This window comes from Nelumbo lutea, chromosome 6 (genome assembly GCF_056320005.1).
Source record: "Nelumbo lutea isolate HS-2025 chromosome 6, American lotus-T2T, whole genome shotgun sequence".
Lineage (NCBI taxonomy): Eukaryota > Viridiplantae > Streptophyta > Magnoliopsida > Proteales > Nelumbonaceae > Nelumbo > Nelumbo lutea.
Window position 1 is genome coordinate 69,782,661 of NC_142689.1, and position 71,302 is coordinate 69,853,962.

Genomic DNA, 71,302 nt, shown 5'->3' on the forward strand with positions numbered 1-71,302 from the left:
TTTCTAATAGTGGGAAAAGACCAATATCTCCAAAGAAAATCATTACCCCAAAAGGCTAAAAGAACAAGAAAGTCAACAATTTGAAGGCTTTTGGTGAAACTTGTAAGGCATTAACTGCAGAGTCAATGTACCATATGAATAAAAATCGTTAAAAGAGTATATCATGAAAAGAGTATGCCATCAATTCCACCGCCTGACCCATATCCACTTAGTAAGTGTATTGAGGTTTAAAATGGTGTATTAAATTTAGATCCAATATTATATGGGAATGCAGTGAATTTGTGCATGCATTCACATTGGAGAGTAGTCATTTGCCAAGTTCCTGAAAACTATTGACTCATGTGATTGAATATGCGAGGGAGCCATAATGATGGAATGACTTAATATATTTTACTATATTTTGTTTACTACCATGTTAAACATTGGATTTTAGTTTTGTTTAGCTTGTTTCTAGACATTATATTTCAGTTTATGGATATTATCTAGTGAAAACCATATCTTAATTTTGTTTAATATTGTTACGCGCTATATAATATCTTGTTGAACAATATATTTTAGTTTTATTTGGTATTGTTAAACAATATATAATGGTAGGATGTGATTTAACAAGATGAACCATAATGGGAAACTTGACGATGAATGCATAATTGATTATAATAGTGATGGAGCAAGTGATGATTGAGATATAATATGACAATTTATGACGCTCTATCATATGAGAATGACATATGATAGTATTTATAATAGACAAGTTAAAATGTCTGATAAAAATAGGGGATTCAAGTTCATGCGAGATATCTTAAATGGGCATGAAATACCACATATTAATGTTTTCCGTATGAAAGTACATGTATTTCGTAGTCCCTGTTTAGTTTTAAGACAAAATAAGTGGGCTGAAAATATGAGGTATTTCTCTGTAAAACAACAAATAGGAATATTTGTTATAATCTTAGCACAAATGTTATCAAATAGGATGGTAACAAAAATCTTCTAACACTTTGAAGAAATTATTCATCGCCACTTTAAAAGGAAGTTGAAGGCTATTTTGAAATTAAGTCGTGATACTATTGCTCCAATCCAATATGAAGGTATTGTGCTAGAAATAACACGGGATTTAAGTTATCTTTCATATTTTAAGGTATAAATTTTTTTAATATTTATTCATTGTTAATTTTGTTATTGATGGAACACATATCAATGCTTGTGTTTAAGTTGACCAACAAATCCAATATTGTAGTTGAAAGATTATGATAAAACAGAATGTGTTATGCACTTGCTCTTTTGACATGCGTTTTGCATTTGTGTATGTTGGATGGGAAAAGTTAGCAAATGACTAGAATTTTCACGAAAGTATTAACAAGGGCTAAAGTTAAGTTACCTATGCATCCAAGTTGTATGAAAATAATTTTATATTCAATTTTACTTATATAGTATAAAATTTAAGAAAAAATTGTATAATTTTATATATTTGTATTTATTGTGTTTTAGGTAAATATTATGTAGTGGATTCAGATCTCACCACCATTACATGATTTTTCACCCTATTTAAAAGTGATTGTTATTATTTGAAAGAGCATAGGACAATGAGGTGATGGTTGAAAGATGCTTGTGAACTATTTAACCTTTATCATTCATCATTTTGTAATGTAATAGAATGGTGCTTTGGAGTGTTAAATAAACATTTTCAAGTTTTGAACTACATGAAGCCTTACAGTATTGACACGCAAAGGCACATACTCATTGTATGTTGTATACTTCATACTTTCATTAGATAGGAAGCATTACTTGATCAAAAATATTTATTGTTAGAATATATAAAAAATAAGAGGTTGTCAAAGATAGTAACATGGTTGCATCATCAAGCACACAAATACTAAACTTAAGTGCTCGTGATTGAGATGAAACAATAAAAGGTTAAGGAGTGATATTGCTAACCAGTTGGCCAATAAACATGGATATGAGCGACTTCCAACACGTTAATAAATAAATTTAATGAAACTTATAGATATTTTAAACTTCTTTATATTACTCATTTTTATGTTATACATTGCTTATTTTCATTTTTTTTATATATATTTTTTAATTCTACAAAAGCTTCTCAAAATTTTTTGTCCCTTTTCATATTGTGTTATTGATGTGGGGCCCACATGATCCATATATATTTGCCATCGAGTGTTGTATGTAGGGGTATCAATTGGATTGGATTTGGTCCAATTCAATCCAGTCCAATGTGAGTACATTATAATTGAACCAGGTTCAATCTAATCCAATGAATAATATGGAGCATTTTGGACTGGTCCATTTCAATGTCTAGAATGTCCAATCTATTTTCAACCCAAACTTGGTCCATCAGCACCTATATTCTTACCTTATACCAATAGACAAGATATTGGCTTAATCTAACCCAATCCAATATAATTTTTTATTATGAATGGATCGGATGGTCCAATCCAATCTAATAAATATTTTGGACTGGATTAGTTCGATCCAATATGTCTTGTTGGTCCATCCAGTCCATCTAAATTGATTTTGGATTGCATGGCGTCGAATCCAAAAGCGGTCAATTGACACCTTTATGTTATTATTTTGATTAATGAAAAATGAATGAGAATGAAATTTGTAACCAAACATGTTACAAATTTTACTCTCATTCTTGCCATAAAAAAATCATTTTTTGAAAAAAAAAGCGTTTGGTTTGTAGCAATATTTTCTCATTCTTCCCATTTTTACTCTTTTTTCCATCTTAGAATTTCATCTTGTATAAGAATGAGAATTGAACCAAACATGGCCTAAATATGCGATGCCACTAGAAAAGAAAAAGGACTAGTTAACTCTTTGATTTGAGAAAATTGGATAATGTTGAAACTATTCTATAGTAAATCAATAATGTATTGGATGATACCATCAACAATGTTAATAGATGAAGTAATGACCATCCTAGAGAATATATTTGGCAACCTATCTCCTATGGACTTGAGTATAGAAGATTGTAAAAGGTGAGGGTTTGATAAGGATTTGTAGTCTTTATTTCCTTATAAATATGTTGTCGACTATTGTCCTGTAACGTTGGGGAAGGAGTGGGCTTGGGGAAGAGATGAAAGGGTAGAGTGTCAAGAAGAAAAGGAAAAAAAATACCTATAATACATCACCTAATTGACTCTACTACAAAGTCCAATAATTTGAGACTGGTAGATTCAATCTCTAATTGTCAATCATAATTAAATTCCTTTACGAATAGTTGAGATGGTCACTCTATCTTTTTGAACATGGAGGTATGGGATCAAAGCTGCTTATCTTTAACCTATGCGGCGTTTGGCAAGTTTTTCATGCGATCTTTTAAGCTTGCTGTCTTTTTTCTGTTTAATAACCAAAAGCTATAAAGATGAGAGGATGTGCATGAAGAAATACCAAAAATGACTGAAAACACCGAATTTGAGGAAGCTCCAAATGAAGCTTTTTAGTATTACTATGTGATACATATCCTCTAATCACGCTTTTAAATGCTCAGTAGATTAAGTGGCTTATCAAACAGTGTTTTATCTTTAAAGACAAGACCCCAAAAGCTCAATATGTATTTTAGATTGTTTCTAAGCTAAATCTGATCTATTGACATTAATATTCTTATCTTATATCAATGAATTAGATATTGATTCAATCCGATCCAAACCCAATATGATTCTAATACGAATAGACCAGGTCCAATCCAATAAATACTTTACATCATTACATCTACAACGGTCCAATTTGATATATCTATTCCATCGATTCTCTCTAGATTGATTACATTAATCCCATATATTATGTACACTTGCATAATTTGATTAAAAGTACTTGACAAAGGTAATTATTTATTCTTCTTCTCCAAATCAAATGCATTAAAAAAACAATAAGCGCCAATGGTCTTGTTACTATCTCTCTCCTACCCAACAACCTTTATTATTATTAACTTTTGTTATTTATTATATTTTCTCTTATTTTTATTTTTTGTTCAGTTTCCTCGTCAATAACTTTTCCATGAAACTAAAAAAATATCTTTAATGAAACGTTATTTTGCTGATTATTATTTTTTCAATCAACCAAATTTTAACATGCCAATGATCATATATTTTTATTTTGATACATTACATAGTCGAAGATTAAAAGAAACAGTATTAGGAAAAATATATGAAAAAAATAATAGTTGAGCTTTTTAGATAAGAAACTTCCAATAAAAAAAAAACAACAAAGCAATAGCAATGGTTCCTGGTCAAATTGCTTTACCCTCGGAAGAAAATATTAGATGTTTTTTACTTTTTAAGACTTAAAAAAATTGATATTCAAAAACACCAGCCAGTAGCCAATGCAAGCAAAGAGATCGGATCTCCAGCCCACACAAATTCTGTCTACGCTTATATCAGTCACATAGAAAATATCTCATTATCTGTATAATATTATGCGGGGGAAGATGTTCCCAATTCACGAAGGATAATGTGTTGTAAAATCCAAGGGCTATTATTCTTTGTAAACATTGAAGGCCGAAGTAGAAAAATGTCAAGGATACAAACCCATCTTACACCATACACCTGGAATATTACTGGTCAATATGGCTCCATACGTAGTTATATATCAGATGTGTGGTGTGAGATGGATTCGTATTCCCTGATATTCTTTTTTTTTCTTCCTTATCCTTTATTTTTTTGACAGTAACAGTGACAGACATTGTTTATCAAATCAATGACCAACCACCAGACCCACCAGGCCCACCAAGGTACCACTTGCCTTTGGACTTCATTTTATAAAAATCTGAGGACGGATACGTCATTTTGTAAATCATAAAGGGTACGGAGAAGGAAACGGCAACATCCACGTATCAGTCAAACGTTAAGGTCCCATAGAAGGGGCCCACAAACATTTCAAAACACAGGCGAGAGAGAGAGAGAGCGAGCAAAAGAGCAGATTGATAACAAACACAAAGGGAAACACAAAGGAGAATGCGAAGCGTAATGAGCGAATAGGGTGAGAGTACACGGATCGATGACGTGGCATAAATTTTCAATTGCCCGCCCAAACCCGGATTTCAATTCGGCTCTGATTCAATTTTAATTTTTTCGTTTCCGACCTTCTTATCCCCCCTCGCCTTTCGCTCTTCTCACACGCACACTCATACGACAAACAAACCTCTCCCTTTCCATCTATTCTCTTTCTCTCATTTCTCTGAACTCTATCCTTTGCGTTTGTGAAACCCTAACCCTAAAGGTAACCGATTCCGAACGAGTTCAACCGATTTTCAACCGATTTCTGATCGATTCTCACCGATCCGATCGTTTTTTCTGCAGGATTCGCCATGAAAGGAGGCAAATCCAAGACCGAGACTAAAAGGGCGGACTCTAGGTAAGTTTTCATCATCTCGCCGCTTCCTTATTCTGCCTTATCATAGCTTAGGCGCGTAAGTCTGGATTTCAACGCTTCAGATCTTAGATCCGTTCATTCTCATATCTTGACCGGGAACATCTTTTTTATTTCCTCCATTTTCATTATTGTCACCTGTTTAGGCTTTCTGTGAAGAGTAAAGCCGTTGGAAAGGACAGGAAGCCGAAGAAGTCGTCGAAGAAGGAGAAGGCAGCGAAGGATCCCAACAAGCCCAAGAGGCCTGCCAGTGCTTTCTTCGTTTTCATGTAAGTTATATTCTCGACCGCTCCAGTGGATTTGCTATTTCTCCTTCCACATATTTTTCTTCCCGGGTAATTGAAATCTCGAGCGTCTGATTTTGTCTCCCAGGGAAGAGTTTCGGAAGCAGTACAAGGAGAAGCACCCGAACAACAAATCCGTCTCCGTAGTAAGTTATTACTTCTCCGAAGATCAAATAAATCCTCATATTGATCGTATTTACGTACTTTTTGGCGAGTTTTAATTTCCGCATATATTTGCTGAAAAAATAAATCGACAAATTATAGGTTGGCAAAGCTGGTGGAGATAAATGGAAGGCGATGTCAGAAGCTGTAAGTGATCCCTCTCAGGAAATAAAAACCAGTCGAAAAATAATCTCTCAATTAATATTTTATTAATAATTGTTTTAGTTTTTTATCTTGTGTACAGGAGAAAGCTCCATATGTAGCCAAGGCGGAGAAAAGGAAGGCCGAGTATAACAAGAGTTTGCAAGCTTACAACAAGAGAAAGGTACTCAAGTGTTTGAAGCTGATTTTAATGGAAATTGTAATGAAAAATCTTTATTTTTTGTATATTTTATATTCAATAATTTATTTCGGTAATTGTTATATTTAATAATTTGAATAAAATAAAACAAAATCATTAGGCGGAGGGAGCCGATGCGGCCGAGGATGCTGAGGAATCTGACAAGTCGAAGTCGGAAGTGAACGACGACGACGAAGAAGATGACGAGAGTGGAGATGTCTGATTTCTTTATTAAAAACCTTCCACTATTTATTTTTTTATTTATATAAAAATAAATAAATATTTTTTTTTTTACAGGAGGAAGACGACGAGTAGAGATGTGTAGGCGAATGAAGGCTAGTGTGTAGGAAGTGTAGTGTAGGATCGATCTTTATTCAATGTTACTCGGTCATAAAAAAAGGAAGAAATAGATGCTCGTTTTTTTTCCCCTTTTATCCTGTTGATCTGAGAAAAGAAGACATTAACGGAGCTTTCCAAGGAGCTCAAAAAGTCCATGCCCGTCCTTGTACTTATTCTCGCTCTTTTGTTTTAATGGATTCAGCTTAGGGTTTAGGCCCTCGTAGTCCTGTTCACTTTGGCTTTCAATGTACTGTTTGGCCCCTCTTCTTTGTTAATTGTTTTACTAATCTTCCGTTAGAAGGAAAATTGTACACTGTTTGGGTAGCTATTTGAGATCTGACGTTTAAACTAGACAATTGGTATTTTAATTGAAGATATTTTATTGTTTTTCTTCCAATGGGTTCGTGGTTTGGGCGAGACCGGTTCTGAAACCTGAAGTTTGAAAGGTACGTTCAATCGCAGTGTACGATTTAACCGTTAATAATTTGACGGTTGTCAAAGGGATGGCTGGAGATTGTTGTCGATTTCGCCGTTAGCCGTTAATACCCACTTGCCTCGTATGGTGTCGGCATTATTTTCCGCAATTTAAGATGAAAGCAGCTTCTTACCTTACAGTTTCCGGGTTCTACCTCCACTTGGCCTCTGAATTGTGCCGGTAAAAAGCTGAATGGCCTTGAAAGGTCGTAACTCCTACAACTACCCTTTTCTATATTTGGTCAATTTTGCTGGGTTACTTTAGAATAAGCAATTAAGGAAATATATCCTTTAATTTTCATTCAGTTTAGGGGAATTTTTTGAATAAAAACCATAGGCCTATTCTTTTATAACATTTTTAATTAACTTATGTTTGGTTTGAAGTACAAGTATTTGGTTTGAAGGAAAAGATAGGAAAAAGAAGGAAAAGACAACCTATACAATCATGTATAAGTGAAATCATAATAAATGACCCTTTAAATTGGGATCTGCAACTTGAGTGCTCCCCACACCGACTTCTTAGTAGAGATGTCAATTGGATTGGATTTGATCCAATTCGATTAAGTCTAATAGGAGTCCATTACAAATGGACCTGGTTCAATCCCAGGTCATATTGGTCTGTCTAGTCTATCCAAATTCAATATGTTTTATTGGTCCATTACAATGTAATATGTCATATTGGTCTGTCTAGTCTATCCAAATTCAATATGTTTTATTGGTCCATTGATACTCTTATTTACATCCCACTTGAGTATTGGGCACATATCCCATGAATTACGTGCAAGTAATGGAGATGTTCTCATGTGCAGTTGATATATGATGTGAGGTTGAGTGTTCCATGAAGAAAAAATTTGAACTTGATTTATTACTTGTTATTTAGCATAGAGAGTTCACATCTCTGCCCCCACAGCACATTCCCGTTGTGTATTGGGGACATCTCTTGATGATAGTATTAGTTTTGATGATGTCATCATTGGGAGATGTTTTCACTGCATAGCGGGGATGTGCTGTGGGGCAGCTCCTTTTGGGGTGGAGGAGATGTGAACTCTACCATGATGGGTTGATTTTGGTTATTATTTGTTTTGAATCACCTTGAATTGATTATTTTATTGAATAGTTATAATATATATTTTAACTTTTATAAATTTCATTATATTTTAAATTTATAGTAATAAATTTGATTGATAATAAACAAGATAATGTTAGTTAAAAATGTTTAATTTATTAACATATAAATACTTTTGTATTTTTTTGTCATTTTGTTCAAGTTATGTTATACTTTAAATTTTTAGTTATTTAAATAAATAGAAAATTAGATAAATAAATAAATATTTTTTAGAATAATCATGTATGAACTTGATAAAGATAATTATTAATTGGGATGGTTTTGGGTTTATAATTTTGTTTGGATAACAATTGGTTTGGGTGTTCATAAAAAATTGAATAATCGAAGCAAACTGAGAAAATCGATATAGAAAATGTGGTTAATCAAATCAATCGATTTGGTATTTTTGAAAAATTGAAGGACTAATTCAGTTTTTGGTTAGAAAACTGGTGATTAATCGAACTGACCGGTATGTAGATAAGTTCATGGGCTGGGTAGCTTGACGGCCCGACCTGTTATAAGTCGATCTTGGTCATAATTTTAGGTCAAGCCTGATCCCGACATGATACTATATTAAATAATAAAAAAATATATATACAATAAATTTTCTTTGTTCTCTTATTTTTTTCAAGCAATAGTGGGATGTTTATTATTTTTTAGTTTTGAAGCTTTTTAATACAAATAAAATACTTTTTTATTGAATAAAAAAAGAACAAAATTTTCTATTTTCAAATTTCTGGCTGGGCTTGGGCTCAGAGTTGGGCTTGGGCTTGAATGTATTCTGTTGATACATAGACAAAGCCTGGCCCGAACTTAGCCCGGCTCATGAACAGGTCTACCTGCATATATATTTATATGTATTTTATATATATTTATTATACATCACATATTATCTGTATATTATATATATATATATATATTATATTTGTATAATATTTATAAAAACCTTGTTTCTTCGGCATGCTTTAACCGGTAGTGGAATTTGGCAAGATTACTTCCGGGGGTGGTTTCTTCATGACAAACATTACAGGTGCATTGATTGCTCCAAATCCAATGGATCCTCCCTGGAAGACTAATTGCAGACTTGTGTATTTTGTTGTTGAACATTCTATCTGGATATTTCGGTTAGGTGAACTCTGCTTTTGGTATGATAAATGGTGTGACTAGGGTCCTCTTTGCTTATTTAGTAATGAAGAGGTAGATCCCTCCATCACTGCAACATGATCCTTGATGAGACTGCTACATGAGATTGGTCTAGACTGGACACCCGCTTAGGCGATGAAGCTAAACTCCTAGTTTATGGCCAGTGGTGTTACACTATCTAATGGCGATGATAAATGGATATAGGCGCCTTCTAATTCTGGTATTTTCTCCTATAAATGGATCTATTTAGCGAACAGGATTCTTAGTTAGATGACAGACGTGTAGGCAGATACAACTCGTTCATATCTTCATGAAAGGTAATTCAGTAGTACTAATTTTGCCTGTGATCAAATCAATAGTTTTATTTTTAATTGTAAGGTGGAACTCACAGCCGTTTGACAGCTTTTGTCTTTTGTCATTGACTAAGAAATTTATATTCATTTTTTTTATTTATGTGGGGATTAGTGAAAGCTTATTTTACTGGGTATCATTTATTCGGGTAAGTGATATCCATCTCTTAAGTGGGTAAATTAACTTTTCCATATAGAAGAAAATTGATAATACTTGAATGGGACGAAAATGCCCCTTTTAATAATAGAATTTTTATAGATAAGATGGTCATTATCTTATTTACATAAGAAATAAAAGAATATGGGTAAATGCACTTACCTAGATGATTCTTTCATGAAAAAAACTTACCCAGATAAATGCATTTACCTGAATAAGTGGCTTACCGAAAAATGGAGCATTAGTCATGTTATATATATTCCATGGTTTCAGTTGCATTGGTATAACAAGAGGCAGACGCTGTTCTATGAGGTACCCTCTTGTTGTGTAAAGTTTTAATTGAATGAATAAAATTGAGGTGGCCGCCACTCTTTTGTCAATGAAGTTTATTAAGAATGCAATCACGTATTGATAAGACTGCACAATCTTACTTTGAAGGTCATCTTGTTAATTTTCTTTATGGGGAAATCTCTTAAACTGCTTAGGAAATGGACTTGCTCTATCTTACTATTTACAAAATACCTTAGAATACCGTAAATTTTCTATCTCGTCACAATATGTCCAATTCAATTTAATAAATATTTTGGATCAGATTTATCTAATTTAATGTCTTATTGATCCGTCCAATCTGTCTAAATTGATTTTGGATTGGACGGTTCCAATCCAAAACCGATCCATTAAACAAGCGATTCAAGCTCATTTGACTAGAATAAGAAAGGAGACAAAACCAGAACTACAAAACCAACTTGGGCTTTTTCTTACTTTGCTATAGAAACGAGATTGTCCTCCTCAAGCCCACACCACTTGGCAATAGTCACCAATCACCAAGAGCAACCGTAGGTTATTGGGTTCTCTATTATCTTACAAGAAGCCCTTCCACATCAACTGCTCTATCATCGATCTGTATCATAAGGCCATAACTTCCACTTCATCGATATTGATGGAGGGTGATTTGGCCCGACCTCGTAGCATGGGGACATGTGGACATGACCTGGCATAAGTGATGACTCAGCATGACAGCCTGGCCATAACTCGGCGTAACGAACTTGTCGGAGCCCGATCGGACAACTCGGTAGATGTGGCAACTCGCCGGGAAGTAACACCCAGCTTACCCCGAATTCTCTCTAAGGAAGGAGTGCAGCGCCCCGAGCTCCCTCCAAGCGAGGAGTCTCGATCTCCTCCCAATGAGCCCCGAACTCTTCCTTCCTGAGAAGGGAACACCCCCACCTACGGCTAAGTATCCCAAAGTGGAAACACTTCGGTTCAGCACCATTAACACTCTTGTCGATACTTGCATAAGGCTCGCCTCAAGCATAAGTACCTCGGTACACCCCCAACACCTTGGCGTAAGGGAGCTCGATAAAAAGTAGCTTGGCAACCTGCAGGAAAGATATGTTTGACAACAATACCTGCCAAATCTGGAGGCTACGCCCACGTCCCTTGTTAGGCAGCGTCGTGCTTGCCATTTCTAAAAGATGTGGCACTCTTGACAGGTCCGTATCCTGGAACGGCTGCCTGCACCCGCCACCTTAGCTCTGGTAGTAGCGACTGCGGCAGAGGCGGTTACGCCTGATTTGATAGAATTCTAATATAAAAGGACCCCGATCCCCAAGGAGCAAAGGTACTGAATGCGCGCCATCTACACACTTAGCTCTCTCTTTGAATTCTCTACAGTTCTCTCAGAATTCTAACTTAAGTATCGAAGTGTTCCCGTTGGGCGAGCTCCCCGGGAATTCTTCACCTCCATCTTCTTCTCAGGTACCGTCCGTCGCTAGCTAGGATTGCCCGGATCGCGCTGCATCATTTGGCGTCGTCAGTGGGAATGCTTCAAAAAGCCTTTCTCCAATCTCTGCAACTCTCAGAACTTAGCATCCATGGCTTCCTCCAGCAATGCCGAATGAGGTGCCGACCAAAATGCCTCTGGGGAGCGACTTCAGATACCCACTGTCTGCATTGGATAGTTCACCATCCCCCTCTCTACGGACGGAGTTCCTAGCCTGAATGTGCCTCAGACAGTGAAACCTGTGAACGCTCCACTTCCTTCCACGGTTGGATCAACCTTCACTGAACCCTCCATCGTTCCTCCGGTGACCAGCCAAAACCAGCTTGAAGACCTGGTGCAATGCATGCAAGCTATGCAAGCTCAGATGCAATAGTTCAAGTAGTTTCAACTCTATCAGTAGCAAGTGTTGCATCAAGTTTCCCAATATCAGTATCAACAATAGTTTCCTCCACTGCCTCAGGCCCAATAGTCGCTTCCTCCTTGGCATTCGGTCACGCAGCAAGCCAAGCCTCGCCGTCGGAATGAATGTCCTTCTCGTTAGGGAGAGACCTCATCATCGTCTCATGGCAGGAAAGAGAGACCAGCTACCCCAGCCTCGTAGCCTGCAGTCAGGTCGGGGGCCTCTCAGCTAGTTAGGCCCGCGTCGCCTCAGCATTTGCAAGGCCCCTCAGTTCGCAGCTACCAGCAGCCGTCTAAGCCCCTCCTTGGGCCCGTCGAGCTAGGTAACACAAAACCAGTAGTACTAACACCGAGCCAGCAAGAAAGCAGCGGAGGTGCCGTCAAGCTCACCGAGCTGCCACTCATGACCTGCCCGAGCTAAAGGGTAAGGAAGAGGTAAGCTCGGGTGAAGTAAAAGCTACTCCGCTTCTCTCAGTTCCATTCCCCCTATCTCCAGAACTCCTTGCTGTTCATATGCTCAAGGACTTTAAAGTTCCCCCCCCCCCTTGGATAAGTATGACAGATCCTTCGATCCGAATGACCATGTTGACGTCTTCCAATCCTAGATGCACTTGGCGAGGGCCAGCGAGTCCTGCATGTGCATGGCTTTCTACACCACCTTCAAAAGGGTGGCCCGCACATGGTACCAGAACCTTGCGTCCATATCAATAAGAAGCCGGGTGCAGTTCGTGCAAGTCTTCACTTCTCATTTTATGACAAGAAAGCGGTGCCCCAGAACCCAAGAGAGCCTCCTTGGCATAGTTTAGAGGGAAGGAGAGTCCATCCGGAGTTATATCAAGCGGTTTAATGATGCTTGTCTGCAGATACCCAACCTAAACCCCGTAGTTCGGTTCACTGCGGCCAAGAGGGGCATCATGCACAAGGAATTAATGTGGCATGTGGTTGTTAATCAGCCCAAGACTGTGATCGAGTTTCTCAAACTCGCGGACCAGTTTATAGGGACGGAGGAGGAGATCAACCAGAAAGGTGAACAAGCCCTTGAGAAAAGAAAAAGGGAGAGAGTGTCTTCAACTCAGGGTGATAGCAAGAAGAAGAAGAACCAAGCTCTGGGGGCAAGACCAGGTCAGCCTTTCCGAGCTCCAGCAGCAGAGAGGATGGACTACACGCCCTTGAATGCGAAGCGGGCCGAGATCCTTATGGCGATCAAGGACGCCCATGTGAAGTGGCCACCTCGACTGAAGCCATATCCTAGTGTAAGAAATAAGAATTTGTATTGTAATTTCCATAAAGACCATGGTCATAGCACTGAAAATTGTAAAACCTCCGTGATGAGATAGAAAAGCTCATCCGTCGCGGATACTTAAGAAATTTTGTATAGAATAATAATAATAATAATAAAGCAGGTCGGCAGGGGGAGTAGAGTAGGAATGCTCTCGAATCCAGCAGGCAAGCAGAGCAGCCGTAGAGGCAGCCCCCTAAAGAAAGACCAGTTCGGGGAACTATTCATGTGATCATCAAAGGTTCGATCGTCGTGGTTTGCACCCCGGCTGCAACTCGGACATCAGCTCGCGAGGCCGCCAGGGAAGAGCAGAATCCCCTGAAGCGGCCAAGGACGGAAGACCTGATATTCTTCACAGAGGATGGTGCGCGCGGGGTCCACTACCCCCACGATGACGCGCTCGTCATAAAGATAAAGATTAGTGACTTTGAAGTCAGGCATGTCCTCATTGACTCTGGCAGCTTGGTAAATATCCTTTTCAAAGCAGCATTCGACAAACTTCAGCTCCGAGAGAGCGATCTCAAGACTACAACCACTCCCTTGGTAGGTTTCATAGGAGAGGAAGTCAGGCTTCTGGAAGAGTCATCGTACCTGTGGAGGTCGGCACTTGGCCTAGCATGATAAGGCTAAATCATGACTTCTTGGTGGTCGCGACTCCCTCCCCGTACAATGCCATAGTAGGTCAGTCCATCACCCACGCCTTACGCACGGTGGTCTCCACCTACTATCTGGCGATGAAGTTCCCTACGGACTTCGGAGTTGGGGTGGCGCGAGGCAATCAGCTCGAGTCCCGCCAATGCTATGTCGTCGCCCTCAAAGGAAAAGCCAAGGTGGTAGACGACCTCGAGCTGGAGTGACCTACGGAGCAGTGCGATGAGTGAGCTGCACCCACCGAAGAGATTGTCTCCATCTCGGCATCGACAGAGGACCCAGCTTGGACACTTCAGATCGGCGCTTCTATTGGGGAGCCTCTGCGATCCCAACTGGTAAGTTTCTTATTTGAAAATTTAGATGTTTTTGCATGGTCCGCGGTAGAGATGCCCAACATAGACCCTAGCATCATAACTCACAAGCTTAATACTGATCCTGTAGTTAGGCCCATTAGGTAGAAGAAACGCAGCTTAACCCCAGAACGATGGAGAGTAATTGACGAGGAGGTCGGGAAGCTCTTCGCAGTCTTTATTACCCAAGCTGGTAAAAAAGGCTAACGGTAAATGGCGCATGTGTGTCGATTATACCGACCTAAATGCTTAAGTTAGAATTTTGAGAGAACTGTAGAGAATGCAAAGAGAGAGATAAGAGTGCAGATGGCGTGCGTTCAATACCTTTGCTCCTTGGGGATCGGGGTCCTTTTATATTGGAGTCTTGTCAAATCAGGCGTAATCGCCTCTGTCAAGTCAGGTGTAACTGCCTCTGCCACAACCATTACTGCCAGAGCTGAGGTGACGGGTGCAGGCAACCGTTGCAGGATACGAACCTGTCAGACATGCCACATCTTTCAGAAATGGCAAGCACGCCGCCGCCTGACGAGGGACGTGGGTGCAACCTCCATATTTGACAGGTACTGTTGTCAAGCAGATCTTTCCTGCAGGTTACCGAGCTACTTTGCACTGAGCTACCTTACACCGAGGTGTTGGGGGTGCGCCGAGGTGCTTATGCTTGAGGTGAGCCTTAGGCAAGAATGGACAAGAGTGTTAATGGTGCTGACCCGAAGTGTTTCCACTTCGGGATACTTAGCTGCAGGTTGGGGTGTTCCCTTCTCAGGAAGGAAGAGTTCGGGGCTCATTGGGAGGAGCTCAAGTCTTAAGAGGAGCTCGGGACTCCTCGCTTGAAGGGACCTTGGGGCACTCCTCCCTTAGAGAAAATTCGGGGTAAGCTGGGTGTTACTTCCCGACGAGTTGCCACATCCACCGAGTTGTCCGACCGGGCTCTAGGGAGTTCGTTACACCGAGTTATGGCCAAACTGTCATCCTAAGTCGTCACTTATGCTAGGTCATGTCCACTTATCCCCATGCTACGAGGTATCAGATATCTATTAAAAAAAACTTCCACTTCATCGATGATTATACTTGATTGTATTGGGACTCTTGATTTATATCAATAATAAATTGCCACATTAATTGACAGATTTCTAATTTCCACTGTAGAGTTATAAACATTCAAAATATCAAAACCCCCACTCTATACATCAATGCCTGCCTGTGAATTGGCATTAATTCCAAGCTGGCACCCACACCAACTATACTTTGGGCTTAAAAATTTTTACCCTGGGCTGAACCGTCATTCTCCCTTTCACTTTTCATTTATGAGAATTACACAACAATCAAAGTTGCCCTACAACAGCCCCTCTTACATGTATCTCTTTGAGTATCTTTTATGTCTTATTTGCATAGTGTCCTCTTTAGTTAGAATTTTAAAAGATCATACCTGTTTAGCAAAGTTTTTTTTTTTTTTTGGTTGAATAACAAAAGATAATAAATCAAACTTTCGTTTAACAAATGCTAAAATAGAATACTTAACAAACGGTCTTAAATCTCAAAGAAAGACTTTCAAAAACTCATTATATTTTTTGGTCATCTACACCGTCGAAAAATCTTCCTAAAATGGTTGACAAACGACACCCCTATAAAAACTTACATCCAAGGAGAGAAGTTCAAAGGTGTTACTTCACATCAGAGAAGTTGAAAGTGTAGACTATTTGATCTATTTAGCAATAATTTCTTCTGAAAAAGTGACATACTGTATAAGAGTGTGGGTGCCCAATTTCCTTAGATGTTTTTTATTTATATATTTATATGTTCTGGTGGTTTACAAATATCCCCAATTGGCTTCTCTCAAAATATTCCCTTTACAGTGTCGAAATGTGAATGACACTTACATATCTTTCCCAGTATTTGCTTTTTTGGTATTCAGAAAAATGGACAAAATTCAGCAATTTCCTTCTTCCAAATGGGAAATGGAGGCAAAAGTACCATCTTTTACTTGAAGAAACAAAGAGGAAAAGATGCAAATGGTGCAGATCCACCCCTCCCCAAAACAGGAGTGTCCTTTACACTTACAGTATTTGTACGGTTCAAATGTGCTCCTGCTTTTTATAGTGCATGAATGTGCATATTGAGGGGATTCTCTTACAAAACCATATTCACGCCAACTTATTAGGCTGTGTTTGGTTTGATAAAGAACCTTCCCTCAAATTTCCGTTTCTTATGTGCTCCTGCTTTTTAACCATATTGCTTTTATCCTCAAGTAAAACTCATGTTTAAAATATCCTAAAATACCATTTGAAAGACCATTTTAAGAGTATTGTCATAATATGCCTTCAACAATAAGAATTTCAAAATGAAAGCAATCAAACACAATTTCTATAAAACAATGAATAGGAAAAATCAATCAAAGGGAACAATCTAAAGTACGACTATGTTTCCACAAACTTGTGCTTTTGAGCTTTGGGCTGTGGTAAAGAGACAAAAAGTGTTTTAGGCTATGTTCAGAACCAGTGCCATTTCTCAGGTGCAAAAAAAAAAAAAATGGTGCTGCATAAGTATACCGTGTATTTGAAACCGTGGATATTTATTAAATAAATGCTGTTACATAGGTGTTATTTCAGCATTTCCCCCACTATGTGAATATATACGCATAGGAACTTTCAAAAGTAGACTTCGGTTTATGTGTATGCTTACTGTTGGGGGAACCTTTATTTTAACGCTTCCTTCGATAAATAGATGTTTATTCACTGTTTTGCTGATGTGGCATCTAATGGTATCTCAGGCTCAGTTTGGAAAGAGTACAAATACAAATATGTAGTGCACTCTACATATTTGTATTTATACTCCATCCAAATTCAGCCTAAGTGTCAATAAATGGGTTCATCATTACTTTTATCAGTTTTACTAATTTCAAATACATACTATTTTATTAAAAAGTTGTTTTTTTATTGGACAATTGCTGCCACTTGATAACAACAATAGAAAAATGAGTAAACGTCAAAAAAGGGACTTTGCTTTTACCAAAGGCTTTCTATTTTTTGTATAGGGTAATGGTGTTTTGCTTTTAGTTTAATTATGATATGTTGTTTTTCTTTTATGGCTTTTTGGGCTGGGTTGAGGTGGTGAGATTGTGTGCTTTACATTTTAGTTTTGGGGCAAGGTAGACTAGGTCCTCTATTTCTGTCTTTCTCCCTTTTTGATAATGGTTAGTTAATAAAATTTAAGGTGGCCGCCCCTTGGGTAAACTTAGAGGTCTTGAATATATATAGTTAAATTTCATATTGTATCTATTATTAAATATAGTTTGAATGTTGTGTTTTTATTAAGGTGGTGTTTGGCACTGATGCCGTTTTCTGAGAAAATGGTGCTACATTAAAAAAAGCGGTGCTTCAGAAAATGGCATCTTTTTTGGTATCATTTTTCCAGAAAAAAATGTTGCTCTAGACTATGTCTTGAAAATCGGGAAAGTGTGGTTTGAAGAAATGCCAAATACAATGTTTTCTCAGAAAACAGCTTATTGCTGCCAGCCGTGCAATGGTGTGTCATCATCTTGGACGTTAGATAATATGACCAATGCAAAAAACAGTTCTGCGACATTGGTACCAAACAAAAACAGTATTATTTTCCCACAAAACAGTATATGTGGCAGCACCGCTTCCGAACAAAAAATAAAGAAAATGGTATTCACAACTCTGACATGCCTGGTGCTGTATTCCCAGCACTGATCCCAAACACCTAAATTATCATATACTCAAATTTCATGCAAGTAACTTTGATTCATTTTGTTCATGAAATACAATATCAAATCAATTTTCAATTGATTATTTTAATAAAGCATAACAATTTTCATCATTTTTAGTTTAATATACTCAAACCATTTAATATTTGATTAAATTTGATTATGAACATGTCAAATTTGGATACCTATATCGAATTCTATTTGATCCATTTGCAGCCCTAAATCCAGAGAGCCCAATAGTCTATTAGTCACTTGTTTTTTGGGTTGTCCTCTTCAGACTTCTTTAGACAGCTTATCCGGAGTGCCTCAAAGTAGCTGAACCAGCTTATCTGAATATTCTTATGAGCCCTCCCAATTGGCACTTTCATCCGTGTTCTTCTACCAGAAATAGATTATTTGATATTTTACACTTTGATGTTGAATGTGAAACAACAAATATAGGGGTGCAAGGCGTGTGGGTTGGGTTAGGTTTATGGTCAACCCAGGTTTCGTCCTAAAATTTTGGACTTATGGCTCGAGCCTGGATTGAGTCCAAAGTCAAGCTTGATCTTCCCAACCCGAGCCTAGCTCATATATATATAATGTGTGTGTGTGTGTGTATAGTTGGACTGAGCTCGGATTAAGTTTGGACTACCTAAGGGTTAGGCCTGGGCCCAACCCAAAAAATAAAACAAAAATCCAACTTTTTAGGCCCGAACCCGTCCCAAAGACTGAAAATCTAAGCCCAATCCGTATAAAATTTTGAGTTGGGTTGGATCGGGCTTGGGCTAGGCCTGCCCCTAAACAAATCTTCAATCACATAAGAGAGAGAAACCAGCTCTTGTATGATGGGTATTGTGCAACTTATTAAAACACCCTAGTGCATTGTTACTGTTACATGGAGTGTTCATGGACTAATCTGCAGTGGTAAAACTGGGGCCGAGTCAGGCTTTTGTGAAAACTTGCATATGAGAAAGCTTCAGGACAGGTGGTGAATAAAGAAAAGTCTTGCTTCATTGTTCATCAAAACATTGGTGCTTCAAAGGTGTATATGATCAAATAGGTAACATGTTTTTCTCATAAGCTTATTCCTTTTATTTACCTGGTTTCTTTTATTGGAAAAAATGTTTTCGAATTAAGGACTTAGAACCTATTTTGCAAAAAAAAAAAAAAAAATTGATGGTTGGAAGCCAAGCTTTTAAGTAGTAGAGGGCGTTTGAATTTAATTAATCATGTTTTCCAAAGTCAATTAATCCATGTCGTTGGAGCTGCTTTTGTAACCCTATTGATGAAGGGGGTTTGGGAGTGCGATCTATGCTTGTATTGTTAAGGCTTTTAGGTTAAAATCTTGGTTTAAAATCATTAAAAAAGAGGGCATGTGGGCAAAGTTTATGAAATCAAAATATATAAAGTCCACACCTCTAATTTTGCTCATTACTGCTTCCTCTAATACTAAATTTTGGAAAGATGTTGGAGATCAAATACATTGCTATTAATTCTTGTAAATGGATAATAGGGAAAGGTGAAATTTCCTTTTGGTATGATAACTAGTTGGGTTCTGGGCCTTTGATTTGTGAAATTGATGAAAGTGAAGTTGAAGTAGTGGATCTTACTTTAAATAAAGTTTTGAACCAAGAGGGATTATGGTCTTTTCATGATGTTGAAATTATTCCTCATGCCATTCAATAGAGAGCTATGGACTCGAATTGTTGTTTAAGCAATGAAGATGATAGGTTAATTTGGAAATTTAATCAAAGTTGCTCTTTCACTACAAAATCTACTTAGAATATCATTATGAATCATGTGCAGCACATTTAATGGTTTAAATATGTTTGAAAGATTAATCTCCCAATTAAAATATCAATTTTATGTAGAGGTTTATGCATGGTTTTGTTTCAATTGATGAGATCATATCATGAAGAAGTGTTTGTTTGGCTTCCAAGTGTTGTTGTTGTGGTTATCATGGGGTGGAATCATTTAATCATTATTTTCCATCGAGTTCTTCATCCTTATTGCTTATAGAAAATATTAAGAAATAGTTGAGGGACATCAATTCTCTTACTAATGATCCTTCAAATATGGATAACGACCCTCTTTCTCTTCAAGTGCTAAACATTCCTTTGAAAGTGTCAAAATGAAGCAGATACAGATGAATTAGCTGAAAATTTCCAAGTAATTTTTCTCACAAGATGAATGTGGATGGGGCTTGTCGCAGCAATCTTGGTGAAGGAGGAGGTGGGGGTTTACTTGGAAAATCTTTTGGAATAGAACTTTAAAGCAGAATTTTTACCTTTGTATGATGGTCTAAGCTAGGGCTATTCACAAACAATGCCAAATCAATCAAACCAACCAAACCGGCCCGACCCAACCTGATTTGGTCATTTTTCTTTACCACCGGTCGGTTTCGGGTTATAAAGAGGGATAAACCGATAATTTGGTTTGGTTTTCATGTGTAAAAACCAAAACCGAATCAAAGCAAACCAAGTTCGTTAGTTTCTGATTTCCTAGTTTTTCATTAACTAGGTAATCCTTATCCTAGTTTGTTCTTTCTATTTAGTTACTTATTTTTAACATTAAAGAACAATTAAACTTTAGTTAAATGCGAATTACTTTTGTCTATAAGATCGTTTTCTTTTTTTTTGAGTAGGATATTTTACACAAAATATAGGGTTGTTCACAAACAATGCCAAACCGACCCAAACTGACCCTTCATGTTTGGGTCAATTTTGCTTAATAGCAGGTCGGTTTCGGTTTTCTCTTTAAATAACCTGACTAGGTCGAGTCGATTGAAAAAAATCTATTAAATTGACCCCCCGACCCATGAATAGCCCTAGTCTAAGCCTTTGTTTGCAAAGAGGTTATAAAGAGATTGAAGTTGAAAGTGATATCAAGATAATTATTGACATTCTAATGGATAAATTGGATTATCCTTCGAATTTTGTTTATATCTTGCACAGGATTAAGAAATTAGTGTAGAGAATGAATATTAGGTGGACCAATATCTTACTTGAAGGAAATCACTGTGTTGATTTTTTAGCTAACAAAGGAATTGATGAAAGATGAACACTAAAGGTGATCAATGGTAATTTCCGAATTCCTAGAGATTTGCTAGTCTTATTCATGAGGATGATTTGGATTTGTTTATCCTTAGAATTAATTATGTTTTGTTAGGATTTTTTGCTTTGTTTTTCCGTTTTTTGAATGTGCCCGAGATGGTGAAGGAGAGCTCTGTATGCTTGGGTTATGGTGCAAAGCGGACTAAGTACTCCCTTATTATTACAAATTTTCCTTTTGAAAATGATTAATAAAATTTATGGTGGTTGTCGCCCCTCCATCTGGAGTAAAGTTGGGGATTAAAAAAAGGCTCAAGCCCAAAGCAGTGTAAAAGGCTGATTTATGCAACTTGAATTGCACTCCTAATTCATGGAGGGGATGGATCCCATCCCGTCTCAAAGAGCCTTGTAAACAGCTAGATGTGTAAGCTAGCCAGCTCTTCTTCTTGATATGCCAACTATAGAAATAAGAAAAAGATTGTGAATTTTAACAAAGGACCATCAGTCCATATTTAATTGGGTGATCTCAAAGAAGAATTGGGATTTGCTACTGATATTCCCAAAGTACGGTTGAAACATGAGGTTAGGTTGTTGTGAGAGATATTGCCAACACGTCATCCGATTCTGGAATGAGAGAGGTCAAGGATGAGACTGAGACAGGTTGGAAGAACCAACACCAGCGCAATATCACGTGTTAGTGGGTTTATTTATATAGAGCAAGCGTCACCTAAAATTAATAGAATACATAATCCTAAAATTCCATTTGAGGATTAGGGGTGTTTAATAAACAACGTGGTCAATACTTTCTGGGGAATTGTTTGGCCACATCCTATTTTTAGAACTGTCAATGTTATTCGAAAACCCGAGACCCAATCCAACATCTGATCCAATTATATTGAATGCGGATGATGTATATATAATCGGATTGTATTCAGATGTTACAATTTACATTTGATTAATAATTGGATCGGATTTGGATTTTATCACATTCGATTCAATTAAAATTTGAATTCGATTATAATATAACATTTATTAATTTTAATATATAAGCTTTATATAATTATATTTAAAATTATAAAAATATTATATATATATATATTATAAATTTATGTATATAATAAATTTAGTGTGTTATATTTAAATTAATTTATTATATATAAAGATAAAAAAATAAATAAAAATTTCAGTATTTTTAATATTTTAGAAAATTTATAACAGAGTCAGATTAAATCCGAGTCCATTAAGATTCAAATTTGAATCCGAGTTGGATTTGGATGTATGCTATCGGATGCAGATTTTATTGCATCTGATCCGAGAACAACTATTACATTCAGTTAATCCCGTCTCTCAGCTAAATCTACTCGTTACATATGGTAGACCTATTTATGGATTGGGTTCGGACTTGGCTATTGTCAAAATTTGAACAGGTCTAATGAATGGAACATAGTTAAATGCCCAATTTGGAGTTATTGGCTTATGGTCGAAACGGGCTGCAGTCAAGGTCATGTTTGGACATGACTACATCTACTGGGCTTGAGATACATGTCTTACTGTTAATGTTTTTAAGGCTCAGTTTGGATGGAAGGAATACAAATGTAAATGTGAATATGTAGAGTGCAAATGCAAATATGTACAATGAAAATACATAGAAAATAATACAAAATATAAAGTTTTGCACTCTATAACACATTTTCATTTGTATTCCTTCCAAACTAAGCCTAAGGTTCATGCAAGACTAGGCCTGGTGGTCCTGCTTCAGTGTTGGGCTCAGGTCTGGGATTGTTAAATTAGGCCCAGTAACGGAATAATAGAACTGGGCCTTAAGAGTTGGTTGTAGACCTCCCGCCTGTTTCGTCATTTATGAATAGAGAAGAAAGCAAAGAAAGCTGTCTGCAGTTGAAGCTTCAACACTTCAAACTCCAGGCTGAAATGCCCTATCTGGTCCCTGCATCCATCTCTGCATGGTTGCAGGAACTAGTCATGAATACCATATCTGAAATTTCGGCATTTTGGTTGGTAGAAAGCTAGATTCAGATTATTGAGGTCAGGGGCGGAGTTAAGTATATTGGTGAGGTCGTTGATCCCCTAAACTTTTTATTAAAACCATTATTTATATAGCAAAATTGGGGTAAAAATGTAATAAAGTGGGTTTTTGGCCTCCCTTAAATTTGAATTAAAATGTTAAGAAAAATTTTGTTTATTTTTGTTTGATTTACCCAGGTAAATGTTGTTTCTTATTTTCCCATGTTCTTGTGCAACATCCACTTTCCTGGGTAAATTGTTATTTTTTTCATCTCTTTCCAATTTTACCCTTTGGACATGGATTTGAAAACCATGTCACAAAGTCTTAAATGCCCCTAAAATTTTTGGAAATAAACCATGTTGCCTCTTCTTTTAAACCCAATTTGAGCCTAATTCAACGGTTCATTAAATAACCAGAACTAGTTTGATTGTCATAATTTTTGGTTTTCTTTATGAAAATCAAACTAGTTCTGGTTATTTAATGAACCATTGGATTTTCACAAATAACAAATAGCAGAGGAGAGTTTAAAATGTCAATGCTTAATCCTTTGACCTTCAAAATCACAGTTACAAAATGAAATGTGAGTCTAAATTACTTCCAATAAGCAGCATGCACCAAAATTACATGGTTGGGGCTTTTCAAGTATAGCCAGATATACAGTTCTCTATCAAAGAATGATAGAGAATGGGAAAAAACAGAACGGGGGAAAATTAGTTGGATGTCATTGGGGAAGAAGGAATACAAATTCTCCATGGACCATAGTGAAGGCGCATATGGAACACTTCAGTACATTGCCTGGCTTCACTTGGCACAGTTGATTCATATATTAAGATGCCTTCTTCAGCAACAGCTCAATGATCAACTCATCCAAAATCTTGAATCGACAAGTCCTGGTTGGCAGCAGAACCACGGCTAGCTACTGAATGCAAGAAGAGAGCTCTCCAGCCTGCCATGAATTTTAGCCATTAGGGCTCAAGCCATGGAACAAAATACAACATATACAATCAAGGAAAATACCATGTTTTCTGCACAAATGTCTGGAATAATGAAACATGGGAGTTCTATAGGCTCAGTTTGGAAGGAATACAATCTTGTTCTTATTCACACAGGAAATTTCTAGATAAGTCAAAATTAAATGGAAAAAAATGATAGACCTTGATGAGATGGGCCAAAGTACAACACCAGTTCATGAGAGCTCCTTCTGATTGTTTCCAGAACCAGTGGATTTCCATCATTTTTTGAACATGCTGTATATGTCATGTGGATATTATAGTCATACTTGTTTGTAAATTCTGAGGATTCCTCACCCTCCTTATAGTACTACAATACTTTTTTTTTTTTTTTCCGTTTACTAAAACAATGTTATCCAGTAATGCAGCAAAAGCTCTAGTCTGTTCTTAACATAGAGGGAAGGAGGTTCATCCTTAAACCATCTCCAGATTTTATATATTAGAGGCCCACCTAAGTATATGCAAAATTGAGAATAAATAAGAGCAAAAGACCCAATAGGGTAGAAAGAAGAAAATCAAGAAATTAAAACAAGTTAACAAGCCTACAACAACAAAGACAATAACTATTTTCTTGTTGAATCTTTGTATGAGGCCTCAAGTTCTCACCATCGGTTTGAGCATAAATCATTTCCTTCCTAGCATTTGAATTGTTAAGAACATGAAGGATTATGATAGAAAGTAAATCCTTTACATAGAATCCATTACAACATCCATGTAACTACTGAGAAACAGTACCGCTGTCAAAGGCTATAATAAATGCTAAAATCGTAACTACTTTTCTCTCTTCCATAGGGTAGTCCTTGGTGCAATGGTTGGGTTACTCCATTGCAACCTGGGTGACCAGGGTTCAAATGTATAAAAATATTACGAGGCTTGAGCTCAAATTGAGAAAATATATATAAAAATAAATAATTATAATTTATATATATATTTTTATTTAATATTTAAAAAATAATAATTATATATATATATATTTGAGCTCAGCTCACGAGCCGAGTTCTATTAGGCTTGAGCTTGGCTGAAACCAAGTCGAACTCAAATGACTCATGAAGAACTCGGCTCATGACCACTCCTAGACTCACTATTTATTAAACCCGACTAAGATTAGTAAATGGGCTAGCAATCATTCAGTTCAGCCATTTCAGCTGTCATCAAACGACCTTTAGACATGATGAAACAAACCTATGGGCCATGACCGAAATGGAACCCAAAATATACACGTAGGTGACCATATGAACTATGCCAATTTTCAATCCCAGACCCAGAAAACATAGTTGTAGGTAGGTGTATTTGGTGGTTATAACTTAGAACATGTGGAAGGTGGATAAAGCTCCTTTCTTCACCAAGAAGAGAGAAAGAGAGAGAGAGCTGGGGACCATTAGCTTTGCAGTTAACCGTTTTTTTTTCCTTAGCACTGAAAGCTTTTAAATGTGAAGAGCTGTTGCAGTAAACCAAAGTCACCCATCTCATGCTTTAAGCTTTTCCATAGCACATGACACGCTCTCAACATCATTTCAGTTGGGTAGTGAGGAAAAGAAGGTTCTAGCCAGCTGTCTAGAGTTTTACGGGTTAGTCTAGTCTAGACTCTAGACTCTAGAACTTGGAAATCCTTGGACCTCCCTTACCCCCTATCCTAACCAAAGAGGGGTTCATAATTCCTTCTTTCCTTTTTCTTCTTTTTTGGGTAATAAAATTCCTTCATTTGTAAGTGGGCCAGTCCCATTTCACTTTTTATGGGAACCACACTTTCCAACCTCAGCCAGCATTCATTCTAGAGCTCTTCTAATCTTGTGAAATATAATTAAGGGGGTTAAAGGATTGCTCCCTACTGTTGACACTTGACACTAAAATTGACTTAATCATGTGATCATTCGATTTATTTGGCTAAAAACTGAATCGAATAAATCAAAATTTAAAAAATTGAATTAAAAAATAAAAATCAAAACCAAAACCAAAATTTTCGGTTCAATTTACGGTTAAAGCTTAATTTTAATAATATATACTCTATTATATATATTATATATTATAAAATATATATTATGAAATCAAATTTCAGTATATTATATATAAATATATAATATATTATATATTATATGTTATATATAATAATAAAAAGTTCAGTTAATTCGGTTAACCGAAATTCTAATTCCAAAAACCAAAACGGAAAATCAAAATAATCAAAAACAAAAAAACTGAACCCATTTAACCAAAAACCAAAAAAGTTAGAACCAAAATTTTTGGTTTGGTTATTTGATTTAACCGAATAATGCTCAACCCTAATCACATCCATTGAATTTATCCTTCAAGAATGGAACAAAATTACATGCCTTCTCCCACTACCACCCATCCAGCGTGGCACCAAACTATATTGAAGTACCAAGGATCATTGCTTGCCAAGTGGCAAAAAGTGCGTTTTCATCAATTAGCCATGTCATCACTGAATTGTGCAGAGCAAACTCGCCTATCGGACTATCAAGAATTGAAAAGGGAAGCAAACGCTTATCTATCGATTGGTTTTTAAGGAGAAGAGGGGCTTTGGACTTCCTTTAATCTGATATCGATGGTCACTAAGGTTTACTGTAAATTGCTGAAACTTCCCTGAAGTTTCAAGTAGACCCTCTCCGTTAAAATCTTCTAAAAAGAGGTACAAAAATGTTTAAAATACCTATCTAATTACTATTGAAGCTACCTTCTACCGAAAAAATAATACAAATTTTGTAAGCAACAAGAAAATAGAGAATTTAAGGTTGTAATTTTGCACTCGAAATTTTGAATGATTGATATGAAGGGCAAATTTGAAAAATAAATCAATTTTAGAAAAGGGATTGAAAGGGTTTGAGCTAGCAATTCATATGAGAAAATTTGAAAAATAAATATTTTTATCAAAAGTAATTGTATGAATATTCTAGACATCTTCATACCTCTTTTTGGAAGATTTTAAACAGGGATATATCTATATGCAAAGATGTCAAAAAATTTAGAGAAAGTGATTGAAATTATCAAACTTGAAAGGAGATTTTAATAACAATCAAAAACTTGAGGGAATGTTTTAACAATTTACCCTAAAGCTTAAAACTATATTTAAACTTGATTTGTGTATGGTGTACAATATATATATATTTTTTAATTTATACTCCTTTCAAACTGAGCCTAAACAATAAAAACGAATAAAATGAATAAGTACATTCACGGTCAAATCAGCCCCCACAAAATTGTCCCTCACAACGTTTCACAGCACATCTATTCTCTTTAGGTAGAAGTAGATCTGTCGTGTCGTGCTGCGTTATTGAACTCTCTCGAAAGCAATGGAGCTGGGTGTGGGAATAAGCCGATCTCTGCCACACGTGTGGGACAGATAACTCTACCAGTGCCCGTGATTTTTTAAGGTTGGACGTGCTATGTGGTGGGGTATGTTATGTTAGTCAATTGGGTAATTGATAGGGAGAATGATCAATGAGCCGAGGTCAGGGGGGCTGGATTGATAGGCAATGCATCCTGACCGTGAATTGATGCCAAATTCACGGGCAGGACGTGGTTTAAAAGGGAAAAGGGGAGAGGACTAGTAGTAAGGGGGGCTGGAATTCAGAACTCTGCATGGATGTATCCGTCTTGATTATTTGAATTCCTGAATTAAAAATTACAGTAAAATTTAGGGGTTTTTATATCAAATGGGTTTTATAGTTCAATTCACCCCTGGTGGAACTGGGATTTGTAGGGGTGGACTGGATCTTGTCCGTGGATTGATGCTAAATTTATGGATAGAATATGGTTTATAGGGGGACTATCATTAGACTAGGAGAGAGCTGTAATTCAGATTTTTGAGATAGATTTCAGTCCATTTAATTATGAGCGGCTTGAATGCATCAATTTCAAGATGGGAGCTACAATATTATTACTCCGGTATAATGGGTTTATGATAAGCGAATTTTCTAAAGAGTGAGGTAATTGATATACTCGTGAAGCATACCCTCTCTTTATCTAATAAGGTTTAAGTTTTAACCACTGTTTTTAAAATTGGATTGGACGGTCGGATTAGAAAAATCGGGAACTGATCACCATTTTCTTTCAAACTCGCTTTTTCCCTTAAAATCATTGATTTTGGTCAGTAAACCACTAAACCGACTAGTTAATCGTTCAAACTGTTTGAATGGTTTTGACCGTTTTTATTTATTTATTTATTTATTTGTCAAAACATACTGACCATTCGAGTCGAATGGTCAAGCCGTTCAGGTCAAATGGTCGAACCATTCAAACCAGTAACCAGACCCTTGACCGGTTCAATCACCAATTTGTTTTTAAATACCATGGTTTTAACTATTTCGCAAGTTGTGAAATCAATGATAAGATTTTACACCAGTATTAAATATATGAGACACATTTTTTATAATGGGGCCATGAATTTATTATTGATATAACTCATCATTGGTCTCATAGTCGCCGAACAACTAAAACATTCAGTTAATCCAAATCCTTCTTTACCCAAACAAGTGAAAATGCATTAGAATGCTAGCCCTAAAGTTATTTAGACAACTTTTTCTCGATTGGAAAGAATACACATGCAAATATGTATAGTGCAAAAACATATAAAATAATATAAAATATAAAATTTTGCACTATATATTTACATTTATACTCCTTCCAAATTGAGCCATAGAAGTGATTATGGTTCGGTTAAGTGAATCATGGATTTATTTTTCAAGCTAAACCAATACTACCAATTTTTAGAAAACTGTGAATCAAAACCGAACCAAATCCAATTGATTAATCAGTTGATTAGTTTGATTTTCTATTAATTTGGTCTGTTGATTTTTAATATTTATAATATATAAAATAAATAATAAATGTATAATGAAAATATTAGAAATATATTATATTATCAATAATAAATAATATATTTTATATGCATATGTCGCTTTGGTTAATTGAAGCCAAATTGATACCTTTGATTTTTCAAAACCAAATCGACGGGTTCAGTTAACTGGAATTTTTGGTTTAATTACGTGGATTCGATCGGATATTTTGGTTTCTCCGATTTTTTATGATCACCCCTATCGCCGGAGCCAAATGCAATGGATCCCGATGACACACCACGTCAGCTGATCAGCTCCCTACCTTAACTTGGGTCCTACATGTAAGGCTGATATTGACATCAGCACTGGTCCAGAATCCTCCGGTTCCGGTTCCGGTTCCGGTTCCTGTGGATGTGCCTGTGAGGCGCCCATTTGTGAGGAATAGATCCCGTCACCTGTTGACGTGGTAGAATAAGCAGCCACGTAGATGTAGTAAGGGGAGCCCGCTTGATCCCTAGTGTCTGCGCTGTTATTGCCTTTTCAGTATTCTTCACTTTCAGAGACAGAGTTGCGAACTCGAGTTCGCTCGGTCTTTTGTTAAGGGTTTACAGTAAACAAAGATTAAAAGTGAGAAAGAGAAAGCAATTGGATAAAGAATAAAAAGAAAATAATTTTAAATACATGAAACTAGAGAAGCTTCGCTTTCTGGGTTGTTTTTTTCTTTTAATGTTTTTTCGGCCATGGACGGTCAGACTAAAAGCGTAGCTTTTCCTACATTACTAGGGTGCCAACGTGAAACTATTACGAGCCCTAGCTTTACATCTCAACTTTTCTGCTACTCTGCTGTTGCCGACGAAGATCTTTTCTCGATCTCTACGTTATTGACTTCTGTTGACCACTGTATTTTCGGTTTCCCTTCATCTCTGTGGAGGATAAAACTTCCCGTCGATGGATTTTGCCCGTTCCCGGGCGTCTCTGCACGGTAGGTTCTGATAATTTGGTAATGATGGATTTGGTTTCATGGTGTTGAATTACACGAGCTACTGTCTTGTTGAGTTGGAGAATGGGATGGTCTATTCTGCGTTACAAAGACAAGAACTGAATAATGAGATTCATATTAATTATGGTTAGTGGAAACCGAAAATGTCCTTTTTCTATTTGGATCAAAAGCAATTAATGGTTGTTAGATGCTATACTTGTTTGAAGAGCCTTAACTTAGATCTCCATGCTCTCTTGGATCAAAATCGTGGGGAGAATCAAGTAAAACGAATCTTGAAAATCAGCCAGTTCTATTTTGAAAAGTTTGTTAATTTTGCATCTTTTTATGGATATATGGCTTCCTTTTTATTTTTTGTTTCCTTGGATGTCGCAGGACGAAAGAATTTGGCAAGATAAATGAGATTGCATACTTATGTGTTACAGCCCCGGGTCAAGCTTCAGGTTGAGGACGAAGTTTTCTCGTAAATCTGCCAAAAAAAGTCGAATTTGTTCTAACCTGTTATTTTTAATCATTTAAATCGGCTTCTCTTTCCTTCTTAAAATGTTTGTGTTAAAAACTTTCAGTTTCAGAGTGCTGCAAGAATTCGATACTTGTGCTCTTTCGGTCGATGGGAATTATTTTAGTGAATCAGGCCCTTAAAATTTTACTTTTGTTTGCTTACTTCTGTTAATCTAACTCTTGCACTTTGTTCTTTCCTGGATGAAGTGCGAGCAATAGAAAAAAGTAAAAAGAACTTTGTCATTTGAATTGGGGCCACTGATATTTTGAAAATTCACTCTTGAAGGCATTAATTCCAAGATGCTTTCTTTACTAAAAATCGTATATTCATCTTCATATCATCATAATACACCTCCCAAAGAGATAAGGCAAAACTCTGCAACTACAATTTCTTCATGTTTGGTTATTATGAGTTTGATTGGTACTGTTTAATTGTAGAACTGTTTTAATTTTGTCTAGACTGCACTGATTTGTAAGTTATGTTGAATGTCCGTCTTATAGAATGCTGCATGGCCTTGTCTGAGTTTTGTCTTGATTCTATATTTGTAGTTTAACCAAAGTTTCTCGTGACTCCCCATCTTTCATCTTAATGTTGCTAAGAAATTCTTATTTTACTTCCACCTCCATATCTGCACTTTGTTCAGTACTTTCTATCAAAAAGACTTGAGGGCCACTAAATTGATTTTGACTTGATGTGATCTAGAGAAATATATGTTCTGTACATTTTGTAGTTGAGGAAATCTAATTATCCATTGGTTAGATCATAAGAGGTCTCTCAGCAATACAGGATACATGAGGCAGAAATTTGGGAATTTTCACTTGCTGCAGCAAATTTAATAGAGTCCACAAATGTTTTGGTTATATATCTCTCTCCCCAGGTGGGGAGGTCAGAATGGAGAAGTAGAGTAGGTAGGCTTATTCGTGGACGTATTGGAGTCACTTTTCATTTCATTTCCTTCTCCCCCATTTTTGCAGGATTTCCACCTCTAGTCTTGTGGTCCAAACCTGAAAAGCAGCTCTGATTAGACAGTAAAAGAAGGAAGCTAAAATCCAAAAACCAGAACTGGGGTTATAATCATAACCTTATATCATAAGCATAAAAAATACAGTTGATAGTTAATAATTATCCATTTGTTTTAGAAGAACTTAGTGGTTGGTCTGCTCCCCCGCTTGAAAGTTGAAACCATGCGTATGTGCAGACCATTTATACTACCTGGGTCTACTAGATAGGTAACTAGAATTTCAAGTGTATATAATATTGCTTCGTGTCTGTAAGAAATTATTCTTCTCCAATAGGCAATGGCCGATTTATTTGATAATCTGAGCAGAAGTTAATCCTTGATAGAATTGATCTTTTGATTTGGACCTTCACGATTTTATCTGAAGATTTTTATGCATTGGAAGCTTGTTTGGACCAAGTGTAATGAACTTCAGTTTACTGATTAGAACCTTATGTTGTTGCCTTCTAGATTATGAGGCAGGTGTTCTGCAACATTTGTATTGGATAAAGGACAATCCACTCAGGTTACCATGGGATAAAACATAGATGTACTGCTAGGTCTACTCAGGTTTTTAGGAATCAGCAGGCTACATGGGAGGCATATTGCATCTCTTTGAGTTTAACCAAGCCAGCATGTCCCGGAAGTCACTAGGGCAGAGTAGACATGTTGATGGTAAGGTTCATCTTCTATTTGCTTATATTGTTTACTTCTAATAAGTATGCTTCCACTCCTTGTTTTTCCTTGATTACTTTCTTTGACGTGGTTATTTGTCCATTTTTTTTTTCTGTTTTCTTCCCATTGGGGGGAGGGTTTGAATTTGTGGCAGACAAGGTGGGATAACATAGAAAGTTTTAGATCATGACATTAATGCATCTTCATCTCAAGTTATGTTGGATCTTTTCTAAGTATGGACTTCTATATGAAGTATGTTCCTAAAATTATGGGCAACTAGATTTTCATGATTAATACTTAAGGTTAAGAACTTTAGACTTCCTGCTTCAGATTCCCTCTTACTTGGGTTAATCAGACAAGTGAAAAAAAAGGCTCCAGTTATGCATCTCTTGGTAGCTCGGAGCAATAAGTAGAACAAACAACATGGAAGAAGGACTTGTAGGATGATATATGATAAACAACATTCCAACCTCCCCCTTGTGAACAAAAGTTAAGAAAAAGTCATCGGCAGAGTTGTATTGACAAGAAGAGCACTTTTCTTTTCTTTTCTTCTTTTTTTTTTTTTTGTTGAGAAAGAGATAAACTATATTGCCTGATGAAAAATAGCAAGGAGTGTGTATGATGTACAAAATTCACAAGGCCGATATATAGCAGCTCTACCAATACAGAAACTACTTGGGCATACAGCTTTCACTATACAAAGGCCCTCTATGTTCTGGATTTAGTTAGTCTATCAGCTGTAGCATTCAGATTTCTGGGGGATCCATCTAATCTATATCCTTATAGATTTCTTTGATTTCATTGAGAAATTTTGGAAATCTAATGCTCCTCTGGCTTGTCTGCAGGTCTTGAAGCCCCTCGGAACAGCTTGGAGCTGCCAATAGAAACTTCACAGAACTTCTGTTCTACATCCGGAAACATTCCGGTAATTTTTTATTGTATGCTTTACTATAGGTTCTTGATATATTAAATCTGTATTTTGATTCTGATTTAATGAGACTTATGCTATATATAACAGATGAGGTTATTGATGATTTGCTAACTGAAGACGTTTATTTATTCAATTTTCTTATTACCAATATTCTTAATCTTTATTTGCTTAAAGAGATGGTGGTTTTTAAGTTCTCTATCTGCTAGACTACAACACCATTGGATGAGCCATACATTAAAACACATAGGAAGGAGTGTAGGATCCAGAATTGATAACTATCCAACTTATTGCAAATAGATGGATGGAAGAAGTTTAAATTTGAACAAGAAAAAACATAACCTGATGGTTGGTTAATTTTCACTTGACACTTATAGATGGTTGTATATATTGTTGGTACCCAAATTCCTGAAGATGTGCCATTGAGAGAAGCCAGGGGGTGACATTTCCCAAACTTTTGACAATTCCCTTTATATCTCCTATAATTTCTAGGGCACTCCGTCATGTGTGTGTATACTTTTTTTATTTCTGGGCTTCCCCTTCCCCTCCCCCATAGCTCGTATCATGAGGGGACCTGTTGCAGCACTGCTCTCATTAGAGTGGAAAAATGGTCTTGGATATAACTTGATTTCTTTTTCGATATTTTTGCTCTACAATATCTATTTTCGCTCATTCTCATGGCTGAGTTTTTTAGGCACAATCACACAATTATCATTAGGCTGTATCATTAAAGGCCATTACCCAATGTTGGTCCCAGCTGTCTAGGGCCTTGGGGAGGGGTTGCCATTCTCAGACTTGAACTTGCATTCTCATGCTTGTCAGCCTGAGATTTCACCATTACACCACATCTAAACTTGTCTTATTTATTTCAGTCTCACTCCTGGTGGAGTTTGTAACTCTGGCTGTTTTCAGACTGCCTTCCTGGGTTTGATTTCAGTTTGTAATTGAGTTTTGGTTTGAATAAAATTACATTACCTTTTCCAAAAAAAATCTATATCATTGATCTACATTATTATTAGTATGTAGTATTAATAGGGTCTACTTGATTTTTATTTAAATAGTTTGTAAATTTTTTCAACGAAATTTTGTCTTGAAGTAATATGTAGATACTTAAATATATATTAGAAAAATAATTTCTTTTTAAATATCAAGTGTTTCAATTAATTTGTCTTGCAAAAGTTTGTAAATTTGAAATAGAAGTTTGGCTTTTGCAACAACAATGAACATGACTTTGGAATGATAGCACTTGACAGTGGTCTTCATTGGTAAAAATAGATTTTCACTTATTTCACCATGGGCATTTAAATCCCCATCCAGGGGAAAAGTTGTGGCTCTCTCTTGGCTGTCTTGGTGGTTGACTATGTCCATGCTATTCTAAAACGAGTATTAATTCCATGTATTTCATGATAAAAATAACTCTATCATGCATCAACTTTTCACTCATATCAACTAATACTTTGTGTGATTACTATCAGTGTTCATATCAAGTGAAGCATAGCTCCTCCAGAAAGAATTGTTATCCAAGTGAGGCTTCTGTGAAGAATTTGATTGATGAGGAGGTTTACAGGGGACCAGCCACTAGGCGGAATGTGCCTAGTGTTGTGGCCCGTTTGATGGGGATGGATATGCTACCATCAGAAACACAACCAGCAATTCATACAAAGGAGAAAAAGAATGAATACATGGGAAACAGTTTTAGAAATGGTGAACAGTACGAAAATGGCTCAGCTGGACGTAGTGCTTTTGGATCAAAACCCTTGAGGAAAACAGAGATGGATTTTCTAACCTTTTCTAGACAAGAAGATACTGACCTATCCAGTAGTGACATGAAATATGGAAAACAACGACCTCGAGAACATCCTCAAGAGGAGGAATTGCAGAAATTCAAAAAAGAATTTGAAGCATGGCAAGCAGCGAGGATTTGGGAACATAGAAAAGTTGTTGAGCTTGGTAGAGTTCCTGGTCAATGGCTTACTCAAGAGAACTTCAACAAGGAAACAATCGCGCTCCATGCAGAATCTAGGAATTTGAGAGAAAAGAAGAATCCTAGAGAATCAAACAGTCATACTTCAGTGGCAACACTTAAGGGAAGATCACAAGAAAGAGGTGCATTACAGCATCAAGGATTTAAAAAGGAATCTTCCTCAGCTAACCAAATTGACTCTGTCGTCTTAAGAAACAGAACAAAATCTAGTGATGCTGAGCAGATCTCCCTAACAAATTGTAATCAGAAATCAGGCAAGTCTTCTATGCCCACAAGGATAGTGATCTTAAAGCCTGGCCCTGATGGCAATTGTGATAGTGAAGATTCTTGGGCTGGTTCGTCAGAGACTGCTGAAGAGGAAGGTGGTATTGAAGCTTTGCTTGAGGAAGTAAAGGAAAGGCTGAGATGTGAAATTCAAGGCAAGAGTGCTAAAGGAGATACATCAGTTAGAAGGGTTGGAATTGGGGCCCCTTTCAGTGGAAAACAATCAGATCCAAAAGAAATTGCTCAGAATATAGCAAAGCAGGTCAGGGAAAGTGTTACCAAGGACCTTGGAATGAATTTACTACGATCAGAATCTGCTAGATCTTACAGAAGTAAAACTCAGATAAATGGACAAGGCTCTCTCGAGTTCATTAACAGAGACATGGGGAAATGCTTCTCTGAGAGGCTGAGGAACGTTGTAAAAAGAGAAAAACGTGTTGATGCCCCCACAAGTATCAGTGGCAGCTTGAGAGCTTCTGCTTTATGCAATAATGAGAGTAGAATAAGGCCAATTGAAGATGCTTTGATGACTAAGAACATTGAGAATTGCTGGGAAGATTTGGCAGATGAGCCAGAAATTCAAACAAGATCTTTCAGACATGGGCATAAAAGTGATGGAATGCTTTATACAGGGGAGTTATCTCCAAGAAACCTAATCAGATCATTGTCAGCTCCGGTATCAGGAAATTCATTTGGGAAACTTCTTTTAGAGGACCGACACATTTTAACTGGAGCCCAGATCAGGAGGAAGCATGAATCCACTGAAAATGTTTCAGTGGAATTGAGAAAAAGAGGAAAGAGAGGTTCAGTTTTAGGGGGAAAGTCTCAAATCTCCGATACAGTTTTACTCTTAGAGGTAAATTATTCAGAAGGAAGATTCAAGTAGTTAAGGAATCAGGAAGCAATGGATCTGGTCCTGTGAAAGATATCATGAGTGGACCTACAGTTGTGATGAATCCTGGCAATGCACATGTAAGAGCTATCTTATAGTTTAGTTCATCTCTCTCTCTCAATCAATCAATAGTTTTCTTTCTTTTCGTTCTCTTAATTAAAAGATTTCCTGTTGCATGGTTCTCAGGACAACTCAACTGAGGTGCCACCTAGCCCTGCATCAGTGTGCAGCAGTGGTCATGAAGAGTTGTGTCAGCCAGTGGATCATCTCAGCCCAATCTCCACTTTAGATATGCCTTTGCTAGAAGACTGTCCCATGCCACGGGTTTTCAGAGAGATCAGCTCTAATCTTCAAGGTATTAGCTATTGGTGTCTATGACTTCAACTGGAATTACGCCATCTGTGTGTTGTGTGTTATTCTTTCTGAACATTGGTATTTGCTACAAACTTTTTATTCTCTATCCTGCCATATTATGCACGTATTGGTAATAAACACCAGTTAATTGGTCAATCAACTGATGGATGCGACATGTGGTTGTGCCCTGTTTCTTAGATCAGGGCTTAAAAAACACTAGTAAATAGGCAGTTTGGACAGATTTGTAAACTAGTTGGCATGAAAGATATCAGTGTGCTAGTTATATTTTTGACATTATAGTAGAGAAAGTAATGTGCATATGCATGCTTTGTAAAGCATTAATCAATATCTTTCACGTTTACTATTCTGTATGTGTATGTGTGAACTATAACAAAGTCCAGGGACAACATTACTCACGTAGCTGTTTATCAAAAAAAAAAAAGAAAAAAAACATTACTTGCGTAGCCATAGACAGCCTCACATAATGACACTATTTTATAAAGCTAAGCTACTTCCTGCTTTCACAAATTCAAATGCGTATGCAATTCTTTTAGACTGAACATGTTTTTAGCATTTCATTCATTAAACTGCCTATTTACTAGTAAGATGTGGCATGCAAGATGTCTACCTTCTGAATGCCATAGTTGGGATGCGAATTGCAACTATAGTCCACAGGTAAAGCATGTAGCTTTCTCTGCCATCAAATTATTCCTGCAAGAATGGGTGGGAGGTACCATAGATGGTGCTCTCAAGCATAGTTTTCAAGGTGCCAAGGCGAGGCTAGGCGACAAGGGGGTACCTTGTCGCCTAGTAGCCTAGGCGATGGATTTTTTTAAGTGAAAAATACATATCCTAGGTAGTTCCCTAGGTTCCATAACCATCTTTCTTTAACTATCCATAATTTTCATAAGAAAGTTATAAACTTCATGTTTATGTCTAGAAAATCAACATATTTATGAGAAGAAAAAGAAGAAAGAAAAGAAAATTCAAAAAATATGGGGGCTGAACCCCTATTTTTGTTATAGGAAAAGAAGAAAAGAAAAGATGGAAGAAATGTGTTGATTAGACAAAACTTTAAGTTTTTCTCTTACTTATTGGTTCAAATTCTGAAGTCTTTGAGGGTTCAATACAGCAGTTAGCAATGTTTGTGTTGATTAAACCCTAACAAATAAGAAAATAATAAAAAGAAATTAGTTTATAAACACAGAAAATGAATATTTTTGTTTAATAATATCTATTTTATAATTATAACTAAAAAAAGTAACAATATAAAAGTATTTTATAAGACACTATACAAAACTGCTAGGTGACTGGGCGAGGTGAGCCTCCAAGGGCACCTTGTCGCCTAGGTGTCTCCTTTACAACTATGCTCTCAAGTGAAGGGAAATCTAGTTTTGGGTGATGGTGGTGTATTATTTGCAGGTTGTTGATTCTATCAAGAGATTTCCAACAACAAAGTTTAGCACCATATCATTTAACAATGTCAGAAATTATAAAATATCAAACAAGAAAGAAGATTCAGCTTGAGTGGTCTTCAATATCCAATAATAAAAGTTGAATAAAACCATTCAGACTAGCTAGTAGGATCTCCTAGTTGCAACACATTAATTAGTGGCTGATTTTGTTTTTGTATGTGCAATAAAATGTCATTTTTCTTAGTTATAGCACCACCTCCATGACCTCCACTTCAGTAATGTTCTTCAGTTCCAGTGGAGCTATTTAAGAGGTTGTTCATAAGATAGACTACTAAATGGGGCATTTGGATTACTTATGTGATTATTGTTTCTGTTTCTGATCGCACAGAGCTAAGGAGGCAGTTAAATCAACTTGATTCTGATGGGCCTGACGACACGTTGACAAGAGAGGAGCCCCGAGAAGTTGAAACGCTTGAGATACAAGATGAGAAACATGCATACATAAGAGATCTTCTCATTGCTTCTGGTTTATATGATGGACCATTTGATTGCTCTTTTTCGAAGTGGAACTCTCTTGAAAAACCGATTAGCTACTTGATCTTTGAGGAAGTAGAAGAGTCTTACAAAAAAAGGGCCAAGGAGAATGAAGAGGAAACTAGAGATCAGAAGGAAAGCAAGGAAGCCCGCAAGCTGTTATTTGACTTGTTAAATGAAGCACTAGCAACAATACTTGGATCTCTTATGACAACGTCCAGATTTAAGAGAAGGGTTCTTGGTCCCTCTATAATACTGCCATCTTGTGGAAAGAAATTGCTGGATGCTGCATGGGAAATGATCCATAAACATGTAAATCCTCCAATGGATGGATCCCATTATTCACTTGATGGCATGGTGGCCTGTGATCTAGGGAAAACCCCTTGGTCTGGTATGATGCTTGATGATGTTGATGTAATAGGAAGAGAGATAGAATGGATGATCCTAGGGGAATTGATGGAGGAAACTGTGAGGGATATGTGGTTATATTAATGGTGTAACTGGTTTTCTGTGTAGATAGGTATTCCAACATCGTATCCAGAACCGGAATACTAATGAGTTTTTTTGTTTCATTTTGGAATTGTGTATTATAGTGAATCCTGGTTGTAAATTGATGTTTGTGATATACGGCCCAATATTCCTTTTACAGATTGGGGACTCCGGGCTCCAAATTGCAGGAGCTCATAATACATAACATGTACATGTATTGTTTTTTTAAGCTTATCTGTGACTGTGGCAATGGAGTTGTAAGATTAAGATTATTCTACAACTTTTTTCTTCTTAATAGATCCTGTTGGCTGGCTTGTAGTCTGTTTGTTTGTATTTTGTTCCTTACAAGAACGCCTCTTAATAGATCCTCCTCTACTGTTACCATCAATAAGATTTGTGCAGATTGAGTTGAGCCAGTAAAAGATCATATAATTTGTCTAGTGCATGAAGCCACCAAAGTTTTGGTGGTGCAGGCTTCATAACATAGATTTAAGCTGTAGAATCATTTAGACACTGCACAAATGAATCTGGGCTTAGGAGAATATTCAGTCTTACCATTACTTGGCAACTCTAATTCCATTACTTGCATATGTATATAGTTATATACTAGTAGGCCTTTCTGATTACAACTTACATAGTCCAGGCTCTGCAGCCTTAGAGTCTGATACATAGCCTTATTATTATCATTAGTATCTTCCTTGCTAGTTCCTACTTAGTGCTGGGTATTAATAGGAACTCATCTCCCCTGGTGTCTCGGCAGTTATCAGGAAGCACATGTGACACAGGTGCAACCTTGACCACACTTGCAGAAAGCCTTTCCAGAACCAGAGACTTCAGCTTTGGAGCATGAGCAGGGGTTGCAGCCGCAGTGTTCGCCGCAGGAGCAGCACATATGCTGTGTCTCCCGCTCACCCGCACTTGCACTGGAAGTACATCTGTTTGCAGAGTTGCAGCAGTAGCCATATTAGTATTAGAGCCCTCTTTGTTGTTTTTAAGATTCTAGTGAGGAAAGTCGATCAATTGGATTGCGGTTTTTCACGTTCATGTAAGATTCACAGAAAAAAATCATTTTTCCTAAGTATCATTTTCTCACTCTCACTCTCCCATATGGATAAATAACTCTGAAGAAAAAATTGATAAAACAGGATAATTTTGTCAATCCTTTAACTTTTATGGATAAAAGAATCATTGTATGTTTTTACCTTATAATCAAATATCTACTGGATGTTTTTTCTATTGCACATGTCCATAAATGATCGGACCATGACCTTAGCAACTGCAGAATTCTGAATTCCACTGTAACTCTACATAATTCAAAATACAAACATCCCACCCTAAAACATCAATATTCGCCCATAAATTGAGTTCAATTTTGAGCTGACATCCACACAACTGTATGGTGGGACTAAGAATTTTTAGAGTGTATTGAACAGTCAGTCATTCTCCTTTTCATGACTGACGCCTAGTAGACATTCATCTAAGTTGAAAATATAAATGACCACAACACAATGGATGTTTCATATGTGCGGCTAGCGCTAGGTGAATGTGGCCACTGGCCAGTAATGTATTATGATCGGCAGATCCGGACTCTTCATCGACACCATCGGATTTCTATCTCGGCGCAAGTCTAGATGTGACACTTGATGTTTAAGCACATGACGAGATGGATGATGTCAAAATCTCAATCATGAATTATGTTCTGTCATTATCAAGACAAGCCAAGCATCCGGCAAGGATTAGGATGAACTGGTAAAGCAGCATGGGTATATAGATTTTGGCTGGCTGGTCATTTTCAGACAGCCTGTGCTGTCTGGGCGGTTCTCCTTGCGCAAACCATGTGAATTGGATGCAAGAATAGAAGTGCTGTAGGCGTTGCCGTATTCACTAACGTGTCATGAGGAGAGAGAGAGCCTATGTACATCACAAAAACTAACTGGTAAACGTGGACAGCCAAAATTATTTTTGGGATAATAGCATATAAGGGTAATTTTTGAGCTTAATATCAATATAAGTAATAATTTTAAAAAAATTTAAAAAATAGATTAACTTTTTAAAAATAATATTAATTAAGGGTAAAATCATTGTTATCTTTTTCTTCTTGTTGCAATCTGTTCAAGAGTGCCGTTGCCCACCATCATTCGTCGCCATCTGCCGCCGCTCATCACCACCTCCAATAACGCCTCTGCCTATCTCCGCCCACCTCGCGCATCTAACAACATTGCTGGAGGTGGGCAGAGGCAGAGGCAGAGGCAGCCCACATGGCCATTCCTTTGCCCAATGCCGCCACTTCCGTCTATCACCGCCTCTGTTTCCACCACCTCCGACACCGTTGCCAGAAGTGGCAGCGCTGGGTAGAGGAATGACCACCTCTGCCGCCACTTCTGCCTCCGCCCACCTCCGGAGTGGGCGGAGGTGGTGGCAGACGGTGGCGGGCGGTGGCACAGATAAACAGATTGCAAGAAAAAGAAGATGCGCAGTGATTTTATATACTATTATCCCATGTCAGACTGGGATTTTTTTTGCCAACAAAACAGGTTCCAACTTTATCAATATTAACTCACACCATAATTCAAAAGAATCTTAACTTGAGACTGGACCTATCATGTATGAGATGTGCCGTGCGGTGTGAGATGATGTGACAGAGGGTTGGAACGTGTTTTATTGGTAAATAATTGCGTCGAAAATATTAAAATGATAAAATCTAATACTAACCAGGTGTTTGGAATTGATACCGTTTTTTTTTTTTCAGAAAACGGCATCACATCATAAATCCATTTTCTTAAAAAACGCCTACTGTTTGGTTACGTCATTTTGGTGTTTTCCCATTTTTTATTAATAATGTTAACAATGGTGTGTTGATATGGGATTAAAAAAGCATATATGTCAGCAACAACAATATTATTAAATAGAAAATCTGAAAAAAAGTTTCTTTCTAAAAAAATGTTTATACATCACTATTTTCTGAAAAAACACCTAAAAAAATAGTATCGATTCCAAACACCACGTAAAGTTTTTACCAACAATAACACCACAATTTGCCTAAAAGTCATTTGTTCGGATAAATGTATCACCCGGATACTAAAAGACAAACGAAACCTTAATGAAAAGCCCTTGTATTATCCAGCAGGAAAGCCCTGCTAGCAGCCCAAGCTGTCGAATTCAAACAGCCGAAAGTGATTTTCATAAGAGAAGATAAGGGCTAAAAGATAGACAGCGAATAATCAAAACTGAAGGATGCAATTGGGAGATGGTAAGAAGGAAGACAGCAGAGACCTGCAAGCTTGGCCACCGGGGCAAGGAGAAGCGCAGCCGCACCTGTCGTTACAACTTCCGGCGTTTCCTCCTCTGTCAGCCATTTTTTTTGTCTCTCGTAGCGCTTTGGTCTTTAAAAAAACACTGCTAGGACTGATCTAAATTGCCACGTTTTACTGGTGTAGATTGCTGCTGTTGACACGACTTACAACAGGTGTAATAGCTCTGGGATAAAAAGTTCAAGGTGGCATTAACTTTTTGTCCCCACCACGTTCAGGAAGAATTTGGAAAGATGTTGAATTATTGACTCAGTTGTGGTTGTGGCAATGGCAACGTGGTGGATTCAGGGTGAGGGTTTTTTGAATTCTAGACCTTTTCCACCTCCCAACCCATATACATACCACCACCTTATAAATTTGTATAGTTGCTAGAAATAATGGTGGGATTGGGATTAGAACCCCACTATATACTCCCTTGTATTTGAGGGTAGAGCTCCTGTATTTGAAGGTGGAGCAGTTTTATATATATGCAATGACAAGCAAAATAACCTCAACAAATATCAAAGCTTTCAATTATTTGATTAATTATTAATTATTCTTTATTTAAAGCATTGTTAAACTTAACATATAATACATAACTTTACATGCCTTACAATAATAATTTATTTATATTTAGCCTAATACTATATTCTATCCACACTCATATGAGTTGTAAAATTTTAAAACTGGAAAACTGTGATGGATACTTGTGACAGGAGGGTGGAAATTGTCATCTCTAATGATCTATTTGGTTGTGGAGAAACAGTGGGATGAGAAGGGATAGGATGAAAAAGAAAAAATTATTTTCTCATTTTCACATCCAATGTTTGATTGTTGAGACCAATTATTATGCAAAATTTGTTTTTCAATGTTTGATTGTTGAAAAAATTTTGCAAGATGCTTGATTTTATTCCGCTTCAACCATCAACAACGGTGGAACATGAACACCCATGGTTGTCTCCTATATTTTGATGGTCGAATTAAAGGGGTATTGGTTATTAGGGGAATCCAAGGGGCGATAATGATATATGTAATGGACCAAAAGGGGTATTGATGATCAATGATGATGATAAAAGTTTAGCAAGGTTTAGATCTGCAATAATAAATCGTTCTACTTAATAGCAGAGGTTCAATGATAACAAATCTGCAGAGGAGGTTTTAGCATATTTACATTACAAACTTGTTAGATCTGTAATGATGAGAACAGAGGTTTAAGCAGATCTACCAACATTTGGTTGTCGACTTTGAAAAGCTAAGAAATCAGGAATGGGAAGAAAATCAACAAAATTTTAGAGAAAAAAAAAAAATAGTTTACTGGAGAAAAATGGGGCATGGATAGGTCTTACCTTCGTTGGAGATGAAGAATAGTGATTCGACTCTTTGGTAAGGGGTTCTGAAGCTAAGCTAGGAAGAAAAACAATGAGGTTTTTGAGAAAAAAAAAATACAAAAAGAAAAGGTTCAATGAAAGAAAACCGAAGAAATTCTCTGTCTTAACTTCACTGGAAATGAACACCCTATCGATAGGGTTTGAAGCTCGACTTGGAAGATAAAAGATAATGAGTTTTCAGAGGGTTTGATCGTAGGGATGTGAAGCTCAGGTAGGATGACTAGAAGAATGTCATCTTCGACATTTTTTCTCACCGACTTCTCATTGTTTTCATTTCCTAGCGGGGCCTATCTGGTGGGACCCCACATCTCTATTTTTGGGATGGAAGTTTTCATCCTATCCCATCGTTTTGATCAAAACAAACGAAAAAAAATAAAAATTTTATACCAATATTCCTATTTTCTCTTGTAACAACTAAATATACCATCAATTTGACAATATGGTAAAAGGTTTACCATGGGTCATGCATGTATTTGACAGGTGATAAAAGCTATAACCTAGGCGTGAAATAATTGCCTTCTCCCATAGGGGCCTTAAATCATTTTTTCTTGGCACAATGCATTACTTTTTCAGCAATAATCATATAACTCTTCTCCCAATAATGGTGGGAGCTGATTGCAGGGTTTGAAATCACATTTATTTTGGGACTACCTAGTTTACTTACCAACTGAGCCACCACTCATTTGATAGGTTTTAAAACTTTAGTTCAGGCTGTTTAACTTAAAAATCAAATATGGTCTGAAGACTCTGAACCAATGTTTTAAAAAATAACTTAGAATCAGAACTATTTTGCTCACCAGTTTTTGAGTTAATAGTTTGACCGTCCAATCCAAACAGATGACCCATTATGACAAAATAAATAAAAATAAATAAAAATAATAATTATTTGGATCCATTATGACCCATTATGACAATTGAATGGGTCGATAGTTCAATTGTCCAGGTCAATGAATCATTGACTGATTCAATAATTTTTGGCTAGAAGCCAAATTTGAGATAAAGCATAACTAATTGTCTGAACAGTTTCCAAACCAAATGGTCCAATCATTCAAATCAATAACAGTTCAAAAACCATGGCCTGAACTTTCTACGTTTAGGAATTTGGAGTTCAGAAACTAGTCCCTTCACTTCCTCTTTTATTTATTTCTTTAAATAATTTTTTCTCCCCGTGAATAAAGCATACAAATAGGGGAGATATTCCTGATGATGTATGACTGCAACATGCTGTAAGGTGGGTTCGAGAAATCGAAACTCCCTTTGGAGGGCTGGAGCACACTAGCTTCCACCTTTCTAAGGTAGACCCCACACATAGCCTTTAAAGTTTAAGCCATGCTTATTACAAAATCCGAAAAGCCCAAAACAGTTGCCAGTTAGTCATTTGAAGAGCTGTTCGTTTCGGCCTCTTAGAAGCTTGTCCCTTCACTGGCACTTCCTCTTTTATTTCTTTCTTTAAATAATTTTTAAGGGTCCAAATAAGCTGTATTTAGTGCCCATTTGGGAGAGATGAAGCATAGTGAATCCTGATCTTTTGAGGTGGATTCCACATGGACAACCAATAAACTATTATTTAGTGAAAATCTAGATAGCCCAAATAGATTGCCAGTCAATCATTTGAGAGCTATTTGCTTCAGTCTTTTTGGTTTCATGGGGTTACACAACGGGGTAGCCCATCCCCCATATATTCCCTTAGCCCCCCAAACCCTAGCGGCAGTGGCTCTACTACAATTGAGTTAGAGATCCTACTGAGCCACTGTCATTTGGTTTTTTAGCATCTTTGAAAAGCTTATTATTAGAGTGTTTCAGAGGAGCTGAGCTGAACTAGCTTAGTTGAAGATTCAGTTAAGCCTTCCCACATGAAATTTTAGTGTTTGTTTGGGAGGGCTGAGCTGAACATTCAGATAAGCTAATTCAGCTTCTTTGAAGCGCTCCGGATAAGCTATTCAAAGATGCTAAAATAGACAATCTAAAAATGACTATTTGACAGCTGATTTGGGCTAAAGGTTGTCTGTATAGGGCCCATCTTAGAAAGCTAAAAGCCGTTGCGCTCTCAAATGGGAATAGAAATATTGTTTAAACACTACTCTCTACTTTGCTTAGTAGCTAGATTTTATCGTCCAAATGCATAATTTTATTTGCCGACAGCACATTCCTGCCGTGTATTGGGAACATCTCCCAAGGATTACATCATCATTTTTGGTACTATCATCGAGAGATGTTCTCAATACATGGCGGGAATGTACTGTGGGACATTGTAGGACGCTGATTTGATCCCCAATACATGGGGAGTTAACCATAATTTGCTTGTCTCTTTGAGGAAACCTATTTTCAAGGTCTAAGGTTCAAGTCATATAATGCTTTTCCAACATAAGCAAGTTTAAGATATAACCCAGTTATGTTTTGGAAGGCTTCCTTTCTTTTTCTTTCTCGTCTGTTACTCATCATTATCCTATTTTGCATTTGACTAGGTGTACTCAATTTTTGAATTGTCAAATTCCAATGGAACATCTATTAATTGAATGAAAGAAGTTATACATGATATTAAAACAGACTTAATTAGGCTGCATTTGTCATTCCTTATTATCTCTTTTTGCTGTTAAAATACCCCTATGAATACAGTTTTTAAGTGCAAAAAAGAGATAAGTCCTTATGATTATAAGCTATTCAATAATGAATGTCAAATGCAGCCTTAGTTTTAACCTTGAGTATCTGATCAGCAGAAGGGAATTGATTGCATAAAAGACTATTGGCAGAAGGGAATTGATTATAAGCTATTCAATAATCACCCATGTTCTCATAAAAGACTAATGGCAAAAAAGTTAGTTTCAGGAAAAAGACTGAAATTATATTTTCTGAGTATCTGACCAGCAGAGGGGAATTGACAGCATAGAAGATGGTTACACTGCTGATGACATTGCAATTTAACTAAAATTTGATGTCTCTTTTACTTTTAAGTATAGCATTGTCTGATCCTTCACAATTTTGGTGACAGAACACTGTCAAACAAATCAAGTCAGATACCATTTCTTTTATTGCTGTTTTTGTTTCAGGTTTGCTTCTGCTGTTCTGAACTGCTATTCAATTTGGGTACTTGATTCATGTTTCACATAAAATGCTTAGGTTTTGTTTAAACTGTGGTAGAAATGGAATCTGGAAATGAACTATCAAAAGAAAAAAAAAAAAAAAGGAATCAGGGAGTGTATTTTGCTCCAATCCGTAAATTCTCTGATTCTGTTCTTTGTATTAAAATAGGTAGAGCAGATTTTGATTTTATACTTTCTAGTAACGGGCCCTTATGCTAGTAGAAACAAAAATCAATGGCATTATTAGTAAAGATCAACGTTTTAAAAAACGACCTGGAAACTGGCTACTGTTTCCGGGCCGAAGGTCCAACTTTCCGATTCAAATGGATGGGGGAACGGCCCATTTTGACAAATAAATTAAAAAATAAAAAAGGTCAAAACAATTGTCGATTCGTTTGACCGTCTGAATCAATGGATTATTGACTTTTTCAACATTTTTTTACCAAATACCAGATTTGAAGTAAAACAGAACCAATTGCCTGAATAATTCTCAGGCCGAACGGTCCAACCATCCAAGTCAATGGCACTGGTGGTTCAAAAACCTTAGTAAAGATGTATATATTGAAAATACATATGATGGATGATTCATGTATTATATATTTATATGCTTACCGGAATTGTTTCTTGAATATTTACAATTGAGAAATGTTAAGCTGAGCTGATTATTGCTTATTAGTTCGTCTAGCCCAACACCCAACTGTATCTAGTCGAACCAATGTTTTTAAAACCTGACTTGCCAACATTTTTTGGGGGTTGAACGATTTGTCCATTTGGTCCAATTGGATAAATACATGATGTTTTTAAAAATAAAAAAAATAAAAATATTAAAATAAAAATGACTTTAAAATCGTTATCCAGGTCTAACGTTTTAGTGGTTTAACCATATGGGTCAGCAGTTTGTTAATCAAGTAGATAATTTCTTTTGAAAATTTTGGGTAAAAATATGTTTAAAATAGAATTTCATAGCATCTATATATCTATCTATCTATCTATTAACTGGTCCTGCCATGTTAGTATAGCTCTCCTTTGAGAGAAATTATTTATTTATTTTCTCATTTTTACTCATTTTTTATTTTTTTTAATTCCATGTCATTTTTCAAACAACCAATGAGATGCACTTTCCCAATAACCTAATTAATCTCTTCTCCTAAAATTACTCTTAAACTACCTCCCCCACTTTCTCCAAAATTATCTCTAATTCCTATTTATCTTCTAAATTATCTTTAATTCCTATTTATCTCCAAAATTATCTCTAATTTAGTAGAGATTTTCTCTCCAAAATTATCTCTAATTCCTATTTATCCTCTCCCTTACTTTTTATCTATATCTATCTAAACAAAGTTTGGATTAAAAATTTAAGAATTATTTACATATTCTAACAAAACTATAAAATAACTTTAAAATATTTATTAAAAACACAAAATTTTATATTTTTACAAAATATATCATGAAATTATGTACTAACAATTTAAATTACGTTTTCATTGATTATCAGTTTAATTTTTTTTAAATATTTAATAATATGTAATAGCTTTAAATAAATAAAATTCAAATAACAAACATTTTAAATATTTTATAGATTATTTAAATATTTACCACAACTATATTTCAAATAGTTAAAATAACGAAATTATGTAATCAATTTAAAAATTTTCTTTAAAGTAGAAAAATTATATAATCATAGTATAGAATAATTATAACATAATAGTTAAATTAATAATAATTTAATATATTACAAATTTAAATATGAAATTATGTAATTGTAGTGTAAATTATGATTTTATGGATAATTAAATTCAATAAATAATTAATATTTTAAAATTATGTAATATTTTACATATTATTTAAGTATTTAAATAACTAAAAAAACAAATTACATAATAAATATAAAAAGTCTAAAAATTAGAAAAATAATTATAACATAATGTTGAAATTAATAATAATTTAATATTTTTACATAATATTGTAAATAATTAATTTCACTTATATCAAGTAATAATTCGAGAAAATAACTTTCAAAAAAATAATATTTATTAATAATATTTTTAAACTCTTAATATATATTTATTATATAGTTATATATACTAAAATTAATAATTATTGTCTTTTGTGATAAATGTATTTTCAATAAGTATGTATAAATTTATTTTGTTTAGATATTTAATAGAAAACTTTCAATAATTATTGGAGATTAAATTACTATTATTGAAATTTTTAAATTTAATTTATTGTACTTATTGTATTTATTGTTTTTTTGTATAAGTTATTGATTAATATTTAGTAGAGATTAAACTATTATTTGAGATTATATTATTTATTGACTAAGTTAATATATTTTTAGTACTTATTGTAATTGTAGTTTTCATTATCAATATATTTTCAATTATTGTATATTTTTGCTATAAATTTTCAATAATTATTGGAGATTAAACTATTGTTATTTATTAGAAATAAGACTACTAATTTAGCTGAAATTATGAGTGTTCATGAGTTGGTTCGGTGCGATCATAGGCTATTTGACCCACCAAATTGACCTGGTTAGGTTAGGGAGTTGGTCAGTTGAAACCGATTAACCTTTTGTGAAAATTGATCCACTCAAGTTGTATTGGTTTGAGCTGATATTTTGGTTTGTCAGTTTGTTCAAAAGATTTAAACTTAAAAATTTAATTTAATTTTAAAAATTATAGTGCGATTATTAAATAATAAATTTAAAAACTAGATTTATTATATAAAACATTTTAGACTAAGAAATATGAGAAAATTCTCACTTTTCCATATTAAAAATATAAAATATTAATATATATCCATGGTTAGGTCATTTTATTTTGGTCAGTTTACAAATGGCCAAAGTGAAACTGATCCAACTTAGTCGAATTGGAAAATTTTTGAACCAAAGACAATCTAAAATGCTAGAAAACCGACCAACTCGGGTCGAGTTAATTGGGTTGTTTGGTTTCATCAGCTTGATAAATAAACCCAAATGAAATTAATAATTGTTATTTTTGTATTATAAAAATTTCATTAAAAGTAGTATATAAAATATGAATAATTATTAATTATTTAAAAAGTTAAAAATATAAAACAATTGTATACTCTTATGTGTTCCTTTTAGGGTTATTTATTAGAATACACTTTTAGGGATGTCAATTTTCCCTATCCCCAACAAGGACCTGACTTCCCCAACCTAATGGGGCTGAGGATGGTGATTGTTTTGGTGGGGTGGGGGTGGGGATGAGGATTAAGAGGAATTCCCGGTTGAGGTTGGGGATTGAGGTCCCATTGAATGGAAATTTATTAAATCTTCAATTAACAATAATAGAAATTTACCATGTGGTTGATACTCAATATATCATTTTGATCATTTCTATCATCAAATTGAATATTGGGTTAACGGTGACAGTATTTTCAAAATTAGACCAAACCAGATGATTAGACCAAAAAATTTGGCAACCAGACACTGTCTCACCTCAAAATCGTTTTTTTTTTCCAAAAATTGTTTATTTGGTTAGCGAATTGTTGACTTGGGCGGTCGAACCATCAACCCGGATAACAGTTTTTGTCCTTTTTTTTGTTTTTCTAATTTTTTTGTTAGAGTGGGTCATCTGTTTGGACCGAATAGTCGGACCATTTGACCCTAGAACGGTTCCCTATCCAATCCAAATTTAAAAACCTTGGATGGGGAGTTGGTGTCTTGCCTTGAGCTTGGCTTGGTGTGTAGCATGGCCTAGCCCATGGACCAGCCCAACCCACAGCACGGCATGGGCCCGTGCAGGTTCGGGTTGTGGGTCATGCCAAACCAACCCTCCCAATTATCTTAGAGGAGGGAGGCATGGCCTGGGATGCCTTGTGGGCCAACATGGCACGATTCGCACTTTGTGCGGGGCCAATGTGGGTTGTGTTGTGCCGATCTAGCACGACCCAATTTACACCTCAACTTGAGCCCACCCAATATCGGGGACAGGGCAAGGAAATTCAAGGATTCTCCATCCTTGATGAAGAGTGGGTGCCTTGCCCTTGAATTTGCCTGACATTGAGGAGTGGTAACCTTGCCCTGAACCCGCATGACACTAGGGACGGGACGGGGATGGGATAGTATCTTGACTATGGGGCAGGGATGGGGTACCCTGTCTTGAACCCACCCCATTGGCATTCCTATATAGTTGTTAATTATTAGTAGAATTAATAAAAATATTAGTTTTTATAATTATTTTTATTTATTTAAAGTTAATCAAAATTTTATTTAAAAATAATAAAAAGAATAAAAATGATTAAAATTACTACAAGTTATTAATAAAACTAAATTTATTAAATCTTTAATCTTTTAGATTTTCTAATGCATCGCACGGGTTAAAATCAATCGGAAACAGATCGCTTTGACCATCGTTTCCTAGATCAAATGGTCTAAGCCTCAATCAAACGGTTTTTGGTTCGAGAACCAAACCCGGATTCGTGACTGATCCGACCTCCGGTCCGATCCAATTTCAAAACCACGCTGGCAAGTACCGATGGATAAAACTAAAAAATTACGCTATAAATAGGAGGATGGGGATCCTGGATCCATCTTCAAATTATTTAATTAATAATAATAAATTAATAATTAATAATTCATTATTAATTAACATTTGTTAATAATTAAATAATTGTTTGTAATAATTAACAATCATTTAATTAATTAACCTGTTTCAAATAATCATAACCAACAAAAATTCTCACATTAGATGATAGATCAAGTTGGTGGAGGGTTGGAACGTGTTTGGATGGCAGAGAAGATCTCAATTCATTTACGGAATGGCCGCAAGTCACAGCACATCCCACCGTGCGTTGAGAATATAACATAGAATAAGAAGATGTTCCAATGTGCGGCTGCAACATGCTATGAGGTTCGGGGCACTCTGTGGCAAGTAGATCCAGACCCATCCCATATGAATATGATTGCTTCCGCCTCCGCCATTAATATCGGCTCTGAGTACATACTCCGCCATTACTGTCTTACTGACTATGAGACTATCACAGTAACAGTATAGACGGCCCTGCTCGGCTCTGTAAGGAGCAAAGCAAATCCTGACTCAACCCAGAACCCAGAACCCTCGGAGTCTGATGTTAAATAAGAGCAGAAACAACAAGAGTCCACAGTTGATAGGCAAGCTTTCTCATTTGTGGATAATGGCTACCTTGGTTGGGTGACGTGGCTTTCGTTTTCCACCGTCTGATGATCCGTCCCACCAAACTGCGCCACAGATAAGGCTACGCTTTGCCATGCGTTGGTATCAGGATTCAGGAGTCAGCAGGAGTCAGGACTAATTACAGCGAGAAAGAACGGTAGTAGATACCAGATTGTTCGAGTTATCGACAGAGAAAAAGTGATTATCTTGCTTGTTCAAATTCAAGGATCTAAGTGTCATCCTACTCCTATGATGGCGATGACAAAGGAAGGGAAAGGCCCAGCTGCTCATCTGCTTGAACCATCATCGCCCACGGGTACATCTTCGGTTCAAACCCTAGGAAACATCATCGTCTCTATCGTCGGCACCGGCGTCTTAGGCCTCCCTTTCGCCTTTAAAGTCGCCGGTTGGCTCGCTGGATCTCTCGGGGTCATCATTGCCGCTCTGTCGACTTACTACTGCATGCTCCTCCTTGTTTGTTCTTCTTTCCTCTTTCCTTTCGTCCAGATTTTGATTAACTCTACCATATATCGAAAACCCACAAATATAATCCATCTTCTCTGTTTCTACAGGTTCACTGCAGAGACAGGTTAGCATCAGAAGAAGTTCATACGTATGGTGACTTGGGTTTCAAAGCCTTCGGAAGGACAGGTCGGTATCTGACGGAGTTCCTTATTTGCATCTCCCAATGTGGTGGCTCCGTTGCTTATCTCGTCTTCATCGGCCAAAACCTCTCATCCATAGTGGGCACCCATACCTTGACGTCTTCTTGCATATTCCTTCTCGTCCCCGTCGAAATCGCTCTCTCGTGGATTCGTTCTCTCTCCGCTCTCTCCCCTTTCAGCATCTTCGCAGACATCTGCAACGTGTTAGCGATAGCGATCGTCGTTAAGGAAGACCTCCAGTTGTTTGACGGTTTTTCTAAGAGAGAGGTGATTACAAGCGTTGGCGGGTTGCCGTTCGCCGGAGGGGTGGCGGTGTTTTGTTTCGAGGGTTTTGGAATGACTTTAGCGTTGGAAGCGTCAATGAGAGAGAGGAAGAATTTCCGGTGGGTGCTGGGACAGGCGTTCACTGGGATTACGCTTGTGTACGTGCTGTTTGGGTTCTTTGGTTACTTGGCTTACGGTGACCAAACTAGAGATATTATTACTCTTAACCTCCCAAAGAACTGGTCGGCCACCGCTGTAAAGGTAAACCCCATTCCCCCATTACTACTCCGATGACGATTATACTCTGTTGTTGTTGTAGGGAGAGTTGAATCTATCCCATATCTAATAATCCCTCAAGGAACTTGAGCTGGGTTATGTCATATCTGGGTTGAATTTGACTTGAGATTCTATGCTAGCAGCCTAGCATAGACACTATAAATTGTGAGTTTTGACTGAGAAAACTTGAAATGTCTCTTAAATGTAATTTAGTACTGTAACAAGTAACAGTTCTATTGAATTTCGATACATTCCTCAAGCCAAAGCCAACCAATACTGGAAAATTCAGCCCAAGCTTAATCCAACCACGACTTAGTCACACCTCTTAATGCTCACATTACCCGCTTCCGTTGTTGTCAATGGCGGAGCCAAGATTTTTCTTGTTATTGGGTGTTAATATTGGTGTTGATATGTGAGAGGCAGATAGGACTGTGCGTGGCGCTAGCATTCACATTCCCGATAATGATGCACCCGATTCACGAGATCGTGGAGGGGAAGCTGAAAGAGACGAGTTGCTTTCAGAAACTATGCGGAGGCGATTGGACTGGCGGTGGAGGAGGAGGCGCGGCGGAGAAGACTGCAATCTGCTTGAGCCGAGCGTTGCTGGTGCTGGCGTTGGCGGTGGTAGCGTCCTGCGTGCCGGGATTTGGGGTGTTCGTGTCATTTGTGGGGAGCACAGTGTGTGCACTGCTATCTTTCGTGATGCCCGCCATGTATCATCTGGTGTTGTTGGGGCGTAGCTTACGTCTCTGGCAAAGAGCCTTGGATTTCTGCCTTGTGGTCTGTGGTCTAGCTTTCGCTGCATACGGCACTTACAATGCCACCACTTCTCTGGGAACCTCCTAACCAAAGTCAGTCAAATCATCATACATTCATGAGTCATGACCATGGTGGGTTTTACAGGATGCTGAAACTGCTTATCGTCGACCCATTGCCTGCAGTCTGCAGTGGTGAAAGGAAGGTAACAAATGTGTATCTATGTCGATTATGGTGGATGATCAGAGTTTGGTTATCCTGATTGTCCTTATTATCTTTGTTTCTTTTGTCCTTTAGCCATTTGTAACTTTATATTTCAGATTTTGGCTGCTTGCCCATATGGCCATAACTCGCTCATCTCTAAAATGGCACATGCCTTGTGTCAGGTCAAATGTGAAATGCTCTTTTTTGTATATATATATATAAACCAGAGATCAGTTACACACAACCGAGGGGGCTGTTTTTTTATATACATAAACCAGAGATCCAAAACAGGAGTTACACACAACCGAGGGGGCTGTCCCATCCTCAAATGTCAGCACAAGAAAGACACTTAAAAAGAAAGAAAGGCAAATAAGAATGTCAGCCCATCCCAAAATGCCTTTCCATTTGAAAATGTGGAGGTGGGGCGCCTCCTTTGGTGGTGGTGGTGGGCTTGGTGAATAAGCATTTTGCATTCATTCAGGAATTTTGCTTTGAGTTTCTTCCACCGAGTTTCCTCTCTCGCCTTACCTATACAAGTTCATTTCTGCGTCCCAGTCCCTATAACGTGTCACAGCACATCTTCGTGTGTATTAGTAACATCTCCCGATGATAATATTATTGATTCTAATATTATCATTAAGAGATGTTTCTAATACACGGCCGGAATATGCTGTGCGATGTTGTGGGGCGCCCCAGCCCCAGATCTGAACTTTACCGATAAATGCATTTATTATATATATATTTTTATTTCTCAAATCCAATATTAAAAGGAGTAATTTTGCTTCGTTAAAATATCGGTAGGAAAAATCTCACAGATTCCGTTCTATTAATCTATCATTTATGTTTTTAAATGATGCAGTCTTTATTGGACTACGTCAGTAAGAAGTCAATCATTTATGGGTATATAGAATAGTAGAATGTGAGTATCATTTAAACCCCCACTCTCTCGTCTACATCTGCCGCCCATGGTTTGTTTCTATCTGTCAGGTTGGGCTTCGAAATGGCACATTAGGCTTTTAGTCTGGTCTCTGCTTCTTTGGCCTCAGTGCTTTTAAAACCCTCCCTTGATACATCCAACAATGGGTTTCTACGTACTAAGGTGGCATCTTATTAAACAGGCAATTGGCATTATATTGTGGGTTGTGTCTAAGAATAAGATTAGCCATTTATTTTCAAATAATAAAAAGTTGAAATCCATAGTCCATGCATTTCTTTTCTGTTTTCTGAAGACTCACGCATTTTTGTTAAGCATTTAATGAAATTTAAAAATGCCTATACGAAACATTTGGAATAAAAGTTGTAATACGTATTGAGATCGAGGTGTCAACCTTTCGGTCTGAGACCATAACGAGTAGTATAACGAGGATGAACTACACAACAACCTAGAACTTGTGGAAGAGATACACGACCTAGTGTAGATCCGAATTTCCACCTACTAGCAGAGGGTGGCTTGATACCACAATGCCAAAGTCAATATGCGTTGCTTGCAAGTTGGTGGCCTCGTGTTGAGAAAGGTCATGGTGCTCAAGTTGGGCTCTGTAAAACTTGACCCAGATTGGAAAGGTTGCTACAAGATTATTAAGGCATTGGGAATTGGAACTTACGAGCTCGAAACCTTGGAGAGGAGTCAGGTCTCCCTATGTGGAACATCGAGAACCTAAGGATGTATTATATTTGAAGTTCTGAGCTCATAAGCGCAAAAGTGAGAAATTTTCTAAGTATAGCAACTAACACCTCGATTGTGATGCTGAGGTTGATCTAGGTGACCACTCACTTATACGATTTGGTCTGACTGATCCACTCTTAGAGCTTGGAAGGAGAATTGCTACAATATTATTCCATTTTGAAGCACTTTTTTCTCATTCCTTTTTTACATTATGATGCATTTCCTTATTCACTTGGTAGATAAGGCAAGAATAGTTGGACCAATGCAATATCGTTAGATGTATTCTATCAAAAGGTATGTAAATACCAAATGAAAGTAGTTTTGATAATAATTTTAATGAAAAATATAACTGGTTGACCATAGTTGTAATGGTTTTTTTTTTAATCTAGGTACTTAGTTACACTAAAAAGATAATAAGAATCTGGGTTTGATAATATTATAAAACAAAAAAGTATTAATTGATAGTTTGAATAATATTATGATTTAAATATGGATTTGATATATTGTAAATAGAACACATGTGTTCTAATGTTGTATTTTGTTTTGTTTATTCTTTTTATTTTATTAGATATCATTGTATTGATATATTTTTAATTAATTAATTAATAATTTTTATGAGCTGAGTTTGAAACCATTATTGTGCATGTATAGTGCCCATACTACACAAGAGATTTATATAAAATAGCAGACCTATTAAAAATGATATAAAAATAAAAATAGTGAAAATTTAAAATGTAGAACCTATTTTATCACTTATACAAAGAAGACAAGCTAAACGAATATATCTAGAAACTTGTAACATGTGATACACGACATACAACAATGACAATAATAATAATAATAATAATAATAATAATAATAATAATAATAATAATAATAATAATAATAATAATAATAATAATAATAATAATAATAATAATAATAATAATAATAATAATAATTTATATACAATTTGAAACTTAAAATCTATAATTAATAAAAATTACTAAAGTTAATACAAATATTAAATTTAGCAAGTTTTTATCTAGCAACTAGTAAAGGTTAATAAATTAATAAAAATTAGTATTAATTTGTACTTAGGGATGACCATTTATAAAAATAGTATAATTAATATTAATAGGATAATTAAAATTAATAATAATAAGTAAAAATTAAAAAAATAATAAAATAACCATTTATTTAATATAAAATAATAATTACATCCGTATTTATAAAATCAGCATAGGTATTTATCTATTACCAAGATATTATATTATTGAAGAGAGAGAGAGAGAGAACAAAAATTATATTACAAAAGAGAGACAATTAAGAGTGAGTATTAATGAAAGATAGAGAGAGATATATCATTTATATTATTAGAGAGAGAGAGAGAGAGAGAGGATGGTGAAAGGATGTTTGGGTATTTAAGCCCCCCTTAAGGACCAAAGAACTCACGATACAAAACCCTAATATCAATAAAGTAATAAAATATTATTAAATTAATAATAAGATAGTAATAATAAAATAATAGTATTATAATAAAATACTAGCGGGGGCCCTTGCTTCACAGGGGCTAATGATAGTCATGTGAATTTGAGATAATCGGGCTAAATGTGGGATCAATTGGGTGCACATGGTTTCTATATCTCTTCTTGTTTGAGCAGATAGAGAACAAACCTGGTTTTCTATTGAAGACATGTTTGGTATCCTCTTATGGACATACTATGTCAGTGAGTATAAAATTTTTTTCTCCATGTCAAAACATTTTTGAAGCAAACATATTCTCTCTGGAACTGAAGCATTTTGGGAATTGATCCAATATCTAGCGTATAGCAAACCAAATCTCACATATCACATAAATCAGCCACAAAGTATATGCATTGGGTACAGTATTTGTTGACCAATTTCATAATACACTATTTACATGATTATACAAAATGAATCCTGATGGTGCGCAATCCGGTCACTCCTAGCTACCACTTGCGTGGCTCCCAAAAGGTACCTGAGATGAAGAAGAAGAAGAAGAATCCCCGGGGGGCTTGCCCGACGGGAACACTCCGATGCTTAAGTTAGTACTCTATGGAAGAAGTAAGGAGAAGGTGAAGGCTAAGAGTGCAGATAGCGCGAGTGATAGAAGATACCTCTGTTCTTTGAGAATAGGCTCCTTATAACAGAATTTCGTTGCCTTCGGCCCACTGGCCTCTGACAGAGCAGGTATAACTGCCACTGTCAGCCTGCCGCAGCCGTTACAGGCAGGGCTGAGGTGGCACACGTAGGGCCGTCATTGCAGGGTACATGCTTGTCAGGTGTAAGGCATCCTCTAAAGGTGGCAGGCACGAAGCTGTCTGACGAGGGACATGGCTGTTGTCACCAGATTTGTCGGGTATGGTGGTCGGTCAGGAAATCTTCCTGCGATACGCCGAACTACTCTTTCGCGAGTTACCATGTGCCGGGATATCCCATAAGCGGCGAGCTGCCTGTGGAAAGCTATGCCGAGCAATCTGACCCAGGGTGTCTTCACCTCGGGGCATCTAGAGGCGGGTCGGTGTGTTCTTGTTTGGGAGTGGCCTGAGATCCACTGGTGGGGCTCGAATATTAGGAGAGGTCAGGAGGCCCCAAACTCGGAGGTAGCTCGGGGTGCCTTAGTCCCGGGGAGGAGGCGCGGGCTGGGCGGTTCTTGGCGAGTAGTCTATCCCGTCGAGTTGTTAGACTGAACTCGGTGCGACTTTCCCACCGAGTTGCGGTTGTGCCTGCTGTGCTGTCACGCTGAGTCATCGCTTGAGCAAGGTCATGCCCACGTGTACCCGTGCTACGAGGTCGGGTCAAATCACCCTTCATCAATTGCCCCCCACTCCTTGCGCTAGCGGTGTTGACCTAGCGCGAGGAGTTCATGTTGCGCCGGGTGGATTTGGCTTCGGTGCTCATGCCGCTTCGTCACACGTTTCGCCCAGCTGGACCGGTCTAGTTCCCAGCTCAGTCAAAAGGAACCTGGGTCGCATTCAATTTACGCACAGACGTTACGCGGTTTGGACTTTGCGGATGCGAAAAAACGTGCTAAATTGATTTCACCTCGAGGAACCTGTAGCCGATTTTTCTAAGAGTCGTTGGATCGTGTTGATCGTGACCGTTAATACTTGGGCACAACGTCTATAAATAGTGGGGGACCCTTGGCCATTTCTTCGCCACAAAGTCTCCAGTGTCAGAGTTGAGTTCGCATCTGAGGTTCCTAGCTTGGGTCTTCTAGCTCGGTTCGTTCCTCTAGTCAGTTCGCGTTTCCTATGGTGAGTCCCCGAGCCCCTCGTTCTTTTTCGAATATCCTTCCCTTTTTGTCTCATAATGTCATCTAGCATAGATAGTCTTATCAATGAGCCCGAGGTGGGTACATCGGCTCAGGGAGGCTCCTCTGCCGCCCAGCCGTCCGACGTACGGGCGGCTTCGGGTCAACTGGCATCCACCTCCCACCGAGGTCAGGTGCCAGATCAATTTGAACCTTCCACTATGACCCCAGAGAGGATCCAGGACCTCATACAGAGGTTCAACCTCCCTGGGAAATATTCATACAGTCTTCCAACCGGCAACTTTCCATGGGAGCACGGTCCTGACGAGATTGTGGTCTTCAGGGAGCAATTGATAGCCGGACTGCGACTTCCTCTTCACCCCCTGATTGTTGAGGTGTTGGTGCGCTTTAACATCACTTTGGACCAACTTCACCCGAACTCCATAGGGAATGTGGTGGGGACCATTTCCCTTTGTTTTGACTGATCTCTTTCCATTGACTTGGATGCTATCAGTACAATCTTGGCCATAAAGAAGAGTGCTTCGGGCACTCTCCCCGGGCACAGACGGTCTTACTATCTGTCTCCCCGCTCGGGTTTCAAACTCATGCACAAGCTCCTAAGTAAAGTCCCAGCTTGGAAGCGAGACTACTTCGTAGTTCGAAGCAGCACGGGGTGGCCCTTCCCTACTAACTGGAGGGTGGCTGTTCAAGACCCCGGTGTCATCCAAGATGGGAAAACCAAGAAGGCACTCCAGTCGCTAGCTCAGCTCGGGTTAAATTACAAAGACTTCATAACCGAGGAGAAGCTCATCCAGGTCGGCTTGAGCCCGAGTAGGTTTTCCTTCACTTCGGCTTTTTGTCCACATATTTACTTCGGGATTACTAACGCCGAGCTTCACTACAGGTCCCATGGAGGCGGAGAAGATTGACGACCAGAGGTTATTTCGCCAAATGAAGAGGAAGAAGCGCGTGGCCAAGAAGGCACGCATTGAGTCTCCGTCGGCCTCTACCGAGGTTCAGCCTTCACAGGCTCCAGTTTTGGAGCCCGAGCTCCTCTGTCCTCAACCCGTCATCAACTTGGAGGAGGACACGGTGCCTTAGGGTCCCAAATGACGACAGAGCCCACCACAGAGTCTGCCGAGACCGTCGCCGGGGGGGCTACAGAAGCCGCTCTTGAGGCACGCCCTGCTGGGGCTACAACCGGGGCTTGTCCTATTGATGTCGCCACCGAGGCTTCTGAGGAGTCCACCCATGCAGCAGAGATGATGGCATCTAGCTCGGAGAGCCAGGGGGTGAAAGCATTCAGAACCCCCGGTGTAGTCTCCAGAAGAGCAAGGAGGCCGCGTACCCAGAGGAGGTCACGAAATGGGCTAATCTCACTCCTGGTCAGCTCAGTGGTCGGGCTGCTTCTCATGCCATGGTGGTGAGTTCCTTGTGAAAGACTCTCTTTTCTTTCTTTGTCTCTCTTTTTTTTTGACTGGTTTCCTTCTTGTAGTTGAACACAGTCGTGCGTGCCTTGACCTTCCAGTTCGACCAGCACCTGAGACGGGCTCCGCAAGCCGAGAAGTCATCCTGTGAAGCCCATACTGAATTGAGGGCAGCTCGGGGTCAGATCCACCGCCTTCAGAATGATGCCTCAGCTCAGAAGAGCTTTATTGAGGTGTTGTTGGCGGAGAAGAACGAGTTGGCCCGAGACAAGGACAGACTGAGGGCCGAAGTGAACGGGTTTAAGGTCAGCCAAGAAGCCTTGAGGCTTGAGGTTGATAGTCTCAAGGCAGACCGGGATAGTCTCAATGCAAACCGGGACGGTCTTGAGGCAGATCGGGACTCCCTGAAGCTCGAGGTGCAGGGCCTCAAGGAAGCAAAAGGGAAACTAGAGCGCGAGGTGGAGTACCTCCGAGCTGACCTCAAAGAGAAGACATAAATCTTTGAGGATGCCCTCCAGGAGACCAAACCGTATTCTAATACTTAGTAGGGGTAGCCTTATGCACACCGAGGTGAGAAACATAGTAGGGTACATGCCCGACCTGTTTGCACCCGGGGCGGGCTATACATCACAAGGTTCATGTCCGAACCGCCCGCGCCTTAGGAATTACAAGTACTTAGCCTATGCCGATGAGGTGACTAGGCTTTATATGGTGCCGAGGTCTTTCATTAGCCCAACGTATTAGCCCTTAGGCTGGAGGAGCGGCTTATAGTCCGTTCTCCTAGAGTTTGCCTGTGCTAAAGAGGCAACATGGTCTTATAGTGCTGAGACCATGTTAGCTCGACATTTTGGCCCTTAGGCTCGGGGAGTGGGTCATATCCTACTCAATTGTTATAGATAGTATTGTCTTAAGTTTACAATATTCCATACTCGAGGTACTTGTTTCCCTTCGAGGGTCTCGAGCTCGTATGTTCCTTCCCCGAGCAATCGTTTCACTCAGTAAGGTCCTTCCTAGTTGGACCCGAGCTTGCCAGTGTCAGGCTTAGGTACCATAACTTTACGAACGACCAGGTCGCCGATGCGGAGGTTCCGCTTCTTGACCCTGGCGTTATAGTACTGAGTTACTCTCTATTGGTAAGCTGTGGTCCTGATGTACGCGAGGTCCCTTACTTTGTCGAGTAGATCAAGGTTGGTATGCAGCTCATCTTCATTCATTTTGTCATTGTATGCTTCCAGTCGCAGCGTATACTTCGATCTCTGTGGGGATAACTGCCTTAGTGTCGTAGGTGAGGATGAGGGGAGTTTCTCCTGTGGCAGTCTTCTCCATGGTTCGGTAAGCCCATAGAACACTAGGTAGCTCATCTGCCCACAATCCTTTAGCTCGGTCCAAACATGCCTTTATTCCGTAGAGGATGGCTCTATTTGTGACTTCTGCTTGACCGTTTGCTTGAGGGTGTGCAACTGAAGTAAAATTCTGTCGGATTCCCATGTCTTGGCACCAATTCTAGAATTTGATGTCCTCAAACTGCATGTCGTTGTTAGAGATCAATACTCGAGGTAACCCGAAGCAGCACACAATGTTCTTCCGAAAGAAGTTTTGGATGTTCTAAGCTATGATCGTTACAAGGGGTTCGGATTCTACTCACTTGGTGAAGTAATCCACTGCTACCACAAGAATTTCCTCTGGCCTACTGCTGGTGGGAACGGTTCAAGTATGTCGATGCCCCATTGCGCGAAAGACCACGGGTTGGTGAGATACTTGAGGTCAGCAATAGGTTGGTGGTGAATATTGGCGTGCTTCTGGCATTTGTTACATTTTCTAACGAGCTCAATGGCATCTGCCTTCATTGTTGGCCAATAATACCCCTGTCGAAGTGCCTTTTGGGCAAGGGCTCTGCCTCCCAAGTCTCTGCCACATAGACCCTCATGAGTGTCATGGAGTACGAGCTCGGCTTCGGTAGGTCGCAAGCAACGCAGGTAGGGGAGCGTGTAGGATCTCTAGTATAGCCGTTCGTCTATCATGATGTATTTGGTTGCCTAGCGCTGCACCCTTCTGGCTGCATTGCAATCTGTAAGGAGGGTCTCGTGTAGCAAGTAGCTCGTGAGCGGGTCAATCCAGCTCGGCTCTGCTTGAACGACGGGAGCGACCTCCTCTGCCCCCCCGAGAATGCTAGGCCGAGGCAGGTCCTCTATGTACACGGTTCTCATGGTGATGCCGCGGGTGCTGGCTAATCTAGACAGGGCGTCAGCCTCAGCGTTCTCCGACCTAGGGATTTGCCTGATGAAGTGTGACTAGAAGTTGAGCATGGCCTCTCTGACTTTGGCTAAGTAGGCGACTATGGTTGGTTCACAAGCTTCGTACTCGCCAGGGACCTGGTTGACCATGAGCTGGGAGTCGCTGCAGATAACGATGTGTTTGGCTTTTACTTCTCTAGCTAAAGCTAGTTTAGCTATCAACGCCTCGTATTCCACTTCATTGTTAGATGTTGCAAACTTGAAGCATAGTGTGTACTCCAATTTCGTGCCACTTGGGTCGTGTAGAACTATTCCGGCTCCGCTGCCCTTGATGTGTGGCTCATTGTGACACTAGCAAGTGCACTAGCAGTTCAAGTAATAAAGTAGTGAGTGAAGTATCGTTCCCACGAGGATTTAGGAAACAATTACAAATACTAAATTGAGCACTTCTTATCTGATCAACAAATAAATCAAAACTTTAATGAAAGCTAAAAAATCCTAAATTAAAATCTATCTAAATCATTGGCCCAATTGCCTTCAAATCAGGTTAGAAGAGTAAGCAGTAAATGTCAATCTCAGAATTCAGCAATCTATCAATTTGGATCATTCGAATAAATCATGATTGAGCCTTGGTTTGGTGAAACCCCAAGGTCATGAACAGCATCTCTCAAGCGCATGTTCATCCTATGCATGAGTGACGGTTCTTCTATCTCTAGCAAGAATTTAATCCCCATGCATGCATTTCTTCAAACACTTATAAGGCATCAATTCAAATCTGAATTGATCACCAACTGAATTGTGCAAGTTATCTCTAACCTTGCACTCAATTCAGTTCTTGAATAGTAGATCTGAATTCCTAGAGTCTCTCTCAAGCACTCTAGGAATTCCAAGCTGTAGATTAATTCGGCCAATCTGAAAATTGCAGATCTGAATTCTCTTTCAAGCAATTCAGATCTTGCAATCTCAGATCTGAGAATTCAGATCTGAGTTTTGAAGGTTAGTTGGCCGAATTGATCTGCAATAACACCCTTATTCAAGAAACTTCAAATACAATTCATGACCATTTGAATGAATAAAAAAGAATTAGATTGCTGGACTGAAATTTTACAAGCTGAAATACATCAAGGAAGAATGGAAAAAAAGGAGAAAGAAGAAAGAAAATATAATAAAGAAACTGAATTCGAATCAAGAGAGAATGAAACTACAATTGATTTATTACAAAAGATCTTTGAATAAAAAACCCTCAATTCGAACTCACCTTCTCTTCTAGCTTGCTTGTCTTGAACTTCCTTCAGCCCTTCTTCTTCTTCTTCCTTGCGCCTAGCCTTCTTCTCTTCTCTTCTCTCAAGGTGGCCGAACCTCTAAGAGTGGGAGAGCCTTCCTCTCAAGCAATTGAACACCTCTCTCCCCTCCTAGAGGCCTCCTTATATAGTTTTTCAAGGGGGCTCTTGCCCCTTCTTGAAGTCTCTAGAATTGGGTGTATTACACCCCTCATGAACCTTCTAGAGTGCTCCCTCCTTCTCTTCAAGAAACAACTAGGAGTTGCCGCCCCTAGCTCCCTTTGGGCTGCTATTTGGGCTACAACTTAGCTTGCTTTTGAGCTCATGTGGGCTACACTCTAGGCTGTTATTTGGGCTAAAAATGGGCTGGGCCGAAATTTCCTTCTTGCTAGGCTTCTTCCCTTGGGTTTTCCAAAGAGTTAGCTTGCACTACTTGGGCCGAATGAAACTCCCTTGCTCTCATGGCTGGGCCGGGCTGAACTTGATAAATTTTGGGATTTCTTTTCTTGCTTTTGCTTTCTTTTTGTTGATTTGACTCCCCCTGAAATCTTTCTTGCAATCAAGCTAAAATAGGGCAAAATCTAATTAAACCAGCATAAAATTTCATGCAAAAACCTCATAAAATATAGATAAATTGTAGGTTCATCAGCCCTATTGGTTCGAGGAGCCATCTACGTGAAGGATCCAGGGCTCCTCATCCCAGCTTGCACTTGGCCTAACTAGGAGAGATGCCATACTAGCTGCTACCTCACGGGGCTCGGACTGAACCGGCCTGGGAGCTTCAGGCTCACCCGAACTGGGGACCTCGTGCTCAACCGGCCTAGGAACTTCGGAGCTGAATGTGCACTCGACGATGAAATCTGCCAAGGCTTGGGCCTTAATGGCAGTTTGCAGCTTGTACTGGAGATCGTACTCGCTAAGCTCAACAGCCCACTTCATCAGCCGTCCAGAGACCTCGGGCTTAAGTAAAACTTGCCTCAAAGGTTTGTCGGTGAGGATGGTAATAGTGTGAGCCTGGAAGTACAGGCAGAGCTTTCAAGCTGCAATTACCAGTGCGTATGCTAGCTTTTCTATCTCCGGGTAGTTCGTCTCTGCTCCCTACAAATCTTTACTAACATAGTAGATGGGACAATGGACCCGATCTATTTCCTTTATTAGTACCGAACTGACCACTTCGTCGCTCGCCGAGAGGTATAGTTCTAAAACATCGCCCTCCTCGGGTCAGGTTAAGATCGACACACTAGTGAGGTATTTCTTGAGATCATCAAACGCGAGCTAGCAGTCTTGGGTCCATTCGAACCCTTTGCTCTTAATTTCCTTAAAGAACAGCAGACAACGATCCGCCGACTTGGACATGAAGCGGCTCAGGGTGGCTATGCGGCCATTCAACCTTTGAACCTCCTTCAACTTTCGGGGTGGTTTCATGTCTAAGATGGCCTTAATCTTATCCGGGTTGGCCTCAATGTCGCGCCGGTTGACGATGTACCCTAGGAATTTACCCGAGGTAACACCGAAGACACACTTGTTTGGATTCAACTTCATATCAAACTTACGCAAAATTTGAAAAACAGAATGCAAATCTTGAATTAATTCATGCGAAATTTGGGTTTTGACGACCATGCCGTCTACATAACATTCTATTTTTCTGCCAATTAGTGGCTCAAACAATTTATTTACAAGCCTCTAAAAAGTCACCCTTGCGTTTTCTTCATCCGCCGGGTCCATTTTGATTTGGTTATAGCCCGAATAGGCATCTAAGAAACTCAGCAACTCGTGCCCTGAGGTCACGTCCACCAAGCCGTCGATTCTGGGGAGCGGGAAGCAGTCTTTTGGGCAGGCTCGGTTTAGGTCAGTGTAGTCGACGCACATGCGCCACTTGCCGTTAGCCTTCTTTACCAGAACGGGGTTGGTTACCCAGCTCGGGTAATGGACTTCTCTTATGAAGTTAGCTACAAGGAGCTTCATGACCTCCTCATCGACCACTGTCCACTGCTCTGGGGCTAAGTTGCATTTCTTCTGTCTAACGGGCCTAACTACAGGATCAGTGTCGAGCTTGTAAGTTATAAGGTCAAGGTCTATATCAGGCATCTCTACTATAGACCACGCAAACATATCTAAATTTTGAAGTAAGAAACTTACTAGTTCAAATCATAGGGGTTCCTAGATGGAAGCATCGATCTGAAGCGTCCGAGTTGGGTCTGCTGCTGAAGTCGAAACGACAACTGTCTCTTCCACGGGTGCAGCTCGTTCATCGCCTTGCTCCATAGATCACTCTACAGGTCGTTGGACACCTTGGTCTTTCCCTTTAGGGAGGCGACATAGCACTTGCGGGACTCGAACTGGTCGCCCCACGCTACCCCCACGCTATAGGGAACTTCATTGTCGAATGATAAGTGGAGACCACCGCCCGTAGGACATGGGTGATCGGCCAACCTATTAAGGCATTGTATGGGGAGGGGGTCGCGACCACCAGGAAGTCGTGGTTGAGTCTGACTGCGTAGGGTCATGTGCCGACTTCCACAGGTACTGTTACTTTCCCAAGGGGCCTGACTTCTTCTCCATTGAAGCCCACCAAAGGAGTGTTCGTGGGCTTCAAGTCACTTCCCTGCAACTGAAGCTAGTCGAATGCGGCTTTGAAGAGAATATCTGTCGAGCTACCTGAATCGACGAGGATGCGCCTAACCTCGAAGTCGTTGATCCTTAGCTTTATCAAAAGCGCGTCGTCGTGGGGGTAGTGGACCCCTCGCGCATTGTCCTCTGTGAAGAAAATTGGTTCTTCTGTCTTCAGCCTCTTTGGATGATTCTGTTCTTCCCGGGTAGCTTCACGAACTAACATCTGAGTTGTTGCTGAAGTATAACGCACGACGATCGAGCCTCCCACTATCACGTGGATGGTGCCCCGAACTGGCCTCTCTTCTGGAGGCTGCTTCAACGACTGTTTGGTTGGCCTGCTGTTGGATTCGGGAGCATCCTTACCGTGTTCCCCACGTTGACCTGTTTTATTATTATCATTATCAATATTTTGTACAAAGTTCCTTAAATATCCGCGATGGATGACCTCCTCTATCTCGTCGCGGAGGTTCTTACAATTTTTGGTACTGTGACAGTGATCTCTGTGAAAACTACAGTACAAGTTCTTATTTCTCTCATTGGGATTTCCCCTCAGGCAGGGTGGCCACTTCATATACGGGGCATCCTTGATTGCCATCAGGATTTCGGCCCGCTTCGCATTCAGTGGGGTGTAATCAGTTTGGTCTGCTACAAGAGCTTGGAACGACTGACCCGACTTGGCCCCCCGAGCTACGTCTTTTTTCTTTCAGCTATCCCCTTGGTTGGAAGGATCTCCTTCCCTTTTCCTCTTCTCAGGTGTGCCCTCACCCTTCTGGTTGATCTCTTCCTCTGTGGCAATGAACCTGTCCGCGAGCTTAAGGAATTTGGTTATGGTCGCCGGTTGGTTGACGACCATGTGCCATTTGAACTCTTTATGCGCCACGCCTTTCTTGGTTGCTGCAAGGCGCACGACGGGGTCCAGGCGCAATATCTACATGCACACATCGTTGAACCGCTTGATATAGTCTTGGATGGACTCTCCCTCTCTCTGCACTATGCTGAGAAGACTTTCCTCAGTTCGCGGGCACCGCTTGCTGGTGATGAAGTGGGACGTGAAGGCATGTAAGAACTGCGCCCAACTTCTTATTGATCCGGGTGCCAGGTTTCGATACCATGTGTAGCCCACTCCTCTGAAAGTGGTGGAGAAGGCCATGCACATGCATGACTCACTGGCCCTCGCCAGGTGCATCTGTGACTGGAAGGCATCCACGTGGTCATTTGGGTCAAACGACCCGTCATACTTGTCGAGAGGGGGGAGCTTGAAGTCCTTAGGCATTGGAACTGCCAGGAGCTCGGGAGACAGGGGGATGGAACTGAAAGGAGGGGAGCCTTGACTTCGCCCGAGCTTACCTCTTCTCTGCCTCCGAGCTTGGGCAGGTTGTGGGTAGCAGATCGACATCTCTGCTTCTTGGCGGGCTCCGCAATCGTGCTACTCACCTCTGTGCTATCAGGAATCGTTTGCGTAGGAAGTAGCTTGGGGGGTGAATTTCAAAAAAAAATTTCCTACCTTCTTCTAATTGTGAATCATATTCCCTAAATTTAGAATACATTATTCAAGGATCGTACTTGAACCATAAACAAACCAGATCTGAACCAAAAGGAAACAGGAAGGATTATACCTGATCCAGAGAAATAATATCTCCCAAAGTTGGTGTTCACGCCCAAAGAAGTAACCAAGATCCGCTCCTGCTGAAGATGACACAGCTGTGGATGGAACGAAACCGGCAGGGTGCGTCCTACACACTGGATTCTTCACAAGAACCCTCTGGAAACCTTGAACACTGAATCCTAGTGTCTTTCTTGCAAGACTATTGTCAAGAACTGCTTTCTTGACTTCCTGTTGCTGCAAAGATCCAATCTTCCAACAGGTAGTGGCGGCAGCTGAAGGAGGAGAAGTCCAGGGACGAAGAGGGCAGAATTGTCTCTTCTCTCTGGAGTCTGTGTGAGATCAAATCTCAGATTGCAGGATGTGTTTCTTGCTTACTCAAACCCCCTAGTTCGAAATCTGATATTTCTGCTAGGGTTTTCTCCTCTTTCTTCTTGATTAAGAAACCTCCCAATATTTTGGGATTTATCCCAATCCAAATCAGTATTTGGATAGAGGTTAATCTTAATCCTATCTGCAGATCAAATTAGTTAACTCTTGATCTTATCAGGAGGTTACTAGATTCAAATCTAATTTGAATTTGGTCTCTTAGAGTGGATAAGGTCAAAGACCCAATCCTTTTACTAACACTAATCTCAGATTCGCCCTATGAACTAGTGATCATATCAGCCCAGTTCGAAATGGGCTTTTGGCCCATTAAGTGTTCAGTGCTTAACTAGTTTCCAACCTGCTGCCCAGTTGGGCTTCTTTGTATGGCGTGGAACCCAAGCATTGATCTACACACCAGCCACAGGGGTTCAGCCCAGCCGAATTCACTGAAAGACTCAGTGACCCCCTTGAGCTCATCACATGGACCCTATGGGCCCAACACTTACATTAAGTGGTCCTGGGCCAAGCCATCTTATAAAAACCCAGGGACTATGGGCAGGTGCAAGATTAGCCCATCAGGTATTATCCTAAATGGTTTTACACTTAACCTCTCAGCCCTTAATGATCAAGCACTGCCCGACAAGAGAAGACCTCTCTCTCGGATGCAAAGAACAGTGCCGCACTCTCTACTCACATGGATCCCAGGAATTAAAACCTTTTGCAAATCTGCCTTGCGTCTTACCCTGATGGCCGAAACAAGCCATCCCAACACTTGGTGGCACACCAGTATCAGCCTTGGCAGGATAAATCTCCCCAGACTTATCCAATGGCTGTGAACATTTAAAACTAACACAAGTTTCTATAAGTGTCCAGTTTTTGGGTCTTACACAGAATTATATCAAACATGCACTTTAATTTATTTCCACTAAATAACAAAAGTACATCAAATGCGATTGAAGCTAAGGGCATACAAGACTGTCTAACAGCTCCCAGTTGCACTTAGGTCCAATCTGGTACAAGCCGGAGTCCCATACTTTCCACGTGTTTCTCAAACACCTTTTGTGTCAATGGCTTAGTCAATGGGTCTGCCACATTATCCGCTGATGCTACCTTCTGAATTAGGACGTCCCCTCTACCAATGATCTCCCGTAGTACATGGTACTTCCTCTCGATGTGCTTTGACTTTGAGTGGGCTCGAGGCTCTTTAGCCTGGGCGATCGCTCCATTGTTGTCACACAACAACGGGATGGGTGATGTGCTGGACGGAATCACTCCCAATTCGTGTATGAATTTCTTCATCCACATGGCTTCCTTGGCAGCTTCACTTGCGGCAATGTACTCGGCCTCGGTTGTGGAGTCTGCAGTGGACCCCTGTTTGCTGCTTTTTTAGCAAACAGCACACGATCCTATCGTGAAAACATACCCAGATGTAGACTTTTATCATCTGGATCCGACTAGAAATCGACATCGGTATACCCCAGAACTTGTAGTGAACTACCATCGAATACCAGACAAAACTATTTTGTCCTTCGAAGGTATTTAAGTATGTTCTTCACAGCAGTCCAATGCTCCTGCCCTAGGTTAGCCTGGAATCTGCTTACCACACTCACTGCCTGAGCTATGTCCGGGCGAGTGCACAGCATGGCATACATGATGTTCCCTATGGCTGAGGCATAGGGGACGTCTCTCATGCCCTCAATCTCCTCAGAAGTCTTGGGAGACATCTTCTTGGAGAGAGTTACTCCATGTCTGAAAGGAACATTTCCTTTCTTGGAGTTTTCCATGCTGTACCTTTTGACAATTTTGTCAATGTAAGCAGCCTGGGATAATCCAATTATCCGCTTTGATCTATCTCTATAGAGTCGAAGACCTAGTATGTATGAAGCTTCTCCAAGATCTTTCATGGAGAACTGCTGTGACATCCATACCTTGACCGAAGTCAACAATCCTACATCATTCCCAATGAGTAGGATATCGTCCACGTACAATACTAAAAAAGTAATCTTATCCCCACTGGACTTCCTGAAAACATAGGGCTCATCCTGATTCTGCTCAAAGTCAAATGTTTTGACGGCAGAATCAAAACAGATGTTCCAACTCCTAGAAGCCTGCTTAAGTCCATATATGGATCTATTGAGTTTGCATACCATGTGTTCCTGACCAGCAGCAATAAAGCCTTGCGGTTGTTGCATGTAGATATCTTCACTAAGATCTCCATTCAGGAACGCGGTTTTGACATCCATTTGCCAAATCTCGTAGTTATGGTATGCTGCTACAGCTAGCAAGATCCTAATGGATTTAAGCATGGCCATGGGCGAAAAGGTTTCCTCATAATCGACGTCTTCTTTCTGAATATACCCTTTTGCCACCAAGCGAGCTTTGTAGGTCTCAATCCTGCCATCGGGGCCCTTCTTCCTCTTGTAGATCCATTTGCAACCAATTGCTTTTACCCCAGAGGGCGGATCCACTAGAGTCCAGACTCCATTGGTCTCCATTGAGTCCATCTCAGCACTCATGGCCTCCACCCACTTCAGGGAATCTATGTCTAACATAGCTTCCGCGTAAATCACGGGATCCTCTTCACTAGTCAAGGCTTCCACCAGGTAGGTATCCTGGTCATAACCATATCGGACTGGTGGTCTGGATACCCGGGTGGACCTTCTAGGTTGGTCACTACTTGGAACTTGTGGGACATCTCCCACTGCTCATGAGCTCTCCTCATCAAGAACTATTTCCTGACGGTGAGTGTCGATGATGTATTCAGATTCTAAGAATTGGGCGTTTCAACTGCAAAACGCTTTCTGCTCACTTGGGTCATAGAATAAATAACCCACTGAATCCTTTGGGTAGCCTATAAATAGGCAACGGCTGGTTTTGGATTCCAACTTGTCCGCACTTGTTCTTCTAACGTGTTCAGGACAACCCCAAATCTTCAAGTGTCTTACACTTGGCTTCCTT

General features: G+C 38.7%; 5 protein-coding genes across 8 annotated transcripts; 4 read left to right on the forward strand and 1 right to left on the reverse strand.

Annotated features, from left to right (window-relative positions):
• The first annotated feature begins 4,921 nt into the window (after positions 1-4,921).
• LOC148849518 (HMG1/2-like protein) lies at positions 4,922-6,743 on the forward strand. Its single transcript, XM_088948444.1, has 8 exons — positions 4,922-5,235; positions 5,316-5,370; positions 5,532-5,654; positions 5,758-5,815; positions 5,934-5,978; positions 6,076-6,156; positions 6,293-6,388; positions 6,469-6,743. The coding sequence occupies exons 2-8, from the start codon at positions 5,324-5,326 to the stop codon at positions 6,484-6,486; spliced, it is 468 nt and encodes a 155-aa protein (XP_088804570.1). The 5' UTR covers positions 4,922-5,235; positions 5,316-5,323; the 3' UTR covers positions 6,487-6,743.
• Positions 6,744-29,346: 22,603 nt separating this feature from the next.
• LOC148849519 (uncharacterized) lies at positions 29,347-39,036 on the forward strand. Of its 4 annotated transcripts, none has more exons than XM_088948447.1 (7): positions 29,347-29,906; positions 30,153-30,220; positions 31,748-31,951; positions 32,797-32,876; positions 34,355-36,099; positions 36,206-36,374; positions 38,177-39,036. In XM_088948447.1, exons 3-5 carry the CDS (start codon positions 31,870-31,872, stop codon positions 36,011-36,013), a joined length of 1,821 nt encoding a protein of 606 aa, XP_088804573.1. In that variant the 5' UTR covers positions 29,347-29,906; positions 30,153-30,220; positions 31,748-31,869; the 3' UTR covers positions 36,014-36,099; positions 36,206-36,374; positions 38,177-39,036. The 4 variants fall into 4 exon arrangements, with proteins under 4 accessions (XP_088804573.1, XP_088804571.1, XP_088804574.1 ...); XM_088948446.1 differs by having other exon boundaries at positions 29,486-29,762; XM_088948445.1 differs by lacking the exon at positions 31,748-31,951 and having other exon boundaries at positions 29,465-29,762.
• LOC148849520 (uncharacterized) lies at positions 36,058-38,814 on the forward strand. Its single transcript, XM_088951422.1, has 3 exons — positions 36,058-36,099; positions 36,206-36,374; positions 38,177-38,814. Exons 1-3 carry the CDS (start codon positions 36,058-36,060, stop codon positions 38,812-38,814), a joined length of 849 nt encoding a protein of 282 aa, XP_088807548.1.
• A 308-nt stretch (positions 39,037-39,344) lies between the features above and the next one.
• Positions 39,345-43,707, reverse strand: LOC148849521 (metallothionein-like protein 4B). Its single transcript, XM_088948449.1, has 3 exons — positions 43,448-43,707; positions 42,085-42,288; positions 39,345-39,746 (listed from the first exon to the last, which is right to left on the reverse strand). The coding sequence occupies exons 2-3, from the start codon at positions 42,165-42,167 to the stop codon at positions 39,575-39,577; spliced, it is 255 nt and encodes an 84-aa protein (XP_088804575.1). The 5' UTR covers positions 42,168-42,288; positions 43,448-43,707; the 3' UTR covers positions 39,345-39,574.
• A 7,573-nt stretch (positions 43,708-51,280) lies between these two features.
• Positions 51,281-54,140, forward strand: ANT1 (aromatic and neutral transporter 1). Its single transcript, XM_088952189.1, has 3 exons — positions 51,281-52,205; positions 52,304-52,921; positions 53,360-54,140. The coding sequence occupies exons 1-3, from the start codon at positions 51,981-51,983 to the stop codon at positions 53,780-53,782; spliced, it is 1,266 nt and encodes a 421-aa protein (XP_088808315.1). The 5' UTR covers positions 51,281-51,980; the 3' UTR covers positions 53,783-54,140.
• Positions 54,141-71,302: the final 17,162 nt, after the last annotated feature.

Bases quoted from the DNA above. Each gene is read 5' to 3' on its own strand.
- LOC148849520 (XM_088951422.1), top strand. From the start codon at position 36,058: ATGAGTGGACCTACAGTTGTGATGAATCCTGGCAATGCACAT. The intron at 36,100-36,205 runs GTAAGAGCTATC...CATGGTTCTCAG, and splicing joins TGAATCCTGGCAATGCACAT to GACAACTCAACTGAGGTGCC. The intron at 36,375-38,176 runs GTATTAGCTATT...CTGATCGCACAG, and splicing joins GATCAGCTCTAATCTTCAAG to AGCTAAGGAGGCAGTTAAAT.
- LOC148849519 (XM_088948445.1), top strand. From the start codon at position 29,521: ATGGACGGTCAGACTAAAAGCGTAGCTTTTCCTACATTACTAGGGTGC. The intron at 29,763-30,152 runs GTAGGTTCTGAT...TGGATGTCGCAG, and splicing joins TTCCCGGGCGTCTCTGCACG to GACGAAAGAATTTGGCAAGA. The intron at 30,221-32,796 runs GTTGAGGACGAA...GCTTGTCTGCAG, and splicing joins AGCCCCGGGTCAAGCTTCAG to GTCTTGAAGCCCCTCGGAAC.
- LOC148849518 (XM_088948444.1), top strand. From the start codon at position 5,324: ATGAAAGGAGGCAAATCCAAGACCGAGACTAAAAGGGCGGACTCTAG. The intron at 5,371-5,531 runs GTAAGTTTTCAT...TCACCTGTTTAG, and splicing joins ACTAAAAGGGCGGACTCTAG to GCTTTCTGTGAAGAGTAAAG. The intron at 5,979-6,075 runs GTAAGTGATCCC...TCTTGTGTACAG, and splicing joins GGAAGGCGATGTCAGAAGCT to GAGAAAGCTCCATATGTAGC.
- ANT1 (XM_088952189.1), top strand. From the start codon at position 51,981: ATGATGGCGATGACAAAGGAAGGGAAAGGCCCAGCTGCTCATCTGCTT. The intron at 52,206-52,303 runs GTTTGTTCTTCT...CTGTTTCTACAG, and splicing joins ACTACTGCATGCTCCTCCTT to GTTCACTGCAGAGACAGGTT. The intron at 52,922-53,359 runs GTAAACCCCATT...TGTGAGAGGCAG, and splicing joins GGTCGGCCACCGCTGTAAAG to ATAGGACTGTGCGTGGCGCT.
- LOC148849521 (XM_088948449.1), bottom strand. From the start codon at position 42,167: ATGGCTGACAGAGGAGGAAACGCCGGAAGTTGTAACGACAGGTGCGGC. The intron at 39,747-42,084 runs GTCTCTGCTGTC...CTCTGCAAACAG, and splicing joins CCCGGTGGCCAAGCTTGCAG to ATGTACTTCCAGTGCAAGTG.